Source organism: Pholcus phalangioides, unplaced genomic scaffold (assembly GCF_987345545.1).
Source record: "Pholcus phalangioides strain wild (caught in Gottingen) unplaced genomic scaffold, Ppha-v1.0 ptg000014l_1, whole genome shotgun sequence".
Classification (NCBI taxonomy): domain Eukaryota; kingdom Metazoa; phylum Arthropoda; class Arachnida; order Araneae; family Pholcidae; genus Pholcus; species Pholcus phalangioides.
The window spans coordinates 1,622,397-1,691,046 of record NW_028301607.1 but is presented as its reverse complement, the minus strand read 5'-3'; the positions used below and the strand labels follow the sequence as shown (position 1 = coordinate 1,691,046).

The following is a 68,650-nucleotide window of genomic DNA, read 5'->3' as shown; positions in this document are numbered from 1 at the left end:
GCCCCCACCAATCTAGGGGATTGTGATTTTTTTTTTTTTATACTCTATAAATTATATTGTGATAATTATGACTATGTCATGTTGAAATATAGTCACATGAATTATACTCATCTCACAGATTTGTCAAACATATACGTTTTTTTTACTGGATTATATTTTAATCTATTGTGACTCTTGCAGCCCTCTATTTCCCACCATTGGCAACTTCTCAGCAGTTTCAGTGTTAAAAAATTGTCGAACAAATTTTTACAATTTTTTTGTCTTTACCTGACAACTTTACTTGCCTTGACAATTTTTTCGCGGTGATTGGTGACATCATGGACGTATGCAGATCTCTCGTTTCTTTACGAAGGAAATAGGGTCCGCGGACCGCATTCAGTTCGGATGTTACGTACTCCTGAATGACACATAATCCGATCTTTTCCAATTGAGCATAGATCGGCACATCGCAATGGTATACACACGTACAACAACTGATAAAAATTTAATATTGTAGATTTATATGAAAAATATATCCTTTATTTTAAATCAACAGTTTATGTATATATATATATCATAAAACATGATGAATACTATAAAAAATCATCAATATGTTTCGAAAGTGAAAGAAAGAAAGAATAATGGGAACAAGTTGACACACACACACACAATCTAAATTTTGAAATGTACTACAAATTCTGTCAAGAGATGGCGCTGCAAGAGATATAACGAAGAAGTAACCACGAACCTTATATCGGGGTTCCGCAGATAAGACTGTAACAGTTCATATGTCCTCCGTCATCGTGTTCCAAATTAAGGACGTACTGCAGCTGTTGGGCGCGGCAGCCCGGTCGATAAGATGCTCGCCTAAAGTACCAAAGGATGTTTAGAGGTGTCGCGAGTTCGATACCCGGTTCGTCCTTGTCAGAAAACTTTCCTGACACAGGGGTACAAAAAAAAAACGGCGACTTGACCGCAGCGAAAAATTGCTACCCCATCGAGAGGTTAGCGCACCAACCTCTCGATGAGTATAAAAAAAACAAGCCTGCCGTTCGGAATCGGCGATAAATTGTAGGTCCCGGTCTAATTAGCCCTCGTGTGCAGAAAATGACCGTGGTGCGACAAAAATGATCAAATGATCAAACTGCAGCTGTTTCTCAACCTATGGTCAGAGGTGGATTTATGGTTTTGCCGCTTGTGAGCTATACAAATTTTGCCGCCCTTCACCCATTCTAATCTGATTTTCCAGTACAAATTCAAAGGCCACAACAGGCAAAATGCACAACGAGGTAGTAGCCGAAAAAGATGCTTGTAAAAAAACACGGATGGCAAAAACATAACTTGAATACAGCACACCTAAAATAAGAGCATTTATATATATTCATATATACTGTATATATATATATAAAATGAGAGAGAGATGGTGATTTCTTTAATCCCTCATTCCTCAAATGGACCAGCCTGGGTGTTACGTTCGAGATTCGCTCACAGCCTCCCCTCTCGTGAATATGCCAGTCTCCAAGTCATTCTTTTGATTGCTCTCTGACATGGTTGCTCGCTCTCTATAAGTCACTCCCATGCTCACATACACTCTCTAGGTCATCGCGATGTTCACACAATTCTCTAGATTACTCCTCTTCTTTTTTTCTTGTTAAGCCCGGGAGTTACCAGCCACCTCCACAGGAACTAATGGATAACATAAATTGATAATAATCGATACTAACTAATTCTATGTGATAATATGATGCAATACGAATAAATGATGATTAAATCACCACATGATGAGTGAGACGCTGATGTACAACATATGCGATAATGATGAACGATATGCGAATAAAATGCTGTATAATAATCAACTCTTCTATAATAATGATGAGTAATAAATGGTGCTTTAGGTTTATATGAAGTAGGAAGCCTAGAAATCTGCAGCGGGCTTATCATTAGGAGCGGCAACCCAAAATGGTCAGTAATGGCGCTGACGACTCGGCCCGCATTTACAGTGGCTATAGTATGGGAGTATATGATATACGTAATGATGACGTATTTACAATTGGTGTATGTATTACTGTGTAACAATTCTGGCAAGACCATAATAAGCCATGCATACAAGTGCGTGTCAAAATCACGGGACGTCTGGGCATCTCAAGGAATTTTTCAGTCTTTTTGGGAGCTTCTGTCACTTTTTTTGGAGAGTCTTCTGACAAAATCAATGATCGTTTCAGTTTCAGTGTCCCTACGTATATGCTTATTTCTTTTGAATCAGGGAGATCGAGTGGAGTAACATTTTGGAAGCGCTCGAGAGCAATGATATTTTAATTTCTAACATATATCCGAGTAAGGAGGTGCGTAAAGTAATGTAGGGCTTATGATCAATTTATACAAAATGAGTTTGTTATTGATAGAAAGAGGACCGTATGGCAACCTGCAAATTTTACTAAGGGCCCCCTCTGGCTTGTTTGGCTTCTTTTTAATAACGTCAGAACAGTGATTGGCGCACGAAAGACGTTTATCGAAAATTACACTAAGGTATTTATGCGTATCAGGTGGATGAATAATGTTTCCTTGCACGTTCATAGGTGCATTTGGGGTTTGGGGAGCTCAATTTTTCCAGTTGCCCACGTGAAAACAGTTTTCTAGTATTTAGTTGGGCCCGGCTCTGAAAACGCCATTACCAAACTTTAAGGACCACCTAATGAAGATTTGATAAGGCCTTTTGAGCTTTTAAGTCTGAACAAATTATGCACTATCATCAGCATAAGTATCGTTAATTCCTTTTGGTGCCACTGGGAAATTATGCATAAATTGTGAAGTAGAGGATCCAGGATCGACTTAAGAGCATCATGAGCCCCTGTGCCAAGTGATTTTTCTGAGGTCCTGCATGGCAAATTTACATTATTACTCTCAAAAATTTCTACCAGATCTCATTTTGAGACCTCCCCCCCCCCCCCCCCCCCCGCTTTTCTTAAAGTGCCCTCTAGTGCAAGGTGATTTCATTGAAATTCAAGCCAGCGCTCGTTTTCAAATGGAATTTCGAAATTCTGATTGAGATTCCATTTCAAAAACTAGAGAAGACGGCTTTGCAAATACAGTCGAACCCCTATGCAACGCCACCACTTGTTTCGCAGATTTCTGGCGCTATGACGAGTTTGGCGTTATATTGAATTACAAATTGACGCGTGTGATCCTTATATACAGTAAAACCTCGATAAGTCGTCACCTCAAGTTATCGAAAAACTATGACGGCTTAAGCGGAGTGACGACTTAAGCGGAGTTCCGTCATGTGCAATGTTGTGAAAATCGTGTAAAATTCAAAGTAATATGAAGTTTATTGAAGTATGAATCAAAATAACAATATTAATAAAATAAAATAATAGCAATTTTTTCTTTTTTATCTCTTATTACTTAAATTATTGTGTTAAAATGTACTGTACACTTTGATTTATACAAGTAATTTTTAATTTAGACTAACAGAGCAACTGTTTAAATAAGTAGCTTTTCTTCATAATAGAACTAACTCTCTATTACACATTAACTTTACATATACATCAAATTTAATTTTAGGCTTTATAATTCTTCATCAGCAGTTCATGATGCAACTACAACGTAATCTCGAACACTTTTGACTTGGTGGAGGGGCCCTGGGCAGTTAAAAGTAAACAAAAGACCTCAAAAGAATGTCTGATTTTTTTCAACAAAGATATTTTGTTTAAATTTCAAGCCCTAAATTAGTAGAGTCCATGCTTTCTATGATTATTTATTATTCGTGCCCGTCGCACTTTGACATTAACTTGATTAATTTGATTCTTCGATTTACCAAACCAAATAAATTTTGGTTTTGCCGGAGATGCCGTGGTTCCCCCCGGGGAGGGGGGAGGGGGGTATGAAGTGCTTACGTTGCTTCTTGCGACAGAGCCTGGGTGTCTTGCAGTTTCTCCAGTAGAGCCCATGCAGAAATGAGAACTAGCGTGAACAGTCCCCAACGTTCCAAAAACCTTAGTCAACAAATGAACTTCCACTGCGTAACTTTCGTCACTTAAACTGTTCCATTTGGGTATATAGGATTTTATGGTGACTTTTAAGCATATGGCAATGATGTTAACAAGCTCTTTTTTTAATGGGAGCCATAAAAATAGTCAGTTCCTCTTTCTCAACCTTTTTCATAGTGACGAGTAAACGAGGGTGTAATAACATTGTTGTCTATGAGAGCTGGAAGGGCCTGAAGAAAAATGACGACTTAACCGGAGTGAAGACTTATTAGGATGACGACTTAACGAGGTTCTACTGTATATAGAAGATTTGTTCACTGAAAATTTTTGGTGATTAGAGAGAATAAGAGATAAACCGAGGTCGCTTTAAACTGAGTTTGACTGTACTTCTACCGTTCTCTACCACCACATACCTCTGCAAAATGAGTAATGCTACAGTATATGCAATATATTGTATTACCCAATACTGTATACTGCATTATAGGTTCCCAACTTCGAGACATGAATGCGAGCAACAGGCCTACAACGGTACAATTATTCATTAATTTCACTTTTCTCATAGTTAGAAAAATTTATGGCAGACGGCACTATACACAACAAGCATTGCACTGTAACAAACTTCACGTTAGGCCCACAATACGTACACGCACATTCCAAAATGTACCGGTTCGTTAGAAATTACACCGAGGAATGTTGTGGACGAGGCGCATTTATGATTTACTAGTAGTACGGTCGAATACCGTTGTAGCGAAAATCTCGTTTTAACGAACTCTTTTCTAATCCTTCAAATAAGTTATTGTATATAACTATTGGATATAACTTGCATATCTGTTTTTCAATAGTTAACAGCTTTTACGACTTAAGCTGGTGGATGCGAGCGGATGATACAAATATACCCCAAAGCCTGACAACGTCACCCCGCGTTTATGTCATCTCGTCCTGTAAAAAAAGGACTCTTTTTCTCAATTGGACGCATTTTTAACAAAGCTTGAAGGCTTTTCACGTCACTTTCTAGGAATGGAAATGTTTCCCCAAGCGAATAGAATCAAAAAAGACGAAACAGATGGGGGAAGAATAAAGAAAATATGCAAATTTACCTCACTCCTCCTCCTGAGGAAGTCGGAACAGTACCATTGGAAAAAAGTTCACTTCGACTTCCCTCGTCAGTTTAGGCTTGAACAAATTAATGATGAAAGAAAGTTTTGGGTATAACAAAAAAAAAACCGCGGTTAAAATCGACCATGTGTAACCGCGAGTGAGAATCAATAGCAATATTTTACGTAAACACAGAGTAAATATTTTCAGTGATGATCAATTATTACTGATAAATACTGTTCTTTACTCTGGAATAACGACAAAACTTTGCAGATTGTAACAGTTTTAATACTGATTACGTCAATCTAAGTCTTTGTGTGCAGAGTGTGAGTGAAAAGAGTCCTTCAATCATAGAATTTATTGGCTTTATATGGAACACATATTTTCCATCTCATCTATTGAGGTTGTGTATAATGTAACAATAGGGTTGGGAAAAATAATTTTTCGGATTTTTATTCTCACCTACACTTTTTACAACACATAGTATTGCTCTTAAGACAAGGTATGTACTTGAAATGATACGATATTTTTGACGATCATACATGCATTTTTCATCGCAATCAAAAGCTATGAGCGTGTAATTTTCGATTTAATTGCACTCTTTCTAAACGCAACATTTTTATACACAATAATAGCTAAGAGATTTTATGATGAAAATTTATAAGATAAATATGTACTATAATGATTCCTATTTATAACACACGAACACATCATCAAGGGTAATTACCATTCGAAACTGCTTCAGAGGGGTTCTGTATAAAAGAAATTTTCCAAACGAAAGATGGGTAACAGACGAGCCTAAGTGGAACACCCTATGTTGTTGAATGTTGAACCCTATGCTGGACAGAGTTGGTAGGGTGTTTCATGTTCCAACTGGGCTCCGTTTATAACTCCCTTTCGTTTGGCAGAATATGTCACATTCGCCCTGTATATATCTCGAACCGTTTTCAGGTTATGGTGGAATAATCGATTACGGGAAAAAAATGCGTCAAATATGAGAAAACCAGAATTTGGGAAGTTTTTGAGAGACCTACACTCAAACTATGAGCATATTTAGAAAGAACACAACAAATCCTATAGAATATCACCAATTTCATAGAAATATCTGAATTTAATGGTGAGCAACAAGCGCTGAAAGATTGAAGATTGACGAAGTTCGTTATCGAATTGTCGCCAAAAGTTTTAATCGCCAATTCCCTTGTAGCTACAATCGGTCAGATTTACCACCACCAGGCCAACCGTGACCCCCCGCTCTGTTCCACTGGGGGATATAAGCTGGTCTGTCTCAGGAGACGTGAGACACAGTGCAAAAATCCAATGACATCCAAGACCAGCAAGCCACCCACACCAAGAGACAAGCCAATCAGCAGCAGGATCCCTCATACAACTTCACCCCTCTCCCCCCCCCCCCACACACTTCCCCACTTGTTGTACATGAAATGATATATCAATAGAAAGATATGGGGGAACATGGACAGGTGCAGAGACGCACATCGACTGCAGGCCACGAGTGGGGCCCACGAAAACTAGTTATACAAGTTATATATTTATACATATACTAGGGGGGCTCTGCCCCCCCGCCACCTTTGGCGGAACCCCCCCCCCCCCCCACTTCTCTTCACAAGATATCTTGTTTATTTCGTCCCACTTCATCAGCGTGCTATGGAAAGGGACGTGTGAAAGCACCATTTACTGAAGAAACGAATTTTAATAAAAATAATAATAAAGCAACAAAAAACAAATGAGATTCATCAAGTACCCCCAGAAAACTTCCCCATGGGGGTCCCCAGATTCAATTCACTGAATTTTAGTGGGGCCCCACACTGGATATATCTTGGGCTACCGATGTGTTGCAAATTTTATAATGTTAGACAAAAAAATCAATGAGATACATCCAGGGGCACCGAATTGGAACCTGTCAACATTTCCACGGAGCCCTGACCTAGAAGCTTGTCGGACACTCCCCCTGTGGGGGGCCACGAAAATGTTTCATTTTTATCAATTTTACAATGAATAAAATCCAGGGCCCCACATCCAGTAGCGGGGACACAATACGCAGATTTTTAGTGGGGAATCCAGACTGGATTTATCTCGGTCTTCCGCTGTTGCAAATTGTACAATGTTGAACAAAAAAAAAGAATCAGATTCATCCAGGGCCCCCGACTTGGAAGCTTGTCGGCCATCCCCCGCAGCGAGTGCCGTGAAAAATTTTCACTTGTATTCGTTTTACCAACGAATAAAATCCAGGGCCCCCAACCAATTACCCGGGACACCAATTCGCATACTTTTAGTGGAGCCCCACGCTGGCTTTATCTCGGGCTTCCGCTATTGCAAATTCCACAACAGAAAATAATGAGATTCATCCAGGGCCCCCAAAATGAAACCTGTAAACATGGGGCCCCCGACTTGGAAGCTTGTCGGTCATCCCCCGGTGCTAGTGCCATGAAAAATTTTCATTTGTATTCATTTCACCAACGAATAAAATCCGGGCCCACCCACGCAACTACCCGTGACCGAATTCACAAATTTTATAGGGCCCCAGACTGGATATATCTTTTGCTTCGGCTATCGCAAATTTTTCAATCTTAAAGCAGCAAGAAAACAATGAGATCCATCAAGGGCCCTTGGAAATGAAAACTTTTTCGCCAAAACCAAAGTTGCCAAATATTGTTGAAATCACAATGGCGGGAAATGATACAAATTGCAGTGGATTACAATGTATTCCACGAAAGACAAACGTTCAAGGCAAATGTGGGAGATTAATATTCTCATATATAGTTGCAATTATCGTAAAATAATTTATGAGTTGAAAAATAATGTCAATCTTTGACTTCAATAAAGAATAAAAATTCAAGTTGGCTTCGTGTAAAATACGGAAAAAACCGGGACACTTTTGCCAAAAAGTCGGGACGGCCAAAAAAACAGAAAATACCGGGACTGTCCCGGGAAATACGGGACGTATAGTCACCCTAGTCAAAATGCAACAGTTCCGTTTCGAAAACGGGATTTATGGTCAATTGTATATTCAAGGAAGTCTTTCAGCGATGTCCATAAAAATAAAAGTCAAAGTCGTCTATATTGTAGGTAAACAAAACAACGTAAACAAATGACATCATTAACCTTTCAACAACGACGACTAGAATCTGAGGGAATTTTGTTTTAAAAATTTTGTTTGTTTTGTTTTGTTTCCGGTTTCCGACAAAATAACTTCCTGTCATTTTTTTCCCCCCGTCAGTGTGAAAATCTCCTCTGGCTCACAAACATTCATTTCTCCAGGTACAGTTTATTATATTATATACATATAATTTCGATAATTTTATGACTTTATAATGTATAATTTATTTTATTTACCAACAAAATACCCTGAAAGTGAGAGAAAAATTGTATCACATGCAAAGCAATACATCATTTACAAAAAAATTAATTATATCCAATGATTAACCAGACATTTTTGGTCGGGGGGTCCTCCATCTTTCTCCAACGCACCCCAACCCCCACAAGGTCCCTACATACTACAGTAGGGCTCCTTATAGACTAGGATCTTTGGCTTGCCCTTGATTTTTTACGGGCCCTTAATATTGAATTCATATTGTGAAAAGCAAAAAAAAATTAGAAGAATCGTCCCGGTCCCTATTAGTTCCATACTTTGTGACAGGGACGTCTTAAGAGCATCATGGGCCCCCGGGCCAAGTGGTTTTTCTGAGACCCTACCTGGTAAATTCTATAAAATTTCAACCGGATCTCATTTTCGTGAGGCCCCCTCTTCTCTTGAGGTGCCCGGGTGGGCCCGTGCCTTAAGACGGCACTGCTTTGTGATGGACCATGAGGGGCCCAGTGCCGTCTTAATTAAGTGAAGAGGGGCCTCACAAAAATGAGATCTCGTTGAAATTTTAGAAAATTTGTTTGATAGAGCCTCAGAAAAATCAGTTTGCCCGGGGGCCCATGATACTCTTAAGACGGCCCTGGAGGGAGCCCCCTAATTATGTCAAAGTGAAGCCCCTGGTTTTCCGTGCATACCGGTGAATAATTTTCCTTCAGTTTAAAATTGGAAATTTTTCTCATTAATTCTGATTGTTCATCAATTTTGGGATTTTCTCTTTCTATCATTAATTCTTAATTAAAAATGGTACCCTATGCTCCACTTCCCCCCATGGCTCACCAGTGTGGCTCCCGCCAAAGGATGGACCCTTCGTAAGCCCGGTTTTCAACGATGAAACAAAATGGTAATCCTTTAATTGTGTGGGTCCACATATGCTTACTCGATTTGTCCATTGGATAGCAAATAAATACATCCGACTTTTCCTTTTCTTCTTGCTTTTTTTTCTCCCGCCGGCGCTTAAACCGCACCGCCACAAACTCCGTCAAATTTCGCTGACTTTCCATGATCAAAACTGGAAATTTTACTTTACTTTTCTTGACCGGAAGTCAAAAATTTCCCTGATCAAGTCTCAAAAATCCCGCTGACTTCCTCTGACAAGAACGCAAAAGTTTCCACGACCAGTACTTAAATATTTCCCTGACCAATGCTTAAAAATTTCTCTGACGTTCTCTGCCCAGTACTTGAAAATTTCTCTGACGTTCTCGAAAAGTATGTTTTTCTATTTTATATTTTCAGGTTACCATTCAAAAGATACTGAAGAATTCCACGCTATCGTGCGATTTTGGAAGATCAATAACCTATATACAGACGATTGATGATACTGAAATCCACATTGAAGATGAAGGCATCTGGACATATTTTTTATGGATACATGATCTTGGAATTTAGGCTGGGTTAGGAAAAAAAAACATCTTTACTAGATTTCGATCATGTCCAAACCAGCAGATTTACTGGATCTGCCAGACTTGGTTCTCTATAACATATGCCAATATATACCGAATCCATTTGATCTGAATAATTTCGGCAGAACATGCACTCGTCTTTACAGAGTCTCATCGTCACAGAGCTTGTGGTGGAACTTGGCCGTTCGCTGGCTGAAAGGCCTGTGGTTTTCTCTGGAGAACCCGCCCGATTTCGAACACCCTCGAAAATGGTTTCTGTCGGTACTGAACAATCTGAGGGCTAGGCAAACGGAAACGATGTCCCGAGTTGAGTTTGAGAACGCGGAAGTATGGATCAGGATGGAGTCATATGAATTTAGATGCCTGTTAGGGCTCTTGCAACTATCGCACGTCGACAACGTAAAAGATAACCATCCCGGCGTGTTGTATGAGAAGTGGCTGTACGACATCGGGTTGTACAAGAGAGTCGATCCGGCTTTGACGTTCGCAGAAGAGCTCCAGAACGATGTCGTGGTACAACTATGTTCGTTGGGCCAAGCTAAAGAAAGAGATCTTCGGGCTAGGAAACAGCCCAACAAGAGCCATATCTATTACATCAAAGTGGCTGGAACGTCTGATCGGTGGACTTTGGATCTTTTCCCCGCTGGTCTGTCTGGATCTACTTGCCCTCTGCTGATTTGTCCTTTCAGATTTTCGTGGAATATGGAAAGATCTGGTATAAATGGGCTCCTAATAAGTCTCAGTTGTGTCGTGGAGCAAGAACTCGTTTCCCAAAACAGAAAGAAGATCACTCATCTCAGTGAGATAGCTTCAACTGTGAGATCTGTGGTCGAAAGTTTCAAGTCTTTCTTGATGGAGAACCTTAACGCTATGAAGAGTAAGTGGGGTCCGTATTGCCTGTGGACAGCAGTTCGAAACTTGGCTGCCGATACTGATCGCGACTTCGATTTGGGTCCGTGGCAGGACAAAATGGACGAGTCGATCAACACCGCCAAACTGAATTGCCGCCATCTGATGCTGTCCTTGGAAGAGACTTTCGAGAAGTACGACGGACTAGACGGAACAGTCGATTTCATCAGGAGTCAGAAACGAAAACTTCTCATGGCAGAGATCGAAAGGGTGATGTTTCCCGAAGAAAGTCACGGGGAGGTTGGTGTCACCCGGATAAACCTGACAGACAGCGATTGCATTGGTGGAGACAACAGCCGTCAAGAGATGTCAGCTGCTGCTTTTGTGTCGAGTTCCGGTGTCCTTGTGACATGGCATCTCATCGGAAAGTTACGTTTCTGACATTCTGAACTGAGATTTGGATTGTTTATTGTTAAATAACTGACTAAATATCGTGATTATTTTTTCTGAAACAATCCTTTACCACTGAGCTAATTTTTAGCGCACATAGATCAGCATATTAGTATTCAGATCTGCAGCAGAGTGGATGAGTGGATGTTTGTAACTACATTAGAAACTCGATTTTCCGGAATTCACGGTTAAACGACGTTTCATTTGTGATGAAAGAATTATCATAAAAGTTCAAAATTTTCCTATTCATGAAAGAGAAAAGCTTTCGCAAATAAAAAAGGATGCCTTTTTAGCGATTTTTCCAAAAAGCATTGCTTGGTTGCAGCAGCGACACTCATCAGAAATAGATTTTGATATAAAAGAAACAACTTTTTGTAAGATAGCTGCGAAACAAAAGATGACTAAATCCCTTGTTGAATGTACGCATCTTTTCCAAAAAATTAGAACACTCCCCTGCCAGAAATTTACGAGAGCAGATCACGAAATGTTCAAATTGCCCAAATCAACAATAGGGTTATAATTTGAATTTTCATCTTCTAAGAGGTCCTTCAGCATATCAGTAGCAAAAAAAAAAAAATTGCATAAAGTAGATTGAATGCGTCTTTAAATGTCAAACTACTTTTTCCGCTTTGTTTTAAGAAATTAGAACACCCTGAATCTTATTTAAAAAAATTTAATGCGACTCTTAAAACGGATTATCACATGAATATTTTCATGCAAATTTACATCAACTTGATCGAATAAGTGTTGTGTGTCTTTCCTCGATATGTAAATCCAGAATCATTAAATGTTCACGACACAGGTAGAAAAACGGGACATTCCCTCAAACGTGAAATTACATTTGTATTGCTTGGACAGTATGAGAAAACTTGTGCTGATATTGGGCGAGGATGGCCACAGTGTAAAATGTATTCGTGCAATATCAGCACACGTTTTCTCATTCTGTCCAAGCAAATACACACGTTACTTCGCATTTGCACAAATGTCCAGTTTTTCTACCCTTAATGCGAGGATTGAACATTCTATGTTTCTGTACATAACCAGGAAAAACATACAACACTTATTTGATCAAATTGATGTAAATTTGCATGAAAAATATTCATGTGATAATGTGTTTCAAGAGTCAGATGTTCTAATTATTTTAAATAACTTTCGGGGTGTTCTAATTTTTTGAAACAAAGAGGAAAAAGACGCATTCAATCTACTTTATGCTCAAAAAGAACCTCTTAGATGAAAATTATAACTGTACCCTTAATGCGGGCTTTCCCGCGTGAGGATTTTACGAACTGCTTTCATGAATTACTGAGGTGTTCTAATTTTTAGAAAAGAACTTGTATATTTGGCTATAATTAAAATACACACTAATGCATATTGAATTATTCTCAAATTTCAATTTAGCTATGTAAGCTTCCAATAATTGCATCCTATAATCGAGTGTTTATTGCACAAGGTGCATTCCATAAGAACTTTGATTAAAATCATAAAAAAATCAAGAAGTATAGGTACAGCAAAAAATAATTTATTATTTTTCAAAGTACCTTCTTCCCTCACATGATATGCAATGGTCCCATCGTCCAAAACACTTTTCAAAGCAAGTAGGGAAGACCTTTTTCTGGAAGTTGTCAGAGTGAACTTTGGGACCTCTAATTTTTACAATATTAATCAATAAATGGAAAAATAATTACATTCGCCAATGACACAGTACTTTTATATTCATCAACAGAACTATCTTACTACTGTCTAACACAATTAATCATGATTTAATTAGAGTTCGTGAATGGTTTTTGGCAAATGACCTTCAAATTAACATATCTAAAACAAAATACATGAATATCTCTCTGCAGGATAATTCTGATTCTAACTATTACCTTGTTTTCCATAACTGTTTTCCCAACTCACGCTGTACCTGCTCACCATTAGTGCAAACATCCGCCATCAAATACCTCGGTGTTTACATTGACAAAAATTTTAAATGGAAATCACATGCGAAGTATATTCAGCCAAAACTTTGTTTCAGTCTCAAATAATTTTATCACATGAAAGACAAAAAGTAAACCTTTCTTTCTTACTTTCATTTTACTACTCGTTTTTTCACTCACATTTATTGTATGGCCTCGCTATCTGGAGCAGTGATTACAAAAGTACAATTCACCCTATTGTGCAAATACAAAAGGAAATAATTAGATCTATTGCTGGCGATTACACCACCCCTGTACATGAACTTCTCTCTTCATCATCTAAATATACTTCCACTGAGATATTTATTCTTTTATAAATCTATTATTCTTCTTTAAAAAAAATCAGATTTGTCTACCATTAAATACATCGAGATCTCAACCAGGTTCAACAACACCTTGCAAATTCCTCTGATATACAAAACAGTAAAGAAAAACCATTGGACTTATTTCTCATCCCGAAATTTTATAACAAACAACGTCCTCAGTTTGATATCTCTTCCTTTGTTTAAAAAAAAATGGCTCAAGAATTACCTATTTACCATAAACAACATTGAAGACCATTTTGGAAATCTTGGTATATAGATACATATGTACACGCAAAAACATTTTCCAGCTATAGATAAAATATAATTACGTTACTTGATAGGTTTACATTCCTCCAGCTGTTACTCATAATAAAATGTTATTATTTTTTATATTGTTTTTTCTTTTTTTGCTAATCATGATTACACACTAATTTCATTGCATACAGCAGATTCACCAATAAATATCAATATTTATCTTATATAATCTATTATATTTATAGATATAATTTATATCTCTGTTTTCTTCCTTGTCTTCCCCCTTTTTTGTTTGTGTTTATCATTTTTTTCTTGTTAGTTTTTCATTTTAACGGATGTTTTATACACATAAATTATATACTTGATTCAACTGTTGAAAATTACTGTACCCTTATGAAATCGGTGTGTCCACCAGTATGGATCCTATAGGATCCCTTGATGGAGATTTTTTTTTTATTTCTATGTTTTGTAACAATAATGACAATGAAATTTAACTTTGCGCAACTGAAATTTCTGCCAGTTCACACAATGCTCTCTCGATATGTGCAGTTAAAAGTTCCCCGAATGGTAACATAAGGATACATTTACAATATTTCACAACCTTCTGTATCATGAACTTGAGTCCCAATAGTTCGAAGAGCTTTAATCACTGCAAGAAAAGTTAAATTCCTGTCTAACGACCTCTCACTTAAATAAAGAACCACGAATGAAGTTTTTACGATTTTAAATTCAAACATCCCTGCTTCCTGTATTAAGGGATTTGTAATTGTTATGCTCCAAACTATTTTTGTATGTTATGTTAACATTAAATAAAATGTTAAAATTACGTTTTAAGTTGAAATTTATAGAATGTATAATGGTATTTGCGTGGGCATTGATAAGTGTTTTTCATGTGCAATGTATACAGCTTTTAGCTCTGAATGTTTTTGGGATGTTAGAATTTTATTTTGAATAAGTTTTATTTTGCATTGTCAGAGTTTTATTGATGTACTATTCCTGTGATAAATGTTTTTATAATTATGCAGTATTGATTTGCTTTTATCTAGTCAAGTTTTCCTGACTGTTCTGCATTAGAAAATAAGTTTTAGATTGGGCATGCAACTTGTAAACATTCCCCTGGGAACTTTTTTACAATTGATGCATGCCAGTGTGTCGTTTATTCTTTACTTAATTAAATTGTGATTGTACAAGGCATGCATGTTATGTGTCTGAAGTCTTGTCATCCACTGTCTAAATTAGAAATGAAAGCACTAGAAAAGGATTTGCTGTTTTTAATGAGTTTAATTGTGGGTCCACCTGCTTTCTGCGTAGAGAGACTTTTCGAAGGTGCAAAAGGGCTGTATTGTAAGTTCGAGTATACACTTGTATGCTTCTCCAACTCCAGTGGTCAGCATCATCAGGAGATACTTTTAATTCTTAACAGTTCCGCAGAAACAAAAACCACTGGAGCTAGAGCCTTTTGCTGCTTTTAGTTATGTCTGTACTTTTCCACAATTGTTAAAGTATATAATGAACTCTCTCACAACATGGAATGTCTAATGTATAAATTATACAACACAATTCTGAAATGTTTGTGACCCAAATTAAATTTGTTTCATGAAATATGAATTGTATGGGAATTTTTCATTACCATAATAAAGTTGTGAGAAATTTTTTTTCTCTTACATATTGTGAATTTGATCATTTTTAACGTTTCTGATGTTACGGAACTTCTGTTTAAAGATATTGCAAGCCAATAGTAAATTTTTTCACATTATTCCGGAATTAGATCTATTTCAAGTGTTTATTTACAGATGCGCAGCATTCAAATTCTAATGACCAAGCTAACAAAAAGTGTTTTTTGTTATCAGTAAACAAAGATCAAAAAAATCCAGTATTCGAATGGCCTGTGGACTACCCCTTAAATAGTGATTTAAATATCCAACCTGCATAGATCAGGTTGGGTATGCTGATTAGGTATTGCATAGATCAAGTGTCTTCAACCTTTTAAAGCTGCGAACAAGTGAAAATAGTTGAACAATTTTGCAGATCAGAAATGTGGCAAATAATTTATGGACCTGGAGAAAATTATAAATAAAAAAGAGGAATAGCAAGGAAACAGATATTTTTTGGATATTATGCCAAGGTGAACTCGGAAGGAAAAATCATCTGGTCTTCGCTGGGACTCAACCCCAACCCCTCTTGAAAACTGGGCCAGCATGCAAAAAGAGCAATAATTTGTGAACCAACAAAAATAAGCTAATGGGAAAGATAATTATCGTGTTGACACAGGAAAATATGAAAGTCACAAAAAATTGAAAATTATTTTTTTCTTGAATAAGATAGTAAGAACTTATGACACTGGCCATTTTAAAGAAAGTAAGTTGATGAATAAAGGAATAGTTTAGGTTCAACAAGCTCCCCAAAGATGGCATTATCAATGAGTATTTATGGCTTTGGCACAGAGACTCTGGCTTGTCCAGATAAATTTGCCCTCCCATATCAACAGGAAAATTAAGGATCAACAAAAGTAAGTAGGAGAAATAATTTGCGCAAAAATAAAAAGAAGAGCAGAATCAATTTGAGAACCGGCAAAAAAAACACATAAAAGGGAGAAACGATTTGTGGGATGGCTAAAAGCAATAGATTTGCGAAATACAAGGAAATGGAAGAAACAATTAGGAAACGCAAAAAGTAAACACAAATGTGAGAAATAATTTGTTTACTACCAATTCAAAATTTGAACAGGCAAGAAGGTAAATATATGGGAGAAATGATTAGCGGACTGGCAAAAAATAAAGATAGAGATGGTATAATTTTTTAATGAATGAAAATTTATGTAGCGGATATGAATCGGTGGAAATGTTTTGCAAACAGGCAGTTGGGAAACACTGGCATAAAGTAACCGAAACTAAAACTCACATTTTAAAAAACGTAGCACATACTGGAGCAGAACTTTAAGGAGTAAACATGATACATACACATATTGCAGAAAATAATAAATTATTACGATTTATCTTACAAAAACTAATTTAGTTTAAATCTTACCACATCAAGGAAACTTCCTGCTCTGACTTTGCATGCACATCTTAACAACTTCAATGGTTCTCCAATTACTTTAGAACCACCAATAACGAAAAGCATCAAGTTACTAAGAGCGAGAATCACTTGGGGTGTGTATATCAGAGATGCCTTTAGGTGTGTGCGACAGGTGTGGTCTCGCACTGGGCCCCACACTTATGGTAAATTCTGAGTTTTCATTAAATCTGGAATTATTTATTCTATCTATGCTGAATTTTCATGGGTGCTGATTATTATTTATCCGAGGATGATGTCACTCTCCGCTATCCATACAAAGAGGTTTTTGACAGTTGGTTGATGCAAAGACATATTTTTGGAAAGGGAGAAAATTGCTGTCGAGATATTGGTTGCCTTTGTAGTCTGGTGGTCTATGGCATTCACCCACAAAGTGAAAGGACGTGGGTTCAATTTCACACAGGGGAAGTTGCATTTTTCTCTTTCCAAAAATATATCTTTGCATCACCTTCGACTGGTATTATTATCTGTTAATTATTTTTCTCATGTTCAATTCATCTCACAATTCTGAATTTACAATAATTCTCAAACAATTTCTTTCATTCGATCATTTAAATTTTCATCAATTTTTGTTAATTCAATTTTAATTGTGTCTCTACTTATTTGTATGGAATTTTTTTCACCACTTTGGATGTGGCGATTCCCTCTTTTCCACAGAACATATAAAATCAGGGCTATGGGCCCTGGAATTATTAAGATGCCTCTGGCATATTATTTTCGCACCGGGCCCCCGCAGTCTCATAAGGGCAGCCTTGGTGTATATCTCGCTAGAAATTTCAAATTAGAGCAAATGAAACATACACAAAATATTAAAAACTCTACTTGCAATGTTTTTCTTTTAATTTTGTATTCAGACTCAAATTCCATTATATTTGTGCCAATAAATTAAATTTCATAAATATAATAGGTAGATTTCACTGCATCATTGTATAAAATGGATATCATTCCGAATATGTGTATAAATTATTCCATTGAAAAAGAATGGTATTGAAAAAAGTAAAATAAATAAAGCAATATTATAACAAAAAACTTGTTAAATTTTCATTCATACTTTGCAATCTTCAACCGTTTACGTGAACTCAAAAAGTTTTGACAAAAAAAAAATATATAATGCCGGAGAGTATTTTGTTTAAGATGTCATGTTTCTCGAATTCAGGGTTGTTATATCTTTTTTTTTTTTATCAAGATGTGCGACATGACAATAAATTGATAAAAATTGGTTCGTTCATGTGACACAACAACTTCTTACAAATAAATAATCACCACAAACATTTGTAAAAGACAGTTTCAAAGTTGTGAACTATAAGTTTTTCTGGAATGTTATACATCAAAATAATGAAACATCTGGTACAAAGTGATAATCCTTCGCTCATGATAAACATTGGCGTACACGCAGGAAGGGGGTATATAGTGTTATTTTTCCCCATGAAATAACACTATAATCCTGGGTGGGGGGGGGGGGGGGTTTATAATTCCCCCCCCCCCAGATGTTATAGATGTCCCAGAAGATTATAGTGTTATTTTGCGGGGGGAAATATAAACTCACCTTCTTGAGAATATATTTGGTACGCAAATGATAATAAATATCAATATGTTAATTGAATATGTACATACAGGATGACTATAAAATAACTTTGCCAATATACGAGTTTCCGAGTTTCACAAAAAATCATGGAATGTGAATGAAATTCGAGATATAGGTGTTTCAGAATGTACCCTCGAGCATGAGAAGAAAACAGCAAAACACTAACTCTCGTGGGTACGATTACAGCATCAAAATTTTGAAAAAAGCAAATAGCAATTCATTTTTATGCATCGCGAAGTGATTTGGCTCAGTAAAAAACCATAAATGGTGAAATGGTACTTGAAGTGTGATAAACGACATCACTAGATGCCGACACAAAGAAATATATGGAAACAACTAATGCAGATCACGTCACTGCTGCAGGATGTCCTCCGCAAGCAAAAAGTCAGTGCGCCAACTCCTTGGTTGTGATCTGCATCCTGCACTGGCCTTTATGTTGCTACAGGTAATGTTCCAATGCACTCACTGTTCAATTCACACATAAAAGTGAGTGTTGCCATTAGAATTTTTTGAAATTTTATTGCTGTGATCGCAATTGCAAGAGCTTTTTATCTTTAAATTTCATTTGCATTCACAGATTTTTGAGATTGCTAGAGACTCTATATCAACAAAGTTATTTTATGACCACCCTGTATATAAAATGTTATATATAAATAACACAAATTGATTCTCCTGTATACAGTCATTTACATCTTACAGGTATTTTCAAGGTAATGTCAGCTTTATCATGTTTCCAGCCCTTGTTGCAACAACATACAATAGGATATTATTTTAACACAGAAAAACCCATCCACTGCCACCATGACTTTTCATAAATATGACAATTTTGGTAGCCTGCGCAGTACGAACTAACAATGTTTAACTACTGGATATATATCTATATATATAACAAAAAAAGATTATAATGAACAATAAAATAAAAATATGATCTTCACTCTTGAGTATTTGGATGTAGTTTATGGCCGTCAATGAATGAAGCCGTAGCTCATGGCTGGAAACCAAACAAGATATGAATCGAGAGGCTTGATGTTCGTCAGCATATAACATAAACAGAACATTTAAAATACAAGGAATCCATTCATCTAGAGTTTGATCGATATCACAGCAATCTGAGAAACAACTGGTTTCTTGAGACGTTACAAGATTGAAACCTAGAGGAGGCAAGATTATAAACTAGAGTTATTGAACCGTCTGGTAAATATCACAAAAAGGTATAACTTAATACAGTGGGAACTCTGGATAATGGATGCCGTGGGACTGAAAAAAAATTCATCTGCTACTGGGAAGTGTCCATTAATGTATAGCAAAATGCATTGAGACCCTGTTCCACATACTTTAGAAATGTCTATAAACAGGACGTGTCCAATAATGAAAAGTATCTATTATAGAGGTTCCACTTTATTATATACTAGCTATAATATACCTGGTGCTGCCAGAGTTTTCTTCAATTACTGGGAGGATTTAAAAAGTGGCAAATCATTATAAAGGCATAAACTATTATACACAATGCTGGCAGCATCAAAGAAATGGCAGACCATCATAAAGGCATGTCTGAAATGCATTGTTTAAGTATCACAGTAACCAAAGTAAACATTCCGAAAGTGGCTGTTGAGGCTCAGAAATCACTGTTGCCCAACAGATTTTTGCTTATTTTGGGCATTTGCCCAGCTCTGGCGAACATTTAAAATGGCCTATCATTCAAATCTGGTTTTGTATTTATGCAAAATTTTGTAAAAGTGTAAATTTTTGTAAAAATAAAACACACACACAGACAATCAATTTTATATGCATAGATTTTGGGACAAAAACATTTGACCACAAAAGAAAATTAAAAAATTTGCATTATCTACTATCAAAACTGGGATTCACAGACCCTTAGGGATTCCTCGGAAATTTTTCTGGGGATCTGAGGCCTTACATAAGAAAATGATTCACTCACTGTTTTTACACTACTATATAATAATTATTTTGCAAATGGGGTTTGTGGGCTTCATTTAATTGGCACAGAGGGTCTGTTGACTTCATGTCATTGGCACAAAGGGTCCACAGAATCTTAACTTTTTGTGTTCTGCAGATTGCATCATCATAAGTGATACGTTCAAATGCAACTAATAGACATCTATATTTGTTATGAGCATTTTCCTTCATTCCCCCCACCCCTAATTTAAGAAAAAAAAAACTTTGCTTGTTGTTAACGATGAGTCCACAGACTCTTTGGGGGTCCTTGGAGAGATAAGAGAACACAAATTTGAATGAGAAAATGATTGATTCATTGTTTTCACATTACTATATACTGAATATTATTTTGTAAAGAGGGGGTCTGTAGACTACATCTTATTGGCATAAAAAGTCCATGGGACACAAGGGGTTAAGAACCCTTGAATCAGATAATTCTTAACCTTTGTTCTGTGGATTGTATTGCCATGTGTTACATTTGCATACAAGTAACAGACATATTGCTTATGGGTATTTTTTCTGCAATTTATTGCAGTTCTGATCAATCATTCCATTAATTTCCATGATATCTTAACAGTGATGTCTCTCATGCGAGTGTACCAGAAATTTCAGAGAAAAAGACTTGTACAAGTTCAATTCATGAACCCCAAGTGTATGGGTGTTCATGAATTGAGTTCCTTTACTCATTATAAGGACACAGGTTCTTTAAAAACTTGAGTTCTAAGGATTCCCTCAAAGCAGAATACGACAAAAACTGAAATGTACATCACAGAACAATCTCAGGAAGAATTTTACTAAAAGTATACAAAACAGTATTAGGGAATATTTACCACTACTGCCTAAACTATAGATGCACCTTGTGTACACACATTCCTCTTTGTAGAATTTCTAATTATCGATACTTCCAAGGAGAGATGCCACTCTCTGCTATCCATACAATGGTTTTTGACAGCAGGTTGATGCAGACATGAATTCAGGAAAGAAAAAATTCAACTGCCCTTGTGGGGGAATCAAACCCACATCCTCTCACTTGCCAGCACAACTAGAGTGCTCACCCAGCAAGTGAGAGGACATGGATTCAGTTCCCCGCTGCTGAAAACCTTTGAATCCGTACGTGTCAGAATTTGTGTTATGAGTTGTATGTGTGGCCCTTAACATATTTATGTTGTGAAAGTTGTGCTTGTTGGTACTTGTCGTCTTCCATATTTTGAAAAGAAAATAGCAAAGGTCTGAATTTTCATGTTATGTTAGTATCACACTATTTTGCAGCACACTAACTCTGATCATATTGCTATATAGTAATTCCCTGCCGACACAGTCAGGTGTTGAATGAAGATGCCATCTATCAGTGGCTGCCCCAGGCTTGGTGGGTGAAGAGCTTGCTTAACCTACCGTGCCAAGTAGTATCATGCTGAAAAAGTCTGCCTGCTCTACTGTGAGACTTTTTCAAAAATGAAAGGAATATTGCCCGGATTGACTGTGATATTTTAACGCCCAACTAAAAATTAGCCAAGATACTGGAGCAGATCTTTCAAACTGGGATGAATCGGTCAACTTGAATTATAGTCTCTAAACTTTGTTCAGAATTAAATATCGACAAAAACAAATGTACCTTAAGAAATGGCCCATGCAGTGGGCGGGAGTTGCTGTAGGCGTTGCGCTGCTGGCTTTCCCCATTTGAGCCACATCAAGCCTATGAGTATGCAAGCCCCGGTTTCAATGTAATATCCATCACTCACTATTGCACAGTGATGCCCCGCTTTTTCACATTGCTGGAGAAAGAAATATAATGAAAACCATTATCTACCAATGAAACTGTAAAAAAAAATGTATTATTAAATCTATGAGGCCGTTCCAGTATTATATAAGCAAATTTTTAGCTATTTTTGACCCTCTCCCTTGTCGCAAAATTTCGTCATCAGCTCTGCCCCTCTGAATCTTAACGCATATTGGTGGGATCAGAAACGTACACGGGAGAGGGGGGCTTGTGCCCTCCCTCCCCGACGATCAAAAATTTATTATTTAATGCAAAAAAATATTTTTTAATTGAAATTTAAGAAGAAAATACCTACATATGTTATTATAATCAATTTCTGTTATTTTGAAGGCCATGAACTCAAAATTTATCTTTAATAAATTCATTGCAACCCACCCGCTAAGCCATATAATGATAAATCGCATAGTGGCCCTTGGCCCGCGTACCAAATATGGTCCTAGGGGTTATCTGATATGGCCTGCTCTCCTCAAATCTAATTTTGTAAAAATTAACTAAGCAGCACATTTACAGATCGCTTTAGTGTCACGTGGTACAATTCCAGAACATTTAATCGGCCCGTGGGACATTTTCAGATCACGTAAATGACCCGGGACACAGTTCCACAACACTTTAGCGATCCGTGACACATATAGAGATCCCTTGAGTGACATGTGACGTAGTTAAAGAGCACTTTAGTGGCCCCCAGTGCTGTTCTACATAACTCAAGTCAACCACAGTGCATTCTCAGATTATTTAAGTGATCTGCGGCATATAATTACGGATCACTTGAGTGATGAATGGCACAGTTCCCGAGCACTTAAGTGACTCAGGCCCATTTCCAGATCACTCGGATTCGCGAAACATTTAGAGATCATTAAAGAGGCTCTGTAGGGCAGTTACCAATAGTGGGACTTGAAGTGCCCACAAACTATCGAAAGGCTTTTTTAGTTTTTGGCACACATTTGCTGTTAATGCAAAGCATTATTTGCTGTTTAGAACAGCATCAGAATTTTGAATTGCTATAGCAGAAATGAAAGAAATTAAGAGTCGCTACTGGATTATCATGCATTAAAAATGAAAATATCAAGTGATTTTTTCCTTACAGCAGCCAGTTCTTTGGTGTTGCAGCTCATATTTGCTGCATTCTCGCATACCTTTGTGGTGAGGGAATCTACCCACCACAGAGCCAGAGTAGGTGGCCAGTTCCCACCAAGATTGCAGACAGTATTCAAAAGTGTCATGTAGGTGCCGCCGATCGCCGGGTCACTGATTTTAGCGAAGAATGCCATGACTGCCACAAACATACAATACAAAGAAAGCTGTGAACATAAAATAGAGGGGTATAAGCATCAAACTATTGATACAAAATCTCTATTACACGAGATGAAACCACTCAAGGTATGACACTACTTGGCGACGTTCTTACCTGATGAATTACATATGCAAGAGTTATCACAACATAGTAGTAGGAAGGAAAGCTCCCATCGCTATACTTTACATAGGTTGTCCACCATAACAATGCAGCAAATATGACGCCAAACAGCAACCTGTTTATAAACATGGTATTCATTGGTTTAATAATAAAAAATTCACCAATGACGATGAAAGTCAAATCATCGTTCAATACAAATAAATATGGAAAAATTATAGACATTCAACATACAGCCGTGAAAAGTCAACAGTGGAAAAAAAATATGTAGCAGAAAACATTTATGATTCTTAAAATGAAATAATGTACAAACCTATATGGATACGCCTTCAAGAAAACAGACAACGGCCGCGGACCAGCAGTATAGCGACTTATTAATATGGGTAAGAAGATCTGTAATGGAACAACTGGAACAGCTATGAGGCCCATGTGCTCTTTCTTTATACCAGCATCGATGAGTTTCAATCCAGTGACACCATCTGTGGCAGCGAAACCTATCTGGTATTTAAAATATATGTATTAACATGATTGCATACATGCAATGCTAGAAATTCTGAATTCACAAACTGAAGTTTTAGCAGTTAGAGGCCATTCAAGTATTACGTAGGCACCCATGCAGGGGGAAGAGGTTTCACATTTGCAAATTTTTTATGTAAAGGAAAAGGGAAGGGTTTCGAATCGTGATCACGGGAGCAATAGGATTAATAAGAAATTGGGAAATGTTCTATAATTTCTGAAAGTATGTATGTACTTAAATAGGAAGGCACTTGCAATCAGGTAGAGAAGTCCCAGAACATCACTTGGCCTGAGGGCCCCCCCATAATGCCGTTAAGTTTTAAAGACATTGGTTATAGCAAGAATGGGAGTAACAAAGTTTGCATGTCGTGGGTGGCAATCTTGAGTGGACGGAAAGTTTTAAGGGGCACAGTTGTTATTAGTTTCTTTGTGGTGGGTGGGGTAGAATACATCTTGTAAAGAGTGTTTTAAGGTAAGCTTTTAAAAAGCAAATATTAAATTAACAGAAACTGATTAAAATAATGTGTAAAGGTATTTTTCTTCAATATTTAATATTTTTTATTTTATGGGGGGGGGGCAAGGGTCCCTTAGGCCGCTGCTCTTGGGGGTCAGCAAAGTCCCCTTGATAGGGAGCAATACCAGTCTAGGAGGGCTTATCCAATTCTTACAAGGGAAGGAGTCAAAAATGTGCAAAGTTCTCCTTACGTAGTACTTAAATGACCCTTTGACAAAGAAAAACTTGAATTATTTATAAATGATCGCACATTAGTTAATAGAAATATGTTTTGTTTCCTTTCTTCTCTTTTTTTCTTATTTCTTAATCTCGAGGGAATCATGTGGATTCGCCAATCAGGGCTACAATTAGATACTGTCAATTCACGATAGCTTGAAAGTTTAAGTCAAAGTTTCCACTCAGCCCCAGAACTTTTTCGGTATTTCAGTGTTCACATTTTCCTTTAGCTTGAAGTTTTCTTCCTTTAAGTCAGATTTTTTGGGGAATGAAAGAAATTTAATAGGCAGCATTTTTTTATAGCATTTAGCAATAGAGTTCAGCAGATTCATTTGCCTGCTTGCAAAATGCAAATGACTTGCTCCCGAAAGAAGAGATAAGCAATCCATGCATTTTTTGACAGAAAATTATCTTATTGCATATACTTCATTTACATAGTTCGTTTAATTTTATGAGTACCATGTATGCGCCTGTTTCCATAAACAGTATGCACGTCTATAGTTTATTTCTATAAATATTCCCATTAATAATTAAATATGATTAAATTTGTGTTTTCAAATTTCTTCATCTTTAGTATGGCATGTTTCACTAATGCGGTAATAGTGCTGTTATTTTAATAAATGTGTCTCTTTCCCACTCTGAAATCGAAATGTTTGATAAGTCAAACTAACGATAACTCAAAGTTTTTGTTGGTTGCTGCATATTCGACTTTTCGAGATCTGACTGTACTTTGTCAGCCAGAGTGTGATCATGCAATTTGGCGACCCCCATATAATGTAAAAGTAGTAGTTAAAGGGTGAATTCAGCACCCCCCTCCCCCCAATCTAGTGTCTGGTGCATCAGACCAGACTAATCTATATATCTGCTGCCCTGTTACCATTAATGCTTGCAAGAACAATTTTTTATTTAGATGTAGGAACGAGTATAGAAAAAAAAAACATTTTTATGTGTTCCATATAACCCTATCACCCTTAACCATCTTAATTCCTCAAGGTTTCATTAATAGTAAATACAGGTCACAGCCATAATACTAAAGAAAATCCATTGTTTCTCAAACTACACAGCAACGTCTTAAACTAGTCATTTTTTACACTCAATTTGGTTATTTAGACTAGGATATCTAATTCTGAGCCAATTTTTAATGCCTCAACAGAGACAACTTGGCAGGGATTGAAACCCTCCCATACCCACACAGTTACAGATTGATGTACTAACTCAGGGGTGGCCAGCCTTTTCCCAAGCCCAACTACAATCAAGCTTACTTTTGATCTGCCTGCCACTGCACGGATTTAAACATGCTGACCATACGTTCCGTTTTATGTAACACGAGCATTACCTCCATTCCTGCAAAATGTTGTTCAGCTCTCCTCTTATTTTTACAAAAATGCTCAGCTTGTTACTCTTTTGAGTTCTAAATTATTTTCATTTTTGAGTCGTAAATTTGATCATCACAATACAGATTGCAAGGCCGTAGCAAGAGGGGGGGGGGGGACTTGGGGTCTGTCCCCCACCGAAATGCAAATGGTCCCTCTTTGAACAAAATTTCTGGCTAGGGGCCTGGAAGATTGTGTATGTGCATATATATCTGTAGAAGCTCATCTTATCAACACCATGTTGGGCATGGACACTGGAACCTGAGGACTTGGGGTTCTTGTCCCCCCCCCCCAAAAAAAATTCATGGATATACAATGCATGTTCCCCCATGCAGACAATCCTGAATCTCGTCACATGGGAAGTCCAGCAACTTTGCCCCTAGATGAAAAACCTAACTGAAATGCATTGAATATTGATCGTTGATCATTTTTGTCGCACCACGGTCATTTTCTGCACACGAGGGCTAATTAGACCGGGACCTACAATTTATTGCCGATTCCGAACGGCAGGCTTGTATTTATACTCATCGAGAGATTGGTGCGCTAACCCCTCGATGGGGGAACTCCCTGCGGTAGCAATTTTTTGCTGCGGTCAAGTCGCCGTTTTTTGTTGTACCCCTGTGTCAGGAATGTTTTCTGACAAGGATGAACCGGGTATCGAACTCGCGACACCTCTAAACATCCTTTGGTACTTAAGGCGAGCATCTTATCGACCGGGCTACCGCGCCCATGCATTGAATATATAATCATCACATAGTTATTATTTTAAGAGTCCCTAACTTGCCAAAAACCATATAGGTTTAGCAGCCGAAACTAGACTATCCTCAATTCATAAAAAAAGGATTGTTTAAAAGTTGGAAAGAATTTCTTTGATCAAAAAATAGAGTAGAATTTCTTTAATGTTTTAAAAGCATTCACGTGCCACTCCTGATACTATGGTGTGCTGCAGGTTGGCCATCCCTGTGCTAATTACATAACGCACAGAAAAATAAAAAATATTTATATGTCAGTATCATTGTATATTTGTGAATTTTTTGTATATTTATTTGTATATTTTCTATGTGTTTATTTGTATACAGGGTTTCGGGTTACAGGAGATCTGGGGGACCCAGGGGATTCTAGAGCACACACACACACTTCTGGCACAACTCAATCGGTAGTAAATTGTCTATGGTGATAGACAGGAGTTGTGCTTGGTATGAATGAATATAATCAGTGAATTAAATTTGATTGTACTTGAAAAAAAAACTGCTTACTTTGCATGTCATTAGTAGAGCTATAACAGTCCAAATACTCCGAAGACCCAAAATACGATACAGCATTTTATAAGTTTCAAATATCCCAAGTTCAGAGCTATCAAATTCATTTCTCTCCTTCTTCAGAATCGCAACCAGGGTGGTTGCAACGAAGAACACATAGCCCCAAAACATGAGAAAACCTTTGGAAATAAAAAGATTAGAGTTTTAAAAACCATGAGAAAAAAATTGCATTTTCCAAAAAATCTGGAATCATAATGAAAAGTTTGTTCGTTACAAGAATGGAAAATACTTCCCATTTTTACAATCATCAATGTTTTGATTCCCAAATGATAATGGCTTGGCCAATCCCACATGCCAGGTTGCCGATGCAACCAAAAACGTGGTATCTGCCTATCTGGGCCTAAAATTGTCTAAGAGCAATTATTAAATTAAAGACTGAGGGCAACACAAATTTTTCTAAATTTTGTCATTGTGTCTACTAGACATATTCTTCTATTGGCCAAACCCTACTGAACAGTGTCCAATGGGACCAAGAGACAATTTTAGCAGATCAGTCACGAACATTGTTTTTCTCTGTCCGTTGCCATCTGGGGGCTATTGTGGTTAACACATTCAAAATCAGGCTATTTTTCCCAAAACTTTCATATAAATTAGGGTATTTTAGTGATATAAAGATACTTCAGCATTATGTGTTAAAACTGTGATGATTATTTTTCTAATTAATACATTTATTGTAATACATTTATTGGAATTTCCACTCATATATATATATAATGTAAATAGTGTACTAGCAAAGGCAAGAATGTACCACTGTAAATATATGATCCTGTTATCTAAGAATTTATCAGGAAAGCGCACACGTGTTGCCAAACAAGAATTCCCACTCTCAAGACAATCCCCAGCTTTTTTAAATGACAATTTTTGTTTCCCGATGCGAATGTGTTGAGTTACTAGCTGAGTTAGGAGCCTGCCCATGTGTGCACATATTCAGCACACACATATGCTCTAAGGGAAGAAAATGTTAGTCCTCTGTGGCTTAATTGTAGATCACTTGCCTGGTCCACGATTGGTTGCAGGTTTGACCTCCAATAGAGGCATGTGAATTTTCTTTCTGAAATGCATCTATATCTCTGCTTGGTCCGGTCTTTGATACTTTGTATTGAACAGTGGAAAGTGACATAGTTTCTCTCTGTCAGGGACTGCTGAGACATTTTATGACTGTGAATCTCAACCAGCATGTCACAGCATTTTTTATGGTGCTACTAAAGTACTTTGAGATTTAGAAAGGGTGAAATGTGCGATATATTCAAAATTTCAAAATTTCTGCGTTGTTGCAAACTTAAAATGTTTCCAAATCCCTGCTTTAGATAGTTGATATTGATTTTATGGTGTGTGTATTCTTTTCTGCCCTTAAACCAGAACTCAAAAAAAAAAATTAGGCACTAGTTGAAATCTCTTGGCAGCCAACAAACTATAGTAAAACTTCTCTTTTGCACACACTTGTGGGACACAATTTGTCCGTAAAAGACAGGTGACCATTAATCAGTGCTTTTTTTTAACGTATACTTTTATTATACACTGGGAAATTGTTTGGCCGTAAAAGAGGGGTGTCTGTTAGAGGGGTTCACTGCATTTATTTTGAAGAAAAATGGTACAAAATAGGCAATTTTTCTTGATGACCCCCCCCCCCCCTTCCATGGTAGATATCAACGCTTGACAAATTAGAAAAAAAATTTCATACCAAGTTATTATTTTTCAAGAGCCAGAGAGTAATAAGACATGGAGAAACTTTTAGGCGCCAATATCAATTTTAAGTTGGTAAACTTGGTGCTATGGACTTGTCAAGCTATAGTAGACATAACATAAACGAGTGATAACAAAACTCAAAAATTTCAGGACATGGACAGAGATATGGGGGGGGGTACATTTATCCCTTCCAGCATCAAAGGCAGAACCAACTGATCCAATATATATATATATATATATATGAACTGACATGATTATGTCCCTTACCCCAGACATTTAAGTCTATCTCCACCTATGTTTCTGGATCCTGCCATTATAAATAAATCATCATGGGTGTTGACCTAACTATCTTCTCCACCCCCCTCCTCCCAAGGCTTTCTCAATTCTGTCTCCTAAACCCTAAACTTATATTTCATTCTATCAGAATAGGGTAGAAAAGAATAGAGTTGTACTTACTTGCAAGAGTCACGATTCCGCCAGTTTGAGGACTTGATCGCAGATATTTGTTGCAGAAACTTTCGGACTCTAGAGCGAGAAACACAACATTACTAAGAAAGAATCCAGCAGTCTGTCCAACAGAATTGCAAGTGGATGCATAGCCAACGTTCTGCCTACATCACAAGTAAAAAAAAGGAAAAATTATCAATAAAAAAGAACTACTTCAAAAATTGACTCGTATCTTAAGTGATATCCATGAAATGCATACAAAAACTGTTACGATTTCTGAAAGACAAGCTGCTATACAAAAAAAAAAAAACACTGAAGAACTTTTTTACACCAAAATATCATACATAGAACTGAAAAATTAATTAATTCTACATTAAATTAATTCAGCAATACTATTTTTTATCTAGCAACTGTATTTCACTCATCATGTAAGTTCAACATTTCAAGAAGCTACTAAAGATTAATGGGTTTACTAAGAATTTTGCCTCAGACACTTTTCCTTTGGCGTGTTTCATCCTCAGTACATTTCACTTGCTTCCTGACCAAGTGAGTAGCCATATCAGGGTTCAGTTTTTGATGTTAAAACCTGTTTTGACGTGACAAGCAATGAAAACTAGTTTAAACTGCCAAAAACTGGTTTGAACCATCAGAAACCTAAATCTTTTGGATAATATTTTGAACACAATAGGTTGATAACTTACTCTTTTGTATATTACAATTTATTTTTAAACAGATTTATTACAATAATCCAAACAAAATATTAATCATAATTTAAAATTTTGAATTTCTTGACAGAGCTAGAACATATATAATTTTATGGTTCATTTTATCTATTGATTACCAGCGTTCAATTTACTAAGCCAAGTAGAGCTTTCTATTCTAAATATGTATGATGGGTTTTAAATCTCAGACACTTACCAGTATTAAAACACTCAAAAACTTAATTGTCAATGTTGTCATTCTTAGTTTTGTGCTTTGAATAAGTTATAAGAGCTTTTCTTGAGCATCATATGCAATCGGCACTGTTAAATTAAAGGACATTTTAGTCCGACAATTTAGTATTTTTATTGCTAGCTATATTCTGATGTTACAGGCCCTCCTGGCCTTTCAGTAGGGAACTTATTACTAATCTAAACTGGATGTAATCCACGTGGGACGAAGATAAAGCTAATTTCTAGCAAGTCAAGATGGGTTCTGACACTTATTCACATACACTGATGTGCAAAAGTTAAGAACGCAGCTGAAAAAATAGAGGTCAAGTACTCTTTATGGATGAAAGCAGATTAAGTCTGACCAGAGATTCTGGATGCATACACATCTGGAGAAAGTGGGAAACACAAGCAATAACCCCTTCCAACATCATCGAAAGGAACAGGTTTTGAGGTGGCTGAGTTCTTGTTTAAAAAGGTATCATGCTTGGTACCCATACATCTTCCAAGGAGTTTCAGTCACAAGTGCCTGCTATTGTACCACGGTTCTCCTTCCTTACGTGAGTTTTTTAGAGGTGCTATGGGTCCTCAGTTCCTCTTCATGGAGGACAATGCTACACCTCATCGTACAGGGGCTGTTGGAGAGTGAAGATTTTCAACACAGTGATTGGCCAGCAAAGTTTCCAGATCTACATCCAATCTAACATGTGTAACACACTCTAAACCAGACATCTTCAACCCATTGCTCGCGAGCATTACAGTGCTGTCTGAAGCACCCAGAGTGCTCAATGTCATGTGCGATTTCATGCTCGCAAGCACTCGATCAACATTCCAATTGAACACCTTGTACTAATTGCATTCAAGGACTGAAATCACCTTGATTTCATTCATTCATGTCAAACTTGCCGTGAAGGTGCTCTGCTTTTGATGATGGGTACAGAAAATGATCGCGAGTGGGAAAAGGTTGAAGAACTCTGCTCTAAATACATGCTTGGCAGCATGCCGCCAGCAATGATTCCAGCTGCGATTGGCGCTACAACAGGAAAGGGCAGCAATACCTCAACAGTTTGTTGACAATTGTACTCATCATGAGCAGACAATGTAAATCCTGCATAGCAGTTGGGAGGGGGGGGGGGTGACTCATACCTTCTGCTAAAGGTTGGATTTTCCTTGCCAGTCACTTTTCATATGGGTGTTTCGGTCTTCTATGCAGTTGTGCTTGGAGCTAATTTTTCAATAAAATTCTTTTTCATCCTTTCAATTTATTTTATTTTTTTGGAAAGTTTTGTTTACTCTTTTCCCATGTTCTCACATCTTGGAATCTTATGGTATTACTAGCTACAATACCCGGCGCTGCCCGGGTTTTCTTCAATGAGCCTTTTTGGATCATGCGATATCTCCCTCTTTCTTTGAGGGACATGCAAACCGTGTCTAAGTTAACCAATATGGCGACGTCCTGCACGACTCATGAAATAAACAAATCTAAAGAAACGTAGAAATGAATAGTCCCCCCCCCCTTTTTTTTTTATGGGTGTTAGGTATTTCGATTCCCTCCCCCTGAACTTCAAGTTATCTATTTCTGCCTGTTTCAGCTTCCAAAAATGCTTAATTAAAGCTGTGGAATTTTTTCGATGCACTTTACGGGGCCCATAACTAATTTAGAAACATCCTAAACTATATGAATTTATGCAAATAAATATCAAAAGACAATACGGAGACATTAATTTTCATGATTGAGAAGATATAAATAAAAAGTTTAAATCAATGTTATTACATGGATATCCAACTCAAAAGTAGATCCGGCAAATTATTCATATTTTTAATTTTCTGGGCTTCGTATCTCCAAGTGAATTCAATATTTCAAAAATCGAGAATTCAATTTAATTTTTAAAATTATTGATGTGGCAGGAAACCCCCCCCCCCCACTAAATTTCCGTATTTATGCAGTTAAATCGGCAATTTTAATACTGATTTCTATGAGGATCACCCTTTTCCTGACCCTCGAAGCGATGATGGTGATGATTATGACGTCTATTCAAAAAGCCTCATTACTGAGAGTATTGAAAATGTGGCAAACCATTATAAAGGCATAAACACGTCTGAAACTCATCGCTAGGGGACCACGGTAACCAAAGTAAACGTTCGGAAAGTGATTGTTGAGGCCCAAAAACCATTGTTGCCGGACAGTTTTTTGCCCATTTGGGGCATTTGCCCTGGTCTGACGAAATTTTAAAGTAGCCTATCGTTCAAGTCGGGTCCCATTTGGTATATATGCAAAATTTGGTGACGATCGATCTAAAATCGTAGATTTGTATAGAGAACATACACACACACACACACACAGAAAATCAATTTTATATATATAGATTTGTGTCGATTCAGAACACTTTTCCCCTACGTTGCATTGGAAAATTTTTCTCATCCTTAATTTTTGCACACCAGTGTATCCAGGTATATCTATGGCAGGATGTTTCTCAAAATTTGTGCACATCATAGTTTATGAATGATTTTATAAATTATAAATTTTATTTAAAAAAAAAAAAAAACAGACATGGGTGGAGATATGGGGGGAGGGGGTGATGCAACCAGCATCAATGGCGAAGCCAACTGATATAATGTAGTCGAATATGTATAATGTATATGGATTATTGACATCATCGTGCCCCCCTTCCACAGTCTTTCAAGCTTCTCTCTGCCTATGATAACATTAAACTTATGAATTTTGAAACATAAAAGTTAAAAAAAAAACTAAGAATTTACAATAAATGTTGAACATGCTGGCTTTTTTCACGGACACATACACACATTAATTTTACCAGATTGCTCAAGACTTTATGAAGTCAGTGAGAATTAATGTCTGATATTGCATTAATGACATGTCAGTCATTACCAAGTTCATCAATCGTATGTTGATTATTGCAATATGCCGTATTTTTGAGATTGCACCAAAGAAAAAAGTCCCAGGGTTGTAAGTCAGGTAAAAGAGACTGAGGCCCCACAATCTGACAGCATGATGTAGGCGTGCCAAACACAATTTTCTTTTTATCATCGAAGGGCTGTTCATGAACAATATGAGGTTTCTTAGTTAGACCAATACCAAAATATTGGGCAATCATAAAAATATAGCATGCTGCGATGATTCACATATGATTGATGAACTCAAGACTAACATCATCAATGCAATATCACATAGGCCTATCAATTCCCACAAACTTTGTAATGGTCTTGAGCAATCTCATAAAAAAAATATGCGTGTGTGTCCGTGAAAAAGGCCAGCGTTTTCAACATTCATATGAAATTCAAATTCATATTTTATGTTATAATAGTTCATATTCATTCACAAAAAAACATTCACAAACTATGATGAGCATGAATTTTGAAATAGGGTGCAGTTAGCCCAGGTCGATAAGACACTTGCCTAAAGTACCAAGGGATGTTTAGAGGTGTCGAGAGTTCAATACCCAGTTCGTCCTTGTCAGAAAACTTTCCTGACATAGCAGTACAACAGAAACGCCGAAGCGACCACAGAAAAAATTGCTACCGCAGGGAGTCCCCTATCAAGAGGTTAGTGCACCAATCTCTTGAAGAGTATAAAAAACAAGCCTGCTGTTCGGAATCGACAATAAATTGTAGGTCCTGGTCTAATTAGCCCTTGTGTGCAGAAAATGGCCGTGGTGCGACAAAAATGATCAATGAATTTTGAAATTACTTGTAGGCCCTATATATCCACAAATCTATAAGTGAGATGAGACTTTGCTATGCCACGTCACATTGAACTATTCTACTTTTAGGGAAAGGCAAACATGAAAGCTCAGTCGCTGATAAGCAGTTCTTGATGTGCAATTTCATAGCAACTGCACATCAGGAATTGCGATTTCAAAGAATCGTCCAAAACATGACATGACACACCACGTCTAATCTTGTTGCTTGTAGGACTATACTTCAGCATTTTGCAGTTAGGATTCTAGAATCATAAAGCACATTAATTGGGGGGGAAAGACTTTTTTACAATGCTTGTTTATAGGCATGATGCATGCTATACGTCAAGGATTCATAAATTACAGGTTTTGACAATTTTCTTTTCACTTTCTGGAATCACACCTACTCATCCCTGAATACTTCTTTCAATGTGATAAGTAGGAGTTTTACCACTGTGTTCCCCCTCCGCCCCAGTGGTCCCAGACCTGGTGCTCAACTTTATATAAGCATTCAGATAAGCAAAAATTAGTTTGTAAAATTAAGCGTCGACCGTATAAGTTGCTATGGAACAATTGTAACTCTCATTAGGCCTATACAATGATGTGGTTTTGAGGTACAATTTTAGAAGGTACAAGGGAAAGGCAAACATGAAAGCTTGGTCGCTGATAAGCAATTCTTGCAAAATTGCTTTGCTTAAAAGAAAAGAATCGTCCAAAACATGACATCAAGTCTTAGTATCATCTTGTTGCTTGTAGGACTATGCTTTTGCATTTTACAGTTAGGATTTTAGAGAATCAAAGAGTACATTAAGATCTGTAAAAAGATTTTTGTAACCTCCGTCTATTTTTACGCTCAATGTTCATTCAAATCAATCTACACAAAGCAAGTAGACAAATATTTTTGCATAAGCTGAATCGTGACCAATTTATAAATAAGGAATTGACATTTTTTTGGTTTGTTTCATATATTACCTCGATAACATAGTAAGTGCCCAACCATCTACTGCTATATCCTGCGTAGCAGCTAACATGTTCATGAGGAAAAATGCACACATCAGAGGGAACACATTCGGTACAGAAGAATTGTCACCGAGCAGAGCATCAACATTTCTCGAAAGGATGAGCATAGCCAATCCTATCATATATTGTGTCGGAATGAGCCATGATTTTCTACGTCCAACAAATGAGCAGTGCAGGGAGTCCACGATAGGTGCCCACAGGATTTTCACGCTGAAAGGCCAATAAGCGAAGCTAAAAATCGCCTGGTCTTTATAACTGATGTTACGATTTTGAAGTATCAATGGAACACTGTACGACAGGCCGAGAGGAATGCCCTGAAGGACGTAGAGGAATACTAGCAGCAATATGTTAATTTTATCATTCTTCAATCTAACGAGCAACGGTTCGTCTTTTCTCTTCTTGTCTTCGCTGTCGTCTTCGTGGAACGAGACATTCTTCTCGCAGCTGTCCAATCTCCTGGCGGCCACATCTGCTTCTCCTATTCTGAGCCGCTTCCTATCCATATTACTATTACTCTGTATGACTTGACCCTAAATCAAGAAAATATTTTTATAAATTATTCATTTTTACACAATACATTTTCACTTAAACATTTCTAGCAGGCAAACGTGCACATAGCATAGCTGCCAATTTCGGGAAATTAGAATCTGGGTGAATTTTCAGCAGATCCGAATTCCATATAAAAACAAATATAAAAAGAATTCTTGAAAAACAAAGAAGGGATTTCTCAAAAATCAAAATGAAATTGTAAGGATATTTTTACATTTTGAAGAAACATGAAGTCCTCCAAACTATCACCATTTAGCACCAAGGCGCCAGTCATCACCTGAATAACATGCGATTACTGCACTCAAATGAAACCAAAATCAAGCCTAAAAATTGGATACACAGGTTTGATGGAAACTGGTGGTTTTTAGATACACGCATCTCATCATCAAGTCGATTCAAATGTTCTGTGGGCCACAATTCAGCCACAGGCTGCAGCTGAATTGCCACTGTGTTTATTTGGCAAATTTTACCTTTTTTCTGAGGAAATTATACATTTCTTCGCGATACAAAAGTGACAGTTTCGCTGAATAACATTAAAGTTGAACCTTGTTAACACCTAACTGGAAAAAATCATTTCATGCTAATTAGTTTTGTGCTATCCAATAAACATAAAAAAATATTAAGGTTAAAATGGTATTCTGTGTTAATGTACGCTTACGACATCATTTTCTGAATCGAAGCAATGTCTTTTTTTTTTCAGGTAAATTCTTCAGTAATTTGTAATCTTTCCCCTAAAAAGTTTTTTTTTCACCACAGTTGAACTCCAAGATATAAAAATATTTTGGAAATAACGGAAGATGTGGTAAAAATTCTGGAGATTTGGCAGCTATTCAAATATACAAGCTGTGCTACATTTATGTGACCGCCAGCTCATATCTGAATATATATACTGCAAAACCTCTAACAGCCACCTCCAAACAATGGATACATTTTATTGGAGCCGAACACACTTCATAGACTAATAAAAAAAGTAGCCTCCCAACAACAATTTGTGAACAACGCCCACTTTCAACAAGGAGTTGGAAAAGAGATATGCATATCGCAATGAGAAAAATAATTTTCAAGGAATTCTTCCCCTCCCCAAACTCTATGGGTGGGAAATATTATGAGCATTTTTTTTTTGTGCGAGGCTTCTATTTTTCTAGAAATGCATGAGGGACTCTCACACGATGCCAAGGCCCCCACCTGACCGGCATACAGCCCTGCAACAATTCTCATCATTTTTTGTTTTTTCACGCTATAAATTCACTATATAGGGGTCCTGCTCAAGTATGTGGGAGGAGCATGCACAGTTCATATTTATAACAATGGCAACGCTATAGTATAACCCCTCTTTTTTTTTTTTTTTGGAGACTTTTTTTTCTTTGGTGATTTCGTTTTTAGCCTGTACGGGTTTATCTTCATGATTGGTGATAATCGACGATTTTCTTTCATTGGTATTTTTCCCCCCACTGGCTATTATTATTAGTCTCAACCCCCCCCCCCCCCACACTTCCTAGTCCGAGTATGTCATTGTTTTTTTTGGTTTAACGGCCATGTGTTATCCCCTTTGGCAAAGTGTTGATTTTTTTCTCTTTAGTAAGACGTCTGAAAGCACGACTTCATTTCATTCTCCGCAGCTTCTCGTCATGCTTGCGGACATTTTTCTCTATAAAGAAAGAAATTATCAACACACAGCCAAAAGGGATTATAGGTGACCAAAAAATAAGTATGAGCGCCTAAAATTTTTTTGTATGTGGCTACTTAATTGGAGTCAGGACAACACAAACTTTTTGGAGTTCAACAACATAAACAATCCGCCACTACTTAACCATACATGCACTTCATACACGTTCCTCCACAGAATTTCTAGCAAATCAGTACATGCAGGTAATGCGTTGTGTGCATATGCATGTCCTAAACATATTCGTGCCTTCACAGGTTTGCTTGTTTCCTGTTCTTTCTGGCACTGGAACAGCTGTCGTATGGTCCGCCACTTGGCGATTTTTGGCGCCGAACATGTCTGATGGCCTTGGCGACTCGCCGCCAAGGCCGTCAGACACTACGGACGCCGAGAAAAAAAATCACCTTCGTGCAAAACATAATAGAAATCACCAAGCATAAATATAGAAAAAAATACCAGTTAAAAAAAATAACATCTGGACCATTTTTTTTAATAATAAACAGATCCATGCATTAAAACTAAAACCCGGACCCCCTTTTTTTAACAATAAACGGGTCCGGCATGTTGAATAAATAAATAAATATTCTATGCATTAAAACTAAAACCCGGACCCTTTTTTAATAATATAATAATAAACGGATCCGGGCATGAAAAATTCTGTAGGTGCATTTTAAATAATAAACTGATAAGACAGAAGGCATGGCAATGGATGAATAAATAATATATAGAACGAATTAATAAAACGGTACGATATAACCTGACCAGATAATAATCCAAATGACTTGAGCTACAGAAGGGATAAATAATAATCCAAGAGAGAGACGCGCTGGAAATAAAACAACAGCTGTTTTGAATTTTTGAAAAAACGCGGTGAACAAAAGAAAAATCCTGTTCGGTGAAGTCAGCGCCATCTAGTATCACCCAGCGAAAATGGAAAAGATGTTAAAAAACACGGCAACCCAGAGCCCCACTATGACGGTCTTGGCGACTTATTGCGAGAAAAAAGTCGCCAAAGTTGTGGGGGACCATACTGCATCTGTTCCCAGGGCTGGACAAATCCCAGGCGCCAGCTCGCAATGACGACTAAAAAATTGATATTGGAACCTAAAATTTTTTTCGTGTAGTTATTGAACTGTGCGGGCTGATAGCAGCACAAAATGTTTGGAATTTATACCAGCGTATTGTCCAGCCATGGATACTATGGCTATTGCCAACCTTTCATACTCTCCCCCCCCCCCTCCATTGCTGATCATTTCTCACATACCCTCAATAGCTGGTCACATACATAGAGTGCAAACCACTGACATATAACACCGAAGAATTTCTTTCCTTACTAATAACAATCCCACATAAATTTCAAATAGTATCAATTGGAAACATACAAAAACGTAACGATATAATCCAGCCATGTAATAATAACATCTCCTTCGAAACATTACAATAATCTCAATCAATATGCACACATATGCTACACAAGCATCATCTAAATAAAGTGTTGAAAATGTCAAATGAGGACCGAGTTTAAAACAGTACACTGTGACGTGTAATAATAATAATACTAATAAAATATTCCCATGGATTCCCATCAAATATTTACATTGAAATAAGCCGGCTGTAAAAAAAAAAAAAACGTACACAAATGTAAAAAGCTCGTGACTCCCTCCAGCGGTGGACTTACCAGTTTCTAATATGGAGGATTCCCCACGTGAGGGAGACGTAAAAATAAAATATTGAGAAACGAAAGAGTTTCGTTTGTGTACACAGCGGGGTTTTGGATGGGAGAAGAGACAGTTCTCTTCTATTTTTTCATATGGTGACCAGCGTCGCGTGTAAACAAACGTGTACTTCTGCTTTTCGATCATTATTATACAAGATTACGGGCTTCTGCGGCTTTTTGCCTGTGGAATCTGGAGGTATTCTCAGTAGTGACGATGATGCTAGACTGGCCATATCTCCACGAAAAAAAAGAAGTAAAATTCGCAGGTATTATCTAAAATACCATGAACAAAGCCACCCACCCTTGGGGGAGTGTGCGGCAGGTGCTGTTGTACCGGGCACCGCCAACACCTTCTAAAGCAGCCTGCTCTAGAAGGTGTTTGCACCGTGATTTCTAAGGGCGAAGAGTCAGGAGCTTATGACACTTTATTTTACGGCCTTTATACCTACAAGGGCTTTAGGACCGCTTTAAAACAAAAATTGACACTATGTAATATACATGTAAATATGTGAGTACATATACGTAATGTGAATACATGAATGCAAAATCTACATTAAAGATGGTAGAATTTGCACAAACCATAAGGCGCGTATACACTTGCGCGCGAATCATGCAATGAAAGCATTCGCAATTGGTTGTTCAGTAATTTGTACGGTGTTGTGAACGATTCTTGAGCTGTTTTCACTGGACCCACCTGGAATCGGTTTTTTCAACGAACACAAAGGAAAGAAAGGAACACAAAGGAAGTTTGTTTACCCACGAGCGGATGAGCGGATGATACATGATCGGGATGGGGGAAAATCACCCTTGGAAATTCTTACCAAAAAATACACATAGAGAAAACAAAATATAAAATTTCAGAGAGATTAAAAAAAAAAAACCAACGCACAAACAAGTATTACGAATTTTCTTTTCCATTCAAATGCTTCTCACATTCTAAAACATAAATAACTGCGGTATACATAACATAAAAAATATCTCATTTCACCTCTGATGTGAATACAGAAACAGAAAAAATTAAACGCAAATTAAAATCTGTTACATGCATAAAGATATTTTTCAAAGGAGCGAGGAGCGCTTAGAGCTCAGTGAGCTCTTTATACTTTTGCACATTACCAGTCAATCAGAGTCAAGCAACTGTGACCTCATAGAAACGTCAGAGTGAACCGCGAGGCTACCACTAAAACCCCCTTTATACACGTATGTATGATGAACGCACATATACGAATAGAAGGCGTCTTAGCTACCGCAGCTTTTGATCCATTTGGCGCCACCATATTTCCTGGCGACATTTAATGATGGATATACTGTACTAAATTTTACTCCCGTGCAGCAATCACGGTTGGTACAGTGGGAAGCTCACGGGGCACACCACACGAAGGTCGTGAGCTCGATACCCCTTCGCACCTCTCCATGTTTTTTTTTCCTCCTTACCATCTTCGTTTGAAAAATTTATTTTTTTAATACGCTTAATTTCTTTTAATCGTTGCACAGGATAAATGTGATTTATTGTATTATAATTCACAACCAATTGTCAGTTGCATGGGAATTGGGGGGGGGGGGGGTTTCCAAACACAAACGTGGCGGGACAGACGATAAGTTATTGTTTATTGAATCATTATAAAAATGCTTTCATTTTTTTCTGATTTAATCCAAATGTGATACAGTTCCATCAAGTTGTACCGTATTACCAACGACAGAAAACATTTTCTTTGATTTTTTTCGTCCAATGGAACTTTTTTTTACCCATTCACCTCGGATTTAGCACCACTCTTGAGCGGCACCCCGTGCGGCCGCAATGGGTAGAGGCCGACAGCCGCCTCTGTACTCTATCACAAAGGGCACGTATGCAGTTTGGTTCCCTCACCCACGACCCCCACAAGGGCTGGGCTGGGCCGGGACAATTCTCATAATGTTTTGGCTTTTTCACGCTATAAATTAACTATAGAAGGTCCTGCAAAAGATCCCAGCCTACGAGGATGAGGGGGGGGGGGGTTTACCCTCACCCAGAATTTGTTCCACAATAGTCAAATAAAAGCAAAGGAAAAATTCGGCTTTTCCTTTGCCCGGTCCCTGAAGTACTAGAAACACCTCTGAAAAAAATTCTTAATAAAAATAATATCGTTACATATCCTCTTTACAGGATAAGTGATGATGGCTCACAAAAATAAGCGCTGTTTCAAGGATTGAGTTATCTGGCATTATTAAGAATGGTAAGATAACAAATTGTTGCTATCATTGTCGCAACCGCCCAGCCGGCCCCATTGGAAAAGAGGCAGATTGGCCCACCGGCGCCCCATGTAAATTGCGCCCCGATTTTGTGCTGCGGCATCAACTTTTAAATTTATATGTCATACATGCATAAGCGGCAATCCACGATTTTGGATTGTTTGTACTGTCCGCACATGTTCTTTTTTTTTCAATATATCTGTAGTATTTTTTGATGTGGCACACGTGCATTTCCCTCACATGACTTTTGGCAAGTTGCAACTATGACTGTCGCACCCGCATATAACTCCTCAAGTGAAAAGAAGGACAGGAGAGAGTCTGAGACCAGCAGTGGATCCAGAAGTAGAGTGGGGAGTAATCACCCCTCCCAAAATCCGGATAATATGGTAAAACTTGGCCTGTCCCGTAAAATACGGGACAATCCTGCGATCTTACACAATTAGCCACCCCTCCTGACTCATCGCTGTGGATCCGTGGCTGCGTCTAAGGTTGAATATATATGATCTGGATATATTTCTGAGCACTCATTTTATTTATCTAAAAGCTTTCTCCTACTTTTTTTTCTAGTTCAAAGTAGAGATATATGAGCCATCATATATATTTTTACATACTTTAATCGAGGAAATGAACCCTCAATCAAAATGGGTTTTTTTTCCCACATTATTTGCTTCTTAACGCAACGCATCTTAAATTTTCCTTTCAGTGTTTTGATTCTAGCTTTGAAATTACAGCATTAAGTTTTATTGGTTTTCCATCCCCAGATTCAGCTTCATCTCTATAATTTCCTTGATTGAAAATTCTTATGAAAAATTTATTAGAAGATTAATTTTTAAAAATATGCACGATAGAGACATGCATGTAAATTCTAACTTTTTTTTTGAATTGCCAAAATGCACGTTTTCGAACTTTTTTTTTCATTTTTTAGATAGACCATGGATTTACTGTATAGGGTGGCCTCTGTTAATTCGCCCTTCATCTCATCAAATATTTGTCGTAGGAGGTAAGGTTCCAATTTGAAAAATGCTAAAAATGTGTCCAGAAACTACTGTTTCAGTTTTGAGAATGAAAATACAGTGTGTCACGAAATAAAAAAAACAACTGATTTTACATGGACACCCTGTCCTAAAAAAACCTCAATTAGAAAGTTGTTGCAAATACAAAAATCTGCGAAAGCTTGGGAAAGAACATGTAAACTAAAGAACAAGTCTCTTTCCCTCAATTATGCTGTTCTTTCCCAACTTGTCTTCGATCAGGACCGTGCGGAGGGGTGCGAAAGGTGCGGTCGCACCGGGCCGTAAAATTTCAGGGCCGCAATTTTTTCAAAAGAAACCTTTTCGTTTCTCGGCAGATGCTTTGGAAATTTTTGATTAAAATTTAATTTTTTTTCCCCATTAAACTATTATTGATTGTGAAAGGAGGTTTTCAGTTTAAAGCCCCAACAGTATTATTTTTAGCGTTATTAGGTACGGCAGTAGCTTATTTCTAATACAAAAAAGAGTGTATTTCATGCAGGTGGTCGCATTCTTTATCCCTTAAAAAAGTCTGGCCTTTCTTTCTGCCGTTAAAGAATAACAGGGCTATATTAACCAAAAAAAAAAAAACATACTTAGATCAAACGAAAATGGAAACTATCTGGTTTGCAGGTACCAATAGCGCGCACAAGGTGAATGTTTGTAGTTTCACTCGAACCTGCTTCCACTATTGATATTACATAGTAGACTGTAGCATGGATATCTCTAGATGATGACTGCCCTCTGGAGTGCTAATTGCATGCCTTCCTGGAAGCATCTGAACTGTCATGTTTCCCTAAGGAGGCTTGAAAATTTTTCAGTCGTAAACATTACCATCTGAATCATTCTCTCATATATTCCGGAAGACGGATATACAATGTCCCAAGTTGTCGCCTGACGTCAATAAAAACGTTTTTTGGAAGTCATAAAATGTCTCAAACATGACGTGATAAAATGGTCATTATGTCCATTTTGGAAACGTCAAAAATGACGTCAAAAAATGACCATTTGCAAATAGTTAGACTTTCAGAAGATAGATGGCGTTATTCGAAGAGACGGGGGAAAAAAAGTATCACCTTCTGGCGGAGGTCGGAGTCGAACCTGGTTTCTCTCCGGGTTGTCCCTGTGTATCTCACGCCATGCCTTAACCGATCACGCTATCAAAGTAGTACTGGTGTTATTTAATGAAGACTTCAAAAGTATTGATTAGTTATATTACAATTACCGTTTAATCTCTTGCTGAGTTTAGCCGATGGCAGTTATTTTTTCGTTTTATTTTATTTTTTTATCCATGAAAAATATAGTAATATAATTATAAATATAATTATTTGTGTTATTTACAAATATCGAAAAAAAAAAGTTTTTAAAAAATTCATTTTTTTTTAGATCAATGAATTCGTTGCATCTTTTTGAATTTTTGACAGATTTCACAGATCTTCTGATCGTCCGTAAAAAATATGATATGGATGCAATTATAATTTATATAACGTACGTTGATAAATTTATATGAACAATTACTCATTGAAAAATTTTGCATTTCCATTCAAAACAAAATCGCAATTAAAAGTACTTCATTTATCTTGTGACAACCAGTAACGAATAGGCCTAGGGTAATTTTGAAACACCCTCTGAAGGTTCATTAACAAACATTTTGGATAATTTTGATATTTTCATCCGGAACAGAATTTTTCAGTTGGAAAGAAATTCGTGATTTTTATGACGCAAAATCGTTTACGCCATAAAAAATTACGTCATTTCATGACCTTCATGGCTAATAAGGTCATGAAATGACCTGATATTTCATTAAGGTCATCAAGAATCACGTTATTTCCTGACCTTTATTGTTCGTGGTCATTAAATGACTTTGAAATGACGTGATATTTTTTTTGACTGACGTCATTCAGAGAAAATGACCAAATTTTCACGTCATATTTCACGTCAGGCGACTACTTGGGGTGTAAATTCTAAATTTTTACAATTTTCACTACTGAGCTTCCGAAAAAAAAGTAAGACTGATTTACTCTGATTTTTTTTTCTAAATCTAATTATTCACTTTGTACAGTACCAACATTAGAGATATTTTGTTTGCGAAGTACGCTGCCGCAAAAGGCACCAACTGAAAGGGGTGAATTTTTTTTATCACCAAAACATCATTCGCTAACACTTGAAAAATGCCCAGAACCGACCCTGTTCATGAATGGAGAGTTCATGCATAAAAAAATTCAAGATCGCAAATTTCCGAACATTTAGGATGTTGGCTACGTTGCTTAAAGCCCCGGTAGTTCATTGCCTACTATTAAATAAATTATGCATGAGGTTTAGGGTGATTGCAGCTAGTGTTGTTAATATTCAACACAACCTATTCCAGAGCGACTTTTCGAATTTCGAATTTGAATATTCAAATATTGAGATTACAATCTTGCACTTTGTTTGTGGCAAGAAACTATTGGTTTTAAACAAGTAGTAACACCGAAGAGCTCATATACAGTGAATCCCACTTATAGCGTTTTCCAAAAACTCATGAAAAACGTTGTTGGCGGGAAAACGTTTAAAACGGAAATTTCAATAAGTGTTAATAAAAGTTAGGATCACGAAAAAAAGTATCGTACTAAGCGAGAAAACTTTAAGTGGGAACGTTAAGCGGAATATGCTGCAGTAATTTTAAATTTATTTACGTTTTCAAATGTACATAGTTCTAACGTGTTTCAGAATTTTTTCTTATTTTTATGAATTCCACATTCCCCTCCCCATATCCTGGAGCAGGGCCCCTAGGCTGAGATTTTGGCGGGCCCCAAGCCAAACTTTTCACGGGGCCCGTGAAAAGTTTAATGAATTGTGTAATGAATTCATTGCTTGAAAAAAAAAGATAGTTATTGTCCCGGATCCCAGGGCTGGAGCCCTGTCAGCAGTGTCGTCTTAACGCATGGACCTACCCGGGCACGGCCAGTGGAGCCTCAAGAGAAAAGGGGCCTCACAAAAATGAGATATAGTTGAAATTTTCGAGAAGCATACATGTAAATTTGCCTGGTAGGGCCTCAGAAATGGTGCTCTTAAGACGGCCCTGGCACCCGAACAAAGTGATATATCTGAGCCTCACTCTCCTTCCGGCTGGAAATACTCACCTAATAATTTGTATGAAAAATGCTCCGAAAAAAAGTTCACCAAATCCTATTATTCTGAGCATCCCCCCCCCCGCGGGTGGACCCTGGCTCGTAAAAGGGCTGGGGCAACCAGAGTCCTGCCTCGAGCGGGTCCGGTGCCCCCCATTTGGGGGGGGGGCACCGGACCCGCTTGCTCACCCCCATTAGTTGCGGCCCTTCCCACAAGAGTAGGCAGGACTGCACCGACTGCAACTAGATCCTTAGTCAGCCGGGGCAAGGACGCATTTTGGTGGCCACCCCCCCCCCCCGATCCGACGCCCGGGTCACAAGACACGCTGCTCCCAAGGGCCGCAACTAGAGGAGAGCAAACACAGGACGATAATTATCATTTTTTGTGTATTTTCCCACGTTATAAATTTACTACGGGGGGGGGGGGTGGGAATGTTTGGCCTGAAGATGTACCCGAGATCCCAGCCTACTCTAGACTACTTTAAGACATTCATTTTTAAAAATATTGTTGGTGCTGCTATCTACTTTCAAAATCAGAGGTGCCTTATGTGGTGATGACGAAGCTCAGGTATAAAAAACTAAATTCCTTTATTCAGCTTTGCTCCTTATAAGCAAAGCTTATAAACTGAAATGAAAGATCAAATTTCCAGTTCAGTAATTTTTTCAAGACTCAAGGAGACCAAAACAAAGGACCTCCACACAAGCAGATGACAGGTAAATTCGTAAAAAGTGAATTTTTCCACATTGGCACTTTATAGTAATGTGCTGCCATCTAATCTCAAATTTAAAAGTGACTCATGTGGTGATGACGAAGTTTAAAGTAAAAAAACTATATTCCTTATTCCGCTCAGTCCCTTATAAACAAAGCTCATAAACTGAACCGGAAGTTTGAACTAAAAGTTCGGTTATTTTATATGAGCATAAGGAGTCGTCCAAAGCAAAGAACCTCTTAATGAGCAGACGACAGACAAAGAAGTCGATTTGTTAGGTTCCCTACAAGCGCTAAACTCACAAACAGAACTGGAAGTTTGAACTGCCAGTTCAGTTATTTTCCCAGGACATAAGGAGACGTCTAAAACAAGTAACCTGGAAAGAAGCAGACGACAGGTTCTGAGGCTTGCATCGAGCTTATATTACTGATGAGCCGTTAAAACCCAAAACGGCTCCGTGATATGATTGGCTGCCGATGATGTAACAAAAATGAATGGGTTACCGGCTGCGAGGGATTTGGTGAAGAAAGTGGCAGTACATGGTTGGCGTCGAAATTTCATTTTGTTTATGCTTTCCTTTTTCGCACCGCCATTTTCCCTCACGTTTTGCGCTTGTTTTTTTCTCGGGTTTTTGATTCGTAATTGTCATTCCATGACGAAAATAAACGGCCAACAAACAATACATTCTACTTCGACTACTGTTGATGCGTTCAGAATGTGAAAACACTCGGCTCAATATTCTTCGCAATCATCTGATTGAAAGCTATTGACATGAAATTGAATGGGAGGAGCATGTATTCTCATCGATCCTGGGTGAGTTGATTCGTTTGTTAAAATTATTCGTAGTCGAACTTAGATTTAACGAATTGTGTAAAACCGGCATTTCCATACCTTGAATTGAGAAAATTGTTTTATCGGGAGGGGAGGGGGCGACATTAATGCAGCTATATGCACAGAAACTTCCTTAAATCAAGGAAATCGTGATACGACCATCATTAAAATTGCTGGGCAAGGGCGTTCTAAGAGCATCACGGGCCCCAGAGGCGTACGCAGTGCCGGGGGGGGGGGCCCTTCCCAAACCGACCAAAAATTAGGAAAAAATGAGGGACTCCCACCTGGACAGAAATTGTTGCCCACCAATTGCCATGCTTACTAATTTAAACCGGATCTCAGTCATGCTGCTCTCGAGGCCCTCAGGCTGTGGGGGGGGGGGGGTGTCCCATGCATTAAGATGACACTGGCATCAAAGTTATAGTAGTCTATTTCCTGGATTGTATGAATGACCGAGTGATTCAGTGATTGACTGTATGAGCAACCAAGTGAGTCACCGAGTGATTTAAGGTGTGAGTTACCAAGTGGCCACATGATTTACCACAACCACCCATAAAACCAGGGTCGTATTAGGGCATGGACCCACCCTGGCCTCACCGCCTACATTTTGCAACAAGTTCCCTAAGGATGGGGTTTTTCGCAGGTCCCCGGCTAGATTTTTCACAGACCCCCCTTCTCTATATTAAATTTATAGTGTGAAAAACAAAAATTAATGAAAATCATATCAGGCGCCGGGTTGCAGCTCTGTCAGTCCCACTCTGGTGAGAGGTCATGCCCGGGGGCCTCATGCCCATAAGTGACCACACCTTATGATATTTTATATAGTACAATTGCCGATTCGTTAGAAATTCCGCAGGGTAATGTGTACGAGGTGCATGAGTAACCTGGGGAAGAAGGAGTAGAAGCCGTATGCAAATCTGCGTCACAATGAATAAAAGGCACGCACTCAGTATTACTAAAGTGCGCCATTATCCTGTACGTTACAACTGTTAGAACGGTTACACGCTGGAATAACTTCACAGAGCTGGCATCCGTGAAGACAATAAGTTCCTTTTTGTGACAGTTGGCAACTTTTTGGTGACAGAAGTATTTGGCGATGGTTCGTCAAAAATTTTGGCGAACAATTTGCGCTATTGGCGAGAATTAGAAATTTTGTGTCCGTATTTCCGGCAAAATGATAATGGAAAATGGCATGCGTATTTCTTATCATCGTCCTCATCGCTTATCGCGTTTCACCAGAAAGAGTAGGCTGACCATATTTCCTCGAGAGAAATGCGGGACATTGGGATTCCAAATACGGGAAATACAGATTATCGCCAAAACCAAACAAAGTTGCCAAATATTGTTGAAATTACGGAAAAATCACAATGGCGGGAAATGATGCATCGCTGCAAATTGCAGTGGATTAAAATGTATTCCACGAAAAACGAACGTTCAAGACAAATGTGGGAGATTAATGTTCTCTTATATAGTTGTAATAATCGTAAAATAATTTATGAGTTGAAAAATAATGTCAATCTTTGACTTCAATAAAGAATAAAATAGAATACATCATTGAAGGATTCCAACTGGATGTGCCAAAGGAGAAGACGTCTTCATTCCACGTATCCCAATTATCACTGAAGAAATGCCGTTCACTTTCAAGCGACTACAGTTCCCGATTCGCTTAGCTTTTGCCATGACAATCAACAAAGCGCAAGGCCAGTCGTTACCAGTGGCAGGCATCAACCTACTTGAGCCCTGATTTTCACACGGACAGCTTTAGGTCGCGTGTTAGTAATCCCAAAAATTTGACATCTACACACCAGATGGAAAAACAAAAAATATTGTGTATCCACAAGCGATTGCCTGAAGTTGTTTTATTAAAATATTTTATGTTTTTGATTTTATATATATATATATATATATTTATATTTATAGCAAAGTAGAAGAAATATGTAGAATGGGTAACGTTATTTTTTTCTAATTTGAAATATGTTCCTATAGGCGACGTTTCACGGGATCAAACGGACGCACTTTTTCACCTTAAAAACCTATAAAATACAAGCATAATGCATGGTATTAAGTCTACATTTTCACTATCCGTGTCAAGGTATCGAGGAACGTGAAAACCATTTGTCCAGTGCTTATAAAAATAGAGACACATTAATAATTTAAATATTAATCTCACAGTTAAGTACTTTGCTGCTACCTAGTGAGTATTAGTTGAATCAATCACACGCGGCCAGTTGAAATATTTGAAGAAGGCATTTCGGATTCGCAACGATAATGTTGAATATAATAATACGATATCAAAGAGAAAAAAAAAACGCTATTCGCTTCAAACAAGAAAATGTTCGAATCTTTTGATAGTAGAAGAAACCCAATATCTATATATTATCTCAGTTTTACTTTATTTTGGTTTCAGATCTAGTAATAGCGCGAAATATGTCTCTAGTGTCTAGAACATTATCTAGACATATCTGAATTTATTTCGTTATGTTATATACAATTCTTTGATATCTGTGAGGTTTCCCATTTTAAATACCTGTTCATTATAATGGCTTCCGATCTCCGCCGGAATCTTCGAGTTGATTAGATTTTGAATAAATGTCTACAAAAACCCTTTTTGCTTGGTCGTAACCTGAAAAACTCCACCCGCGCTACCAGACATTATATTCTCCCTGCTCTCTCCTATGCCTGTGAAGCCTGGAACCCCCAATACCTAAACCAATATAGACAACTTAGAATCTATTTAAGCCCACTCGCTTCATTTTTAACTGTTGGTCTTCGTCTGCCTCCACATCGGAGCTCAAGCGGCAAGTGTAAATAAATTTTATTTCGGTTTTTTGAATTAGTTTCCAAAAACAGCCAGAAATATCCATTAACCTCATGCAAAACAAAAGGTACTAAAATATATATGGAAAAATATATTAAAGTTATTTATAGTTACAGTAGTGAGGGATAATTGATGTAATCGATTGCAGAAACTTAGAAAACGCCTTATTCAAAATGTGCGGGAAAGTAAATAGTATTGTACTGGGGATGTCAGGTAGAGGAAGGGTTTATAATTACCGTTATAATAAATATAGTCGATGGGTATTTTGATCATCAGGTTTGATCGCTACCATGGTTCTAGGATGCACTGACTAGTAATGCGTAGCAGGAATTCAAATGCTAACGAGCGACTATGGAAAATTCCATTCATTTTATGAGTAACTTCACGCCGGGTTCATAAGGGGCTTCTAGAAAATATCTTATAAATACGCGCGTGAAATGTATTTAGTGATTTTAACGTATTTTAAACCAAAAGAGCCCATTTCCATGCACTGAACTAATCGAATGATTATTAAAATATGCATCTCTCTCTTTCTCTCTGTAGAGGGTTTAAGAAATGAGTCACATTTATTCGCAGCCTTCAACGTTGTCTACATACAAGGAAGAGAGCTTTTAGGAGCGTAGTTGCCGGTGCATATCGAACGACAAAATCATCAAATGGGGAATTAAACATGCTTATCCATAATCAGCTATTACATCATTAATTAATCAGTGTTGCTTAAATAATGAGACACTCATTAGATTTAGGAATGCAAAAAAAATATCATAATGCCGACAGTTTTATTGTTAGATACTGTCATATTATGAATTTAACGGTTGGTCGGATAATATATAATTTTCTGTAATTTTTTTTATCAATGATCATTACTAACCGAGAAGAAATTCCGGGAATTCGCCAACGTTTCCAGGTCCTCGTGGGGAAATCATAAAGTTAGGGCGGAACATTCTGGAAGTCTTTTAGGAGAAAATTCACCGCAACTGCCACGCCTTTAAAAGCGATTCTGTCGAGATTCATCAATTCTTCTTCTCATGGATCAATCTGTCCCTTTATTGCTCGAAAAAAGAAAAATTTGGCTCATTTCCAGCGAATGTCTCTCTCAAAATTGTGTGCCAAGTCCTGGAATTTCTCTCACAATTTAGAAACTTCACAAGAGATTTTATGTGTTTCAGCAAATAGAGCTGACATTTTCGGGAATATTTCTTCAAGCATGTGTTTTCTAACACTTTCCAGGAAGTTCCATTGATTGTAGAAAATATATAAATGTCAAAAAAAGTACAGGGTAGGAAGGAAAGTCACCAAGTGCACGTTCTCCTATGAATTGTTGATCCTAGAGGCATACTTCCAACTAGAAAAATTATGAACACACATTAAAGAAGACGGAGGGAGGACCATTAAAAAATTTGAATTTTTTTTTATTTTGCCACGCATGGCGTATTCACTCTCAAAACGGGTACAGAGTGATTTCTGTACAAATTTTGAGCATTTTTTAATTGGGATTGTACCTCTACGACGAACGGTCGAATTAGGACTTTTAGGACACCCTGTAGAGAAAATAGAAAAGCTCTCAAGTTCCACATGATCATAAATTTAACCGAACTCCGGCTAAATCGAGTTGGTAAAAGCCCGAAAAACGCTTGAAAACGAATACATTTCGGACATTTACCAACACTTCGGTAAATGCTGAGATTAAGACTTTCATGAAAATTAGTAAAAATGCGAATTTTCTAGAAATTTTATAAATTTCCACGTGCAATTTTCGCTGTGACATTCCTGCAAGACCCCAGGAGAATTCCAAAACAAAGGACCTCCACACGAGCAGACAACAGGTAAGATCGTAAAAAGTGAATTTTTCCCACACTCCACTTTATAGTAATGTGCTGCCATCTAATCTCAAATTTAAAAGTGACTCATGTGGTGACGATGAATTTCGAAGGAAAAAAAACTATACTCTTTATTCCGCTCAGTTCCTTATGAGCGAATCTCATAAACTGAACTGGAAATTCAAACTGGAAGTTCGGTTATTTTATTTGAGCATAAGGAGACGTCCAAAACAAAGAACCCCTTGATGAGCAGACGACAGACAAGAAGTCGGTTCCCTACAAACTCAGCTCACAAACAGAACTAGAAGTTCGAACTGCCAGTTCAGTTATTTTATCCGAACACAAGGAGACGTCCAAAACAAGGAACATGGAGAGAAGCAGACGACAGAGATTCTGAGGCTTGACTGTTGGTGCTGCCATCTAATCTCGAAATTTCAGGCAACTCATGCGATGATGAAAAAGAGAGCGTTCTTTGTTATTTTTTAGCATCAAATTTTTTTATGAGACGAAAACTTTTGTCACAAAATTCGTAGATTTGCAATAATTTCGATTTTTTTATGTAGAAAAAATAATTATTTCTTCCCACAAAAACATTCTGACAATATGGACGATCGAACAAATAAGTGAAAATACGGATTATATGGTCTTCAGATAGGGTTACTAGATTCAAAACTGAAAAAAGGAGGACGCCTGGTGCGAACCTTAGGCAAATAGTAGGGTTTTACGAAGTTGAATTTTTCGACAATTTTTCAGGTGGGGGGGGGGCGCCTCCAAAAAATCCATAGGCTCGGGGCCCATGATGCTCTTAAGACGATCCCGTCTGTCAGCCCTACCCTTGAGGGGGGTCATGGAATTTCAGGACTTGATTCCTTTACTTCTATTAATTTACATTAATTAAACAAAAACAGCAGTAAAAAATTCGAAAATGATCAGTTATCGAATTGCAACGTATATTTGATAAATAAAATTACCCGATTTAAAGAATGTGATTTGAAAGCTATCTCTAATTGCAAGTATACTGTTCGGGATAATGTCTGTCACGAGTACTCGAGATGGCAAAGCACGAAGCAGTTCGAAGGACAACACAAATTTATTTTACAGAACAGCTATTTACACGCATTTACAAGCCGAAATTTTGACGAAACACGCTAAAACCAGAGAGTGACTTCTCTCCATACAAGAAATTTCAACAAAACTGAGCATAGTTACTTCTCTTCTGGTGGCGCCACTATATAGCTAAAAGAAAGCTTCTAGAAAATCTCGAAGATTCTCCCGGGATCATTACACTTCTCTTGGCGCTATGACATCGCTAAGTCGCAGGAGCTTTCGCCAGACGTGCCAAGTTTGTCATCAATTTGGCGAGATTCACAGAGAAATGCATCAATGTTTATTCACAGGCGACTTCTAAAGTCGACGGTTACAGAGTCAGTGCTATTGAAAATACAAATTTGAATCATCCTACGAAAGGATATTTTCTATAACGATAATATCAATCTTCGAGAGTTAAGAAAAGTAAGTTCGTCCCTCGAGAAAAATGGAAGAGAAAATTTCTCTGGCATTATTTTTTATATCAATGGATCATTTATGAGCTTTTAAAGTGAACTTCGAGGTGACGCTTCTTCAACTTTTTTCCCGTTCCCGAAATTGCTCCCGCCACAATCATAAAGTGCTGTGGAAACCGCGTAAATAACTGACGTGGAGAAAATGGAATTTATGGCAGGAAAATTCTACGGCTTAGAAACACTGTCCTTTAAAATGGGAATATTTCGCTCAAAACAAGTGATAAATGATCCAATTAAATGAATGATAAGTAGTTAAAGGGGGAAGTGCGTGTCTGAGATGTCTTGAACATGTTTATGCCATCAATATTGTTTCGCCTTTGCGTTATACACTGATATAAGAGTCGCAACCATAATGTATGACGATGACGGATTAACAAAGACGACAGCAATTATGGCACGACAGAAGAAATACTTTTTTTTTTCTTCAATGTGTGGAGTTGCAGGGGTGTATCCAGAGCTCGCCGTTGGGAGGGGTGATTTTTCAAATTGTTTTTCACAAATTAACTATACGTCCCGCGTTTTGTCCCGTATTTTCCGATTAAAGTCCTGGTTTTTTCCGTTTTTTTCTCCGTTCCCCGACTTTTTGAAAAAAAAAAAATTCCCTGTTTTTCCCGTTTTTTGTTCGGAGGTTTCCTTGAATTTGTTATTCAATGAAAATCGTTGATACAAATTATTTTCAACGGATTTATTGAATGCAATATTATCGTATTCGCAATTTGGCAGGTTAGAAGACGATAATATACGTTGTAGTACTGTAGATTAAACTAGTGAATGCCGTTGCTAGCTAGTTGGTGCGAAGTACCGAGCACTTTGAGCTCTCGTCTCTTCTGCGTCTTGGTTTCTCTATGTTGGTAAAGGTATTGATCAGTCAATTGCAAAAAGGTTGTTTAAAAATCTACTATCGGCTACAACCAGTGAAAAATCACAATAATTAGACCTTTAGTGCTATTCTAACGTCATTCAGCCACGGATGTGCATCTAAACGGTGGGGGGGGGGGGAGAAGTTGCAATGTTCAATTGGTGATTCTTTCGAATGATGGTTGAGAGGGGATAGAAATTTCAAGGTACAATTTCACCTGCACGTAAATAAAAATAAAATGTCCACTAAAATTCGATGTTGATAATTTTACTCCGTTAAAAGAAAATTGTGGAGACACTGGAATTGTTATATTCCCCAGTCAACAAGAGATAGAAAAATTCTTCAAGAAGCCAGAGGTTGCTTCTCTCGATGAAGTTCTTAAAAAACAAATTTTTAAAAAATTAATAAAGGATTGAAAAATTTGTATTTTTTCAGCTTTCAATTTAATGCCCATTTTAACATTGTTCATCTGAAGTGCTTCGAGATTGTGTACCATTTAACACCGATTATGTTTTTTAACCTGTAGATCAATCTGTAAAATTTGAAATATGATTTCTCCGTCGTCATTATGGGTATGGAAAGTTGAGATCGTTATAAGTTAATGAAAGGGCATTTCCTTAATAGTATAAGAATGATATGCAAAATTCGGAAAACAGTTCCACAACAGATGATCGTGAACAATTTCTTTACGTCTGGCTTTGAATATGGTCAAGAAATTCTGCAGTGATGCTGAATCCAGAACAGTGGAATAATGTAGCAGCTGAGATAAATTATTTTTAATATTAATGTTTTTTTGTTATAAAAATGTGATTACCACGTATTCCTAAGTGTTGGGTAAGATCTGTCCAGGAAATTGGCTGGTGTCAGGAGATATTCAGGGGTTCGATCCAATCAACAAGAGATAGAAACCCTAACCCCTGGACTGCCAGGGCGCTCTCGTGGTTTATATGTATTATAATTATGCATTACTAAAATTTGGATAATAATTTCGTAACCGGTGATAAAAATTTAATAATTGATGACTATTATACTATGCAAATGTTGACGATTAAGTTGCAATTCTCGAATTAATTTTTTAGGTCCAGGATAGATTAATTGGATAATTCAAACATTTTTCCTGCGAATTTGCACTTCGACTGTATTTCGAAATTCTCGAGCAGCACGAGCCTTCTATCACTAGGATAAAGGTTTATTATCTGAGAATGTGATCAATAAAGTTCTGCAGCAATGATAAGTAGGTTTTGTTTTGAAGTATGGCGATGCGAGACCCCAAAATGCCCTTGGAGCTTTGTATTTTGGAAAGAATATATACGGACCTTTATGACAAATATGATATGCAAATGCACCAATGAATTAAATGGAATGGTTGACACTCTGAACATCCCTTCATCTGAAATAGCGTCAGAATTCTTTCAAGAAGCTGTTCGGAAACTTATAAATAAAACTGCAGCCATCGATGACGACATGATCCCAACCCTGAAAGAAAAACTCCGTAATTATTCATCCGCTTATTGGATGAATGTAGTTTTGTTAAGATTGCTCAAAATTTCGCATGAGGATCTAAGTTATTAGTTTTAGCTATTTCATATAAAAATTAAACTTTTTTGCATTTCAAAAATTAGAGAATTCTAACATAGTCACATAGATTTAGTATTTTATTATTCTTTGGATAAAATGTGTCATTCGGATTGTTTAATTAGGTGTATTTGAGGACGTTAACAAAATTGCTTTATATAAAAGGCTAACTGTTGAGATTTGTGATCAACAGAGAGCAGAACGAAGTGCGAATGCTCTGTGTGTTGAAGGATGATTTCGAGGAGAGACTTTCAAACGTTTTACTCGTTCGTGGTACTCCTGTCAGATCACGAAACTCCTCAGGGGCGCTCCAGCATGACTCTGGAAAACGTTTGAGAATCACTCTCTTAGAGGACAATTGGAAAAAAAAACAACCTTACTATCCGAAGAAAATCAGTAAAATTGCGAATTTTATAATTTTTATAAATTTGAAAGCTTGCCATTTATTAATCACAACGATCTTGATGCTAATTGAAATCATAATTAATTAACTAATTAGTCGTTCAAATTCGTGAAAATAAGTAAAATGTGAGTTTAATGCACATTTGGAATCAAAATTCGCTAGTTTTCTTGCAATACACGGTTCGCACCAAAAAATTACAAAAGGAATTCGTATTTCCTTTGGTGATAAAAAAAATTATTTCCGAGTTTCGTCGATTTTCTCTGCAATGACAATCGACTTAGTTCGTGAATTCCTAAACTTTGAATCTTCGCGTTATTTTCATACATCTAATGGAAATTATAAATTCAAACATATCGAAAACGAAAGTCAAGTTTAATGATTGTTTCTTATCTTTCGCGATTGACCAAATTCCGAACGATTTCCGCTCTGACGATCGCGATCGACGAGTTGCCGATCGCTTCTCCTAACCTCGCATATTAAGAGAAAACTCTGGAAGGAGTGACCGGTATGCCTGCCGTTCACTCAGCTCACTCAGAAGAAAACCAAGAAATGAATGCGGCCGTCTTCTAAGGGCAAGCCCAATACCTCCGAACACTGTCAAGCTAACGATCCCGATAGGCTGACGCGAACCTAATTTGTAATAGGCCTTTCGTGGAAGAAGGAGTCCTTCTCACCCAGACAACGCATACAAAGAATTCGCACCAAAACATTCTTTTTATAATGTTTCAACCTATCGCATCCATTGTTAAAGAATGATGCAGAGTGCTTATTGTTGACAGTTTAGGAATGTATTTCATCAATGTAGGTAGAATTAATTTCCCCGGCATTGTTGAAATTCTCTCTGTCATTCTTCAAAGTGAAACTTTATCGGGGGGTGGACGACTGGTTGATAAATGAATTCAAAAGAATGAAAAAGAAAGACCGAATTGAAGTTGCTTGTCAATTCCAGATTCCCATTGACTGTCAAATTATTGCGAGTGTTCTTCATAAGGATGGGGGGGGGGGGGTTAAAATTGCCAAAGATTGAAGGTTATCGAACCTACCAACAGTTCCTTAATAGAAGAATTTTAATTAAACTTGTTGCCATTGTTTTCTATCATTTTTCATACTTTAATTTATAAAAAACGTAAAACTAAATATGGGAAATAATGTTTAGGGTTTTTTCATGAAAGCAGATGCGCGTAGAAACGATAAAAGCAGTGGCTAGAATACACCAGATTGAGTTTATAATGCATTTTAAAGACAGAAAAAATTGTGACCCAAAGTTTTAGCTCAGAGTGGGTACATAGTGCCACAGGAAAAACATACTCTCTCCCCTCCTATCAAACATAATTTTTTCCGACACATCATCCAAAAGGTGAGATATGTAGGTATAATGAGTAAAACAATCAGACAAATGAGGTCATAATTGAAGCTTGAGCTCCGAGATGGAGACAGACGAAGGCCAACAGTTAAAAGTGGAGCGAGTGGACTTATTTTGGATAGATTCTAATTTGGCTTCACAGGCATAGGAGAGAGCAGGGAGGATCTATGTCTATTAGCACAAGTGACGGACGTGACGGGTGGATGGTAGAACGCAGGTTTCGACGAAGGAAAAAAGAGTTTTTGGAGACATTTATTGCAAATATAACCATCATGTACATTCCAGCGGGAATTACACGTTATTTGCAACCGTTTTCTCACTGGAAGTACGCCTCTTGGATTGAAAGTTTGCCAATAAAATGCCGTACCCCCTATGAACATGTTGAAGAGTCTTCAACAGTTGTGATGGGTAGAGTGGTCATTAACGGTTGTATTTCAAGTACTGGGGATGTTCCATAAAACTTTTGTGGAACAGTTGACGCAACCATCTTGTCTAAAGAGTCATGGTCAGTCAGGTTAACATCCCATGCTGAGGGACATGTTTGCATAGAACACGTGCAATATATGTCAACTTACTCGATTTGGTATAAATACATGAAAATTGTGAGGTGAAAGGGTGGAAAAGTTATTTATCGACAAAAATAAATAAATAAATAGGGAAAATGAATATTTGCGCCAATTCTATTTTTTCTTAATGGATCCTTATTTTCGTGTCGAAGGTTGCGCACTTCTGTTCAAGAGCAAGAAGTTTTGCTAACCTTCTATTCTATCGGAACATATCACATGACCTGATTGTTTTTCGGGGAATAGAGGCTTGTGAGCACGACTAAATGACGAATTTCATTCTGTTCATTCATTTCCTTCATCAAGGAACAATTACTTCCACGAATGATATGTATAGGCCGAGAGATATAGGAATATATTTTTACATTTCTTCAAATCGGGAGAGGACTCGAAGCCTTTTTGCTTTTGAAGAAGTCCACATACAATTGATGTTTTAATCATTTCAAGAATATAAAGTTTTATTAATCATCATCAACGCCTTTTTTTTAAACTAAATTCTGCTTTCAAAAGGCAAAACTTTTATACTTGAATTTCTCGAAAAAAAAGCTGAAAAGGAATCTGTTTCAAGGTTGAAAGTAGAACAATAAAAACACCAAAATTGTTTCTGATATTAAGCAGAGATAAAGGGGACGTAGAATTTAAATGTAAAAAGAATAAAATTAATGAGTCACAAGTTATTAATCGCCTGCAATTTGAAAGTATTTTTCGTGCATTAACGCAATTTTTTACTCATTTGGAGACATGCATATGCGGCCACTTTACTTTCAATCATGCACAAATTTATTAAAGTTGTGTGTATTTGCGGTGTAGTAGTATAACTGTTGATGTATGTGCCGGGAAGGATCTCTGTCTACCGTATTGTCTTCCCTCATCCTCTGTGAAGTCGAGCGTGGATTATATACAACATTGATGTTTTATCGAAATATTTCGACTTCGATCGGTTTTCTATTCAGGGTTTTCAGCATCTAAGGCTATTCCCTGTAGCGAAGATGACTCTTTCTTAGGCTGACCATATCTCCTCAAAAGAAATACGGGAAATAGGGATTCCAAATACGGGACATTGCCAATTATCGATAAAAACGACGCCAAAAGTAAAAAAAGTTGCCAAATTTTGAGAAATTACGTGAAAATCAAAATGACGGGAAATAAAGCATTACTGTGAATTGCAGTGCATTCAAATGAATTCCACGGAATAAAACGTTCACCAACACAAATGTGAGAGATTAATATTCTTATTTATAATTGTAATTACCATAATCTAATTTATGAGTGAGAAAATAATTTCATTCTTTCGAGTCGCCAAAAAAAAACAGAAAAAACCGGCACTGTCCCGGGAAATACGGGACGTATAGTCACCCTACTCTTTCTGGTGAAACGCTTCTCATCTAATGTGGGAGATTTTGGATACTTCATATAAAAATATATACATATTCAGGCCACTTTTATGAGACTTTTTGACTTTCGACTAAATCGTTTTAGAAAATCGCGGCACATTCACAGATCACTTGTTAGCCATTACACAATAAATTAATGAACGTTGCATCTAATGAGACACTCATTACATTTAAGAATGTGCGATGGACTTCATTTCAATCAATTAAATGGTTTGCCGTTTTTCATAAGAGATAATAATTGTCCATTGTCTGAATTAATGTTAATTGAGTTGCTGTGAATTGATCGTAACATGTGAGGAATGCAATCGTTTTTAATGTAGTCACGACAGCAACATGACCGCCATAAAATTATGAAAAAAACATCATGATCAGGGAGGAAGGGACGGTACAGAAAAGTAGGTGTTTTATTTTGCGACATATTGCATTTTCACCCTCGAAACGGCTACAGGGTAATATTTGAACGCCTTTTGAGCATTTTTAAAATTGATATGAAACGCGCGTTTGCGTTTCATGTTAGACCATGTATTCTGCGATTGACAATTGTTTGTATTGTTGCGTACTATCACCTCTTAAAGTTTTTTTCCATCTTTTCGAATCACCCTGTATATGTTCATTTCTAACTTATCTACTACAAATTGATGCGTTGGCTGTTTCTAAATGCTTTTTTTGTTTTGTTTACCCGTAGTATCACTTGTTATCAAGAATCAGAACTTTTGTGCCACCATGTTTTCCCGAATTTCCATATTTTTATCTCTTTTTTCCGTTTCCTTGTTGTCACGTAAGAACCGAAGAAAAGCTGGTGGACGTCCGTATCGGCAGATGAACTCCTGGAGAAGGTTTTGACAGAGATCATGGAGAAGGAAATTTCTTGACGTGAGGTGCAAAAGTGGTATGGCATTCATCGAAATTCACTTTCATTCATGGCCAGACCACCAAACATGCGACCAACAGCATGTACCTAGTCGACACGAAACCGTGAGTGTTCTTCATAAGGAGGGGTTTGAAATTGTCAAAGATTGAAAGATATCAAACCTACCAACAGTTCCTGGACAGAAGAATTTTAATTGAACTTTTTTTCATTGTTTTTTCATCATTTTTTCACTCTTTAATTTAGAAAAACGTAAAAATAAATATAATATTTGGAGGTTTTTGATTAAAGCACGTGCGTAGAAACGATAAAAGCAGTGACAAGAATGTACTACATTGAGTTTATAATGCATTTTAAAGGCAGAAAAAATTGTGACCCACAGTGGGTACAAGATAGTGCCACAGGAGGGGTAGGTTAGATATGTAGGTATGATGAGTAAAACCGTCAGATAAATGAGTACCTAATAGAAGGAGATACTCCTTAAAAACCTCAGAAAGTTGTGTCATTTTACGGTACTTTACCTGACTCTGAAATCAGAATTTCCGATAAGACGAACTCAAGATAACTCGAAGTTTTTTGCCGCCTGCTGCACATTCCACTGTCGAGATTTGACTGTATATACGCAGTAGTGTGGTCGTGGTGAGAAGGAAAAACACAGGTGGCGCTTTCCTTAAATGTCGGTCCCACTTTACTGATATTCATTTGCATGCGAAATTTTACCCCGACTTACTGTCGGTCTCACTTGTCGCGTATCTTCGAGAAGTAATTACTGTAATGGAAAATATAACAAACAATAACAATTTTTTGACAGAAATGGAGAAGTATTTTTAAATTGAATCTTTCTTTCCCCCCCCCCTCCCCCACGGTTCATACATCATATATACCAAATATATCGACCCGCGGCATAGCTACAGATCACTCAAGTGACCCGCGGTGAAGTTTGCCATTTTTTAAGTGGCTCGCAGTACATTCCCAGGTTACTTATGCGATCCGCGGCATACTTACAAATTACATGAGTAAGCCGCGAGACAGTTTCAGATGAATCATGCGGCTTGCGACAGACCGCTTGAGTAACATGCGGCTCATTTACAGATCACTTAAGTGCCCCGCGCTGTCCCGAAGGTTGAGCACCTTTGCTACACATTAACTGTCATCACAGTCAGCTGGATTGAATTTATTCCACTGGCATTTGGGCCCAATATTACGTCCCTGATAGCAAAGGGGTTAATGTTCCCCAGATGTGTATGTGCTGCCCAACCGTATAGCAGTGCATAAATCACCCGGTACCAGTTTCGAGAGTAAAAATACAGTGTGTCACAAAGTAAAAAAAATCAAAAATTTTACCCGGGTGCTCTTGTCCTCTAACTTCCAATTAGAAAGTTGTTGCGTTGCCGTAGATAGAATAATTTAAATATTAATATCATAGTTAAACACTTTGCTGCTACCTATTGAATATTTGTTCAATCAATCGTACATGGCAAGTTCAAATATTTCAAAAAGCAATTTCAGATTCTCAATGATAATGTTGAATATAATAATACAATATCGAAGAGAAAAAAACGCTATTCACGTCAAACAACAAAATGTTCGAATCTTTCGATGGTAGAAAAAACCCAATATCTATATGGTCTCAGTTTTGTTTATTTTTGGTCTGCGCTCCGGTTATCGGCTTATTGGTCGAAATATGTAAGTCTGAACATTATTTAGACATATCTGGGTTTATTTCATTATGTTATGTATAACTGTTTGGTATCTGAGGTCACCCCTTATAAATACCTGGTCATTATAATCTCTTCCGATCTCCTCTGGAATCTTCATGTTGATTTTTTAATAAATGTCTCCAAAAACCCTTTTTGCTTCATCGTAACCTGAAAAACTCCACCCGTCATGTCCGTCACCAGTGCTACCAGACATATATCCTCCCTGCTTTCTTCTATGCAGTGGAGCCTGGGACCCCCATACCCAAACCAACATAGACAATGAGAAAAATTATTATTATTAATGTTTTTTAGTTATAAAAATGTGATTACCACGTATTCCTGAGAGATGGGTAAGATCTGTCCAGGAAATTGGTTAGTTTTAGTAGATATTCATGCTCGAACCGGGGTTCGATCCAATCAACAAGAGATAGAAACCCTAACCACTGGACTGCCAGGGCGCTCTCGCGGTTTATATGTATTATAATTATGCATTACTAAAATTTGGATAATAATTTCGAAACCGGTGATAAAAATTTAATAATTGATGACTATTATACTATGGAAATGTCGACGATTAAGTTGCAGTTCTCGAATTAATTTTTTAGGTCCAGGATAGATTAATTGGATAATTCAAACATTTTTCCTGCGAATGTGGACTTCGAGTGAACCAAGTTCGACTGTATTTTGAAATTCTCGAGCAGCACGAGCCTTCTATCACCAGGATAAAGGTTTATTATCTGAGAATGTTATCAATAAAGTTCTGCAGCAATGATAAGTAGGTTTTGTTTTGAAGTATGGCGATGCGAGACCCCAAAATGCCCTTGGAGCTTTGTATTTTGGAAAGAATATATACGGACCTTTATGACAAATATGATATGCAAATGCACCAATGAATTAAATGGAACGGTTGACACTCTGAACATCCGTTCATCTGAAATAGCGTCAGAATTCTTTCAAGAAGCTGTTCGGAAAACTTATGAATAAAAGTGCGGCCATCGATGATGACATGGTCCCAACCCTGAAAGAAATACTCCCGAATTCTTCATCCGCTTATTGAATGAATGTAGTTTTGTTAAGATTGATCAAAATTTCGCATGAGGACCTAAGTTCAGACCAGACCAGAATTGAACTTTAAGCCTAAAACCTAAACCTAAGTTATTAGTTTTAGCTATTTCATATAAAAATTAAACTTTTTTGCATTTCAAAAATTAGAGAATTCTAACATAGTCACACAGATTTAGTATTTTATTATTCTTTGGATAAAATGTGTCATTCGGATTGTTTAATTAGGTGTATTTGAGAACGTTAACAAAATTGCTTTATATAAAAGGCTAACTGTTTATATTTGTGTTCAACAGAGAGCAGCACGAAGTGCGAATGCTCTGCGTGGTGAAGGATGATTTCGAGGAGAGACTTTCAAACGTTTTACTCGTTCGTGGTACTCCTGTCAGATCACGAAACTCCTCAGGGGCGCTCAAGCATGACTCTGGAAAACGTTTGGGAATCACTCTCTTAGAGGACAATTGGAAAAAAAAACAACCTTACTATCCGAAGAAAATCAGTAAAATTGCGAATTTTATCATTTTTATAAATTTGAAAGCTTGCCATTTATTAATCACAACGATCCTAATGATAATTAAAATCATAATTAATTAACTAATTAGTCATTCAAATTCGTGAAAATAAGTAAAACGCGAGTTTAATGCACATATGAAATCAAAATTCGCTAGTTTTCTTGCAATACACGGTTCGCACCAAAAAATTACAAAAGGAATTCGTATTTCCTTTGATGGCAAAAAAATTATTTCAGAGTTTCGTCGATTTTCTCTATCATGAGACGACTTAGTTCGTGAATTCCTAAAGTTTGAAACTTCGCGTTATTTTGATACACCCAATGGAAATTATGAATTCAAATATATCGAAAACGAAAGTCAAATTTAATGATTGTTTCTTATCTTTCGCGATTGACAAAATTCCGAACGATTTCCGCTCTGACGATCACGATCGACGAGTTGCCGATCGCTTCTCCTAACCTCGCATATTAAGAGAAAACTCTGGAAGGAGTGACCGGTATGCCTGCCGTTCACTCAGCTCACTCAGAAGAAAACTAAGAAATGAATCCGGCCGTCTTCTAAGGGCAAGCCCAATACCTCCGAACACTGTCAAGCTAACGATCCCGATAGTCTAACACGAACCTAATTTGTAATAGGCCTTTCGTGGAAGAAGGAGTCCTTCTCACCCAGACATCGCATACAAAGAATTCGCACCAAAACATTCTTTTTATAATGTTCGAACCTATCGCATCCATTGTTAAAGAATGAAGCAGAATGCTTATTGTTGACAGTTCAGGAATGTAATCCAACAATGTAGGTAGAATTAATTTCCCCGGCATTATTGAAATTCTCTCTCTCATTCTTGAAAGTGAAACTTTATCAGCGTTAGACGACTGGTTGATAAATGAATTCGGTCTTTCTTTTTCATAAAGAAAGACGGAATTCAAATTGCTTATCAATTCCAGATTCTCATTGTCTGTCAAATTACTGCGAGTGTTCTTCATAAGGATGAGGGTGGGGGGTTCAAATTGTCAAAGATTGAAAGGTATCGAACCTACCAACAGTTCCTTAATAGAAGAATTTTAATTAAACTTGTTGCCATTGTTTTCTATCATTTTTCATACTTTAATTTATAAAAAACGTAAAACTAAATATGGGAAATAATGTTTAGGGTTTTTTCATGAAAGCAGATGCGCGTAGAAACGATAAAAGCAGTGGCTAGAATACACCAGATTGAGTTTATAATGCATTTTAAAGACAGAAAAAATTGTGACCCAAAGTTTTAGCTCAGAGTGGGTACATAGTGCCACAGGAAAAACATACTCTCTCCCCTCCTATCAAACATAATTTTTTCCGACACATCATCCAAAAGGTGAGATATGTAGGTATAATGAGTAAAACAATCAGACAAATGAGGTCATAATTGAAGCTTGAGCTCCGAGATGGAGACAGACGAAGGCCAACAGTTAAAAGTGGAGCGAGTGGACTTATTTTGGATAGATTCTAATTTGGCTTCACAGGCATAGGAGAGAGCAGGGAGGATCTATGTCTATTAGCACAAGTGACGGACGTGACGGGTGGATGGTAGAACGCAGGTTTCGACGAAGGAAAAAAGAGTTTTTGGAGACATTTATTGCAAATATAACCATCATGTACATTCCAGCGGGAATTACACGTTATTTGCAACCGTTTTCTCACTGGAAGTACGCCTCTTGGATTGAAAGTTTGCCAATAAAATGCCGTACCCCCTATGAACATGTTGAAGAGTCTTCAACAGTTGTTATGGGTAGAGTGGTCTTAACGATTGTATTTCAAGTGCTGGGTATGTTTCATAAAACTTTTGTGGAACAGTGGACGCAACCACCTTGTCTAAAGAGTCATGGTCAGTCAGGTTAACGTCCCATGCTGAGGGACATGTTGGCATAGAACACGTGCAATATATGCCAACTTACCCGATTTGGTATAAATACATGAAATGGACCCTTCTTTTCGTGCCGAAGGTTGCGCCCCCCTGTTCAAGAGCAAGGAGTTTTGCTAACCTTCTATTCTATCGGAACATATCACATGACCTGATTATTCTTCGGGGAATAGAGGCTTATGAGCACGACTAAATGGCGAATTTCATTCTGTTCATTCATTTCCTTCATCAAGGAACAATTACTTCCACGAATGATATGTATAGGCCGAGAGATATATAGGAATATATTTTTACATTTCTTCATATCCGAAGAGGATTCGAAGCCTTTTTGCTTTTGAAGAAGTTCACACACAATTGATGTTTTAATCATTTCAAGAATATAAAGTTTTATTAATCATCATCAACGCCTTTTTTTTTTAAACTAAATTCAAAAGGCAAAACTTTTATACTTAAATTTCTCGAAAAAAAAGCAGAAAAGGAATGTTTCAAGGTTGAAAGTAGAACAATAAGAACACCAAAATTCTTTCTGATATTAAGCAGAGATAAAGAGGACGTAGAATTTAAATGTAAAAAGAATAAAATTAATGAGTCACAAGTTATTAATCACCTGCAATTTGAAAGAACTTGTTCTCCGGAAGCTCTTTTGTTGCATGACTGTAATTACTCTTTACCTAGATTTTTCCAAAGAGAAGGGAATTACTTTGAATGAAAAAAAAACCCAATTAATTAACATTTTCATCGTAATAGATTTAATAGACGTCCATATCGTGCATTTTTTATGGAAAATTTCCATATTTTTTAAGACATCTTTGACACGCTTCGATCGATTTTGGAATGAGAAATGAAATTGAGTAACGAGGTTAATTATAACATTGGGTTTAATGTTAATCACACTTCAAGAATTAAACTCGATTCAGACCCATAACATTGAGTGATGACATTAATCACATCGGGCCAACTGACCATACACAGATGAGACCGTTGTACCTACGGACATTTCATTTTAAAATTCGAAAACAGGTGGGACTGTATGGCGGAGACTCGTCCTATTCTTATAGATTTTGTAAAACATTTCTGGACGTATAGCCTGACACATTATCGTGTTCGGAAATCCCGTACGTAACATGGAAGACAATAAGCATGTACCAGTGCACATAATTGTCGACGATCGATTCATGGCCCATATTGATAACTTTCATTGTGTGCTCAACTGACAATAAATATAGTCATGGTGAAAAAAGAGAAATTAATGAATAACACAAGCCTGGCTGGAAGCATTCGACGATTTCAAAAACCTTTCTTACCGATATTGAAAATGATTGAATCGATGTAATTTATATTCAAGTAAGAATGGGTCAAGGCTCAAAAACATCGTGGATAATTCCCGGAATTTTTCCATTTCTTCTAAAGAACTATCTCTTTGTTGGGTCAGGACTGTTCGTAACTCCCATTTTCAAGAAGAAACTAGGATAAAAAGAGGCTTAAAACAAAGAAAACAATAAAGGAAGGTAGATTTTCTAAAATAGAAGGCAAAATTGAATTTTTTCTCTGTCACAGAATGTCACGAATTCTTCCTCGACGTATATCACAGGTACCTAAACCTCATTCGTTCGAACTTCGCTCTCTACGGAATCTGTTTTTTCCCAAGATTCCGTTCACAAAAGGAGTCATGTCCAGAACGTCCGTCTTTCATCTATTGTTCGAATCTTATCATCACTGCGGGGGAAAGTGCGCAGGTTATTTTATATCGTCCATGTGGTAGCAAGGAAATGATTGGTTTCTAAATTGAAAACAAAAAAGCCATGAATTCAGAATCACATTCAAGCTAAAAGGCGTCTTGATTCTGTTAAAAATACTTTTTAAACGACTTCAATAAAACCTTAAAAAATATTTTTGTTGAGAAATAGTTGTCGCTATTGTTTTATTCCAATGTTAATTTTTTAATTATGAAAATGTTTCTTTCAAAAATTTTTGCAAATACTTTTTCATTAAATATGCGTTTTCCTGAATAGCGAATGGTTTTCGTTTTCTAAAAGTAATAGTTCTGAAATTACTTCACTCATTATTTCTCAATAATTCTGAAGTTGTCTCTCGTTATTTCCGAAATGCTTTTTTGAAAATAAATTATTTCTGACAGTTTTCAGTCAAATTCGCAGTTTTTTAGTTGCCGGGCCATTACTACTACATATTTTAGCAAACACGATCAGATTAGTCAGTTAACGATACCTATTCACGTTAACGTCATTAAGTGAGAAACCGCACCCGCAATATCTTCTCATATATTACGTAAATTTCTATAATGGATATTTGTATAAAAATAATTTGTACAATATTTAAAAGTTTTAATTTCCTACAATTTTTTTTTAAATTCTGGTTTCTTTCAAGAATAAACTTTGGAAAAAAATTGATGTTTTATGTAGAAAAATCCATCGAAATATACGGATTGATATTGCACTAGCTGATCAGTTTCGTAAAACTTGAAGTTGTATGGGGCGTCATCTATTGAAATCAGTATCGATAGATATCGATAAATGGGATGTTATATTTTCGAATGCAAACTTAATTTCATTTCGTATTAACAAATGATATTCGTACATTAACTTGAAAAATAAAACGAATTGATTGAAACTACAATTTATATCGTAAGATTTTATCGATTGAAATACATAAATTTCAAAATTTATCTAAACTTTGTCACGAAATAAAATTATGCACACCATATTCGTCTATTAAGCAATGCTATGAAAATATCTCTTTTACAGAGGTAAAGATGCTGAAGGTGAATGGGTTTTTTCCCCGAGGCCCGCCTGCAATTTTGTGATAAGAATTATACATGATATTTAGCATTACTCGTTCCCTAGGAATACGGGATGTTTGCCCTCGAAACCTGCACCATGCGACCGTTTTCTGGGGAAGAGATCCTTTAACAGAATATGTTCACAAGCGACGGAGTGTACTTTCTTAAATTCATCAATTTTCTCTAATATAATATTTTCTTATAAATAAGGCTTGATTAATCGCTTAAGTGTTAATCGCAGTTTCAAATTTTAGTTGAATCGATCAATCCGATTGAAATTTGAGTAAAAAGTCAGTAATTTCACTTGATGTTTTATTTAACGAAACTAATTAAATGACCCTACATTATTGTACAGTAGAACCTCCCGATAACGGAAACAAATGGAACCAAACATTTTGTCCACTAATGACACTTTTTTTTATTTTTAAAGAGCATTTTGACATACAATAAACATAAATCA

General features: G+C 37.2%; 2 protein-coding genes across 4 annotated transcripts; one reads left to right on the top strand and one right to left on the bottom strand.

Moving 5' to 3' along the window:
- Positions 1-8,150: 8,150 nt before the first annotated feature.
- On the top strand, positions 8,151-11,705 carry LOC149077902 (uncharacterized). The gene is made up of 2 exons (XM_089241504.1): positions 8,151-8,336; positions 9,676-11,705. Exon 2 carries the CDS (start codon positions 9,870-9,872, stop codon positions 11,130-11,132), a length of 1,263 nt encoding a protein of 420 aa, XP_089097630.1. The 5' UTR covers positions 8,151-8,336; positions 9,676-9,869; the 3' UTR covers positions 11,133-11,705.
- A 5,841-nt stretch (positions 11,706-17,546) lies between these two features.
- On the bottom strand, positions 17,547-39,258 carry LOC149077901 (acetyl-coenzyme A transporter 1). Of its 3 annotated transcripts, none has more exons than XM_089241501.1 (9): positions 39,069-39,258; positions 35,131-35,708; positions 29,541-29,695; positions 27,336-27,517; positions 23,774-23,958; positions 23,458-23,578; positions 23,135-23,350; positions 21,888-22,047; positions 17,547-19,470 (listed from the first exon to the last, which is right to left on the bottom strand). In XM_089241501.1, the coding sequence occupies exons 2-8, from the start codon at positions 35,679-35,681 to the stop codon at positions 21,889-21,891; spliced, it is 1,569 nt and encodes a 522-aa protein (XP_089097627.1). In that variant the 5' UTR covers positions 35,682-35,708; positions 39,069-39,258; the 3' UTR covers positions 17,547-19,470; position 21,888. The 3 variants fall into 3 exon arrangements, with proteins under 3 accessions (XP_089097627.1, XP_089097628.1, XP_089097629.1); XM_089241502.1 differs by having other exon boundaries at positions 17,560-19,470; positions 39,026-39,249; XM_089241503.1 differs by lacking the exon at positions 39,069-39,258 and adding an exon at positions 38,773-38,874 and having other exon boundaries at positions 17,560-19,470.
- Positions 39,259-68,650: the final 29,392 nt, after the last annotated feature.

Coding starts and splice junctions, on each gene's coding strand:
- LOC149077902 (XM_089241504.1), top strand. CDS start 9,870: ATGTCCAAACCAGCAGATTTACTGGATCTGCCAGACTTGGTTCTCTAT.
- LOC149077901 (XM_089241503.1), bottom strand. CDS start 38,826: ATGTTTCGAAGGAGATGTTATTATTACATGGCTGGATTATATCGTTAC. Junction 29,696..35,130: donor GCACTTACTATGTTATCGAG/GTAATATATGAA, acceptor CTTGTGATGTAG/GCAGAACGTTGGCTATGCAT. Junction 27,518..29,540: donor CGGAATCGTGACTCTTGCAA/GTAAGTACAACT, acceptor TTATTTCCAAAG/GTTTTCTCATGTTTTGGGGC.